Source organism: Lynx rufus, unplaced genomic scaffold (genome assembly GCF_022079265.1).
Source record: "Lynx rufus isolate CCGP_SWC_20201006 ecotype Redwood Valley unplaced genomic scaffold, mLynRuf1.p SCAF_7, whole genome shotgun sequence".
Taxonomy (NCBI): Eukaryota; Metazoa; Chordata; class Mammalia; order Carnivora; family Felidae; genus Lynx; species Lynx rufus.
The window spans coordinates 45,329,257-45,400,706 of NW_025814889.1; the positions used below are offsets into that span (position 1 = coordinate 45,329,257).

Genomic DNA, 71,450 nt, shown 5'->3' on the forward strand with positions numbered 1-71,450 from the left:
CCTCTGTGCCCACAAACCCTATGTGTCTCTTTTTTTTGTAAAAGCACCAGTTCTTTTGGACCCTACCCTGACGGCGTCATTTTAACTTAATCACCTGTTTAAAGACCACATCTCCAAATATGGTTACACTCTGAGCTACTGGGGGGTTAGAACTTAACCTTACTGGGGTTAGAACCCTACTGGGGGGTAGAACATAAATTTGGGAGGGACACAATTCAGCAACAGCCATTCTGGAAAATAGTTTAAGAATTTAATAGTTTAAGAATTTCTTCACACACACACACACACACACACACACACACACACACTTTCCCAGTATTTTTATTGCTCGAGAAGCTCTGCCTCAACTGATGAAAGGGACTTTCACCAGTGGTGTCCCGTACACCCGGGAGGCATAGGAGTCATTTCGAACCCCACCAGTGTGAAATCTTCTATGAATTAAACAGTGAGATCCGTGCAGGAAAGGAAAGATACTATGGTAATAACAAAGCAGTGATTTCTCCTTTTATCACAATGCCTCCATTCTACAATTCTTTCAATAGAATACTGCCCACCAAACCACAGAAGGGTAGGGAGGGATCAAAGTAAGCAACATGTATCACATTCCCAGTGTGGATTTCAGTCCCGTTACAGTTTACTGGCCCTATTAATAGTGAAAATTTGGGTGGTTCTGGAGCTCGTTTGTCAGATGAATTGCTTTCACCCTAAGAGAATGATGAAACTGATGAAGTCTTACCTTTGCTGGATGAGATTACCTAACTTATAGAGATTTATATCAGCCAATTTCCTTTCTAGATTTTTCCTATTAAACAAAAAAGACACTCATGCCGTAATATACGAAATCACTCCTCTCAAGTCAAGAGATTTTGTCTTCTCCCCTTTTCAACTGAAACCAAGTACAAGCTCCCAAAAGTTTCAATCTGCATTGGCTCCAAGATTTAAAGAACTTTTTTATTTAGCATTATTAGAGATTTATGAACTTTATTCAAAAATCTCAAAGGATTAGTCTGTATAAATACATTTTTCCATTCCACTAAGAGCAAAAGTACTTTCAAAAATTGCACCCTTGCAATAAATGCAGGAGCCCCTTACAACGTGTCAATTGAGCTATTTGTGATAGCATCACTCTCGGCAAATGAAAAGCATGCAAGTATTTCGGGTGTAGGATTGTCAACAGGTGCTGTTCTATCAAACATGCAAAACTCATGAGCCTTATACCAATTACAGCTAATGTGTGAACACCGGATGATAGCCTTCTAGTTAATCTCTGGCTATGTTCTCACCCAGATAGCCTCTGTCTCTTGATAAAGCAATTCAAGTCCCCGATCCCTTGCTGTAAAGGAACAAAAACCAAAAAACAAAACAAAACAAACCTACTTCAGGCCCATCCAATTCGTATTCTTTCTTCTGTACCTTCAACCAGTGTTTTAGGGTCGTACTTATGTCCACTACTGAAGACTTTCCAACTCTTCGGCATTCGTTGTTATTGTTTTTCCCTCTAGCGATGGGATAAATGTAACCCGGAAACTGACAGTGTTTAGAGGTAAGGATGTTAGAACTATAAGATAAAGTATAATTGCAATTTTTAAAAAAAGCTTCAATATCCAGTAAGAGAGCTGACAAAATTATGGATAGCTATATAACTGAAGCGTTGAATAGCCAGTACAAATGAGAGGACTCTACCTATACTGATAAAGGAATAACAGTAAAGATACCAGATGGGCAAAAAATCTCAGTGCCGGGAAGTATAGAGTGTTTTTTGGTTTTGAATGCTTATTTACTTTGAGACAGAGAGAGACAGAGCATGAGCGGAGGAGCGGCAGAGAGGGACAGAGCCACAGAATCCGAAGCAGGCTCCAGGCTCTGAGCTGTCAGCACAGAGCCAGGCATGGGACTCAAACTCACGAGCTGTGACATCGTGACCTGAGCCGAAGTTGGATGCTCCACCGACCGGGCCACCCAGGCAACCCAGGGAGTGCGTAGTGTTTTTTAAGACATTTAAAAAATGTTTGAAAGACTCCATCATAAAATTGTTTAAAATGAGCAGGAGCAGAGGGGAAAGGTATAAAACAGCACCAGCTGGGCAGTAAACTTACCCATAGGGTTTTAAAAAGACATTACCTAATGGTTGTTGTTAGAGTAAAAACGATGCCTTCCCCCCTTCCCTGAATTTGCATCAGTTTGCCAATCACACACACACACACACACACACACACACACAAATCGGAAAGAGATTAAAAAAAAAACTACTACCTGATTGCCTTGAGGGAATCAGAACTTGGATAATGTTTTTCCATAAAATACTTTCTTATACCTTTCAATATTGTCATTTTGTGTCTATTACCAACTTTTTTTTTTAAACTTGCAAGGCAATCCAAGGTTCTTGAACTATCCACTTCCCCTTACTTGCCATTTCTGAAACAGGCCAAAGTATGCTCCCTCCCTGCGGTCTTTACATCTGCTCTCTGCCTGGACTCTTCTCCCTAGATATTCAAATGGTTACTGCTCTCCTACCTCACGAAACCATTTTCATATTCTCTCATTATTTAGAGACCTCCCCGTTTAAAATAAAGGTGCCTCCGGCAATTACGCCAATCCTTATCCCTTTCTCGTGTTTTTTTCTTTTACAATTATTTATTGCCACCTGACATTCTATTTCACGTTTACGTATTGGTTTATTCCCTGTATTGCTAAAATGCAAGCTCGTAGAGATTAGAATCTCTTGTTGGTTTGTTCCCTCCCAGCCATTAGAATAGTGCTTGGCACAAACCTGGGGTTCCAAATGTACCTGATGTAAAGGATCCGTAATTTGTGCAGTGTATCTAAGAAGTAATTGCATAGCACTGATTGACATAGTGTAACATTTCTCAGCTTGAAGGCACCATATTCCCCTGCGGGAAGAAATCTGTAATGCGGTTGGAAAGAGCCCCTCTTCCTCTCTTCTGAAAGACCTACAAACATACGACACAGCAGCTGGGTGTTGAAAACCTCGGGCTGGGAGTTCAAGGTTAGAACTACCCATTCCTTCATTTATATAAAGAAAACTGTTAACCTAAATGCCATCAGGTCACCTCAATGAAGATTACTCAAGAGACAGAGTACCAAACAAAGCACACCTACTGCCAAACCCCAACGTGAACTTGTTCATTCCCGGCTGTACATTCAAGGAGGAATCTCAGGATCTCAAGCTCATTTGCCTACATTTACCAAATGGCACTAACGCACCTTTCCATTTGGCGGAGTTTACTATTACATGAGTCAAGTCAGGGGTGAAAGGGCGGGCCTACGCCGGCCGACTCCATCTTGTTCTGTGTCCTTCACCTAGACCACGCCTCCTCCCCTTGAGTAACCTCCCGCTCACCCGCTCACCCGCTCAAACTTCCTGATCAAAACATACCCGGTGACCTGTGTAACAGGACACCGACCCTTCCCCAGCCAATAGGCTGAGGCCACAGCTGTTACCTCACCAACTGCCCCTAGGCCCCAATAAAACCTTTGTGCTTTTGAAACTCGCTTTCTCTCCCCAGGATCTCACCGCTGTGTCAGTGCAGGTAGGGGATTGAGCTCAAGCTAGCTCGAATAAAGGCTCTTTTGCTTTTGCATCGGATTCGGCTCCCTAGTGGTCTTTGGGGATCATGAATTCTGGGCATAACAGGGGGAAGACAAAACATATGCCAAGACAGGAAAACGTACTCCAATTATACATCATTTCCTTTCAAGGGTAAAAATTTTATTTTTGAGGAACTCCATACTGCACATTTTTAGCAAGTCACGTAAGAAAGCAAAAATGTTATCCTCCCCTCATCCTAGAAATAAATAAGAAGGGCAAAAAATTTCTTTTTAAATCACGACACTTGGAAGTTTAGCACCAGCATCCAAAATGAACAAAAAAGGGGAAAAAAAAGCATTTACTATATATTTCAGATTTCTTTGGTTGGGGTTCTCCCCATGTGGTATTAATATTTCTTCTTTCAATTTATATTACCAAAACAGTAAAAACCAGGAAAAAAAAATATAAACCTAGTGGTTGCTGAAACTGGGGAGGTTGCTCTCTCGTCTTGTGTGCAGGCATTCCCGGATCTCAGCTGGCTAGGAAACTTGGCTGACATTTTCCTTTCATAGTTGTCTGTTTCATAAAGAATAGTAAACGTTCTAATGTCCACATCTTGGTCATGACTCTTCCACGTTATTGCTTGCATGTCTCTTTGGTGTTGGTAAGGTCACGGTCTGCTCTGTGCTTTCTTTTTCTAATGGTCATTAATTTCCTTAGGTCACCTGGAAAAAAAATGAAACCAAACTCAGAGTGACAAAATGACCAAGAGTTTAAGAATAAAAAGGCAAAAAGTATGCTTTTCGTGTAATTCAGGAGACAGTATTTCAGAAGGTCTACACATAATCCATTCTCGCATCTACAGATCTGTAACCCTACACATTTAATACAACATTTGTGTAAACCTGAACATTCAGTACATAGTAAAAATTTTATAGAATTATATGAAAGCAGGTGTCTGAGGGGCTCAATCGGTTAGGCATCTGACTCTTGACTCCGGCTCAGGTCATGATGTCACAGTTCATGAGACTGAGCCCCGAATCAGGCTAACAGCGCAGAGCCTGCTTGGGATTCTCTCTCTCTCACCCTCTCTCTCCACCCCTCCCCTGCTCATGTGCACTCTCTCTCTGTCCAACATTTCTTTTAAAATTATATAAAAGAAAATTACCATCAGGACGCCTTTTCAAATAAATGATACTACGGCATCCATAATTCTTCATAATTATTTTGGTGGTTGCACAATATCTCCTAACGTGAACAAACCCAACAATGAGCCACTTCCCAACGTTAGACAAGTTATAAATAGTACAAATATTTGTTGCCCTGTACTTTGGATTATTACCTTAGAAGCAATACCCAGAAATAACGTTACTAAGTAGAAGGTTATAGCCAAATGACTGATACATAATTCTAAGTCAGTTAATGCAAGCAAACTTAAATAGGGAGTTTATTTCTATGATACTGTCCACACAACCTAGAGATAAAACTGAATATTCCCAGCACAGCAAATGTCTACCTGGTGGAAGGCTGTGAGTTTTACAGCCTCTTTTAACTAAAAGCGTATTTTTTATTTAATGCAAAGGACAACAACCAAAAAATATTCAAAAATTTAAGCCCCAGGAGTTAGTAGGTGAAAAACCCAGAAAGAAAACAACTATGGCTTATAAATTCCTTTAGGAGTGGCTCTACAATTGGGTCAGTCTAGTTCTATTTCTACCTCTATACTGAAAGCTTCCAAGATCTTTACCAAGAAAACAGAAAGGCAGGAAACATCAATAAAGACAAGCTAACCTTTACGGGGAGGTTATGCTTCACCACGCCCTGATTAAGCACCTTACACATGTTATCTCACTAAATCTTTGCAACAACACTTGGTGAGTAAGTCTAGTTGGTATCCCTGTTTTACCAGCAGCAGACATTGCTGGGGCAGAGAATAAACAAACTGCTCAGTATCACCCAGCAAATGAGTAGTGGCTCCCACACTGAGTACATAAACCTCTTGGCTCTCGCTCATTATACTGCACGGCCTCAAAATCAATTATGTTAGTTATCAAAGGGAGAAGGGAAGGAAAAAAATACTCTAGTTTATTCTGTAGATCAGTCTCCTGTTCAAACTGGCCACTAGGTGTCACAAAAGTAAAACTTTCAAAAGTTAAGAGGTATTAATATTAAAAATTATGTCTATAGAGAAAAAACATGACCATCAATAACTGTCAAATGCTTATGCCCCCCAAAACCTAGCAAAGTAAGGTCAAATCCCATATTTAACCACTAAAACTGCTCTTTTTCCGGAGTCCTAAAGGAGATGACGGCTGATCCAGATGAACCACAGAACTGGCCCAGACTGAAATCAACAATACTTAAAATATCAGGGGCACCTGGGTGACTCAGTGGGTTAAGTGTCCGACTCACGTCATTAAGCTCAGGTCATGATCTCATGGCTCGTGAGTTCGAGGCCCATGCCAGGCTCTGTGCCGACAGCTCAGAGCCTGGAGCCTGCTTTGGATTCTGTGTCTGCCTCTTTCTCTCCCCTTCTCTCGCTCATGCTGATTCTCTCTCTCAAAAATGAATAACATTAAAAAAAAAAAAAATCAACTCTAAGGCCCGGGCTGCCCGAGCTCTTACCTGCTGATGGTGAAGGTGCCTGGGGAGCCTGGTGTTACTCAGCACTGCTCTGCTCGGTGGCTGGAGCGGGGTTCTCAGATGGCGCTTCGCCTGCCTTGGTCTAAGTAAGACACGAAACAAAACCACAATCCGGAAATGAATTGACCCGGATGACAATGGAAAGTTCAAGACTAAAAGGTCTCAAAAGTTGGGATCTTCCTGCTTACGAAGGTAAATCACTCTGCAAAATTAACTATCCTTAAGTGGGAGTCAAAATTTAGTATCAGAGAAGAACGGCCAATAAATGGCAACTAAACACCACCACTCTCCACAACGAAGTCTCTGATACACAATTGCTTTTAATACTTGCTTAGAGAGACCTTCCTCTCTGTAAATGCTGTCCTACGTTCGGAGAGCCTTCAACATTTTAATTCTGAATCTCCATTAGTATGCATAATCCTTTCAGAGAATGATAGCTAGTTGAATTCAAATGTTTGTTTATGTTATGTACAGGGCATTCTTTCTCCATAATATATAGATGCATAGATCTTAACTAAAATATTAAAAATATTATATTATCTTTCATATACAGATTATATATAGAATACCTATAAATGCTACATACATATTACCTTAATATATAAGTAGTAGACATTTATATGATTTGTAAATATAAATACATGTGTAATATAATGATAACATAAAATGTTATATATATGATTGCCAGTTGGCAGGTTATCAAACCACACTTAGGATGGAATACTAAATAAAGTTTGACGTGATTAAGGATGATGTGGCAACATCCCCTTCCGGCTGGTTGGATTTACCTCTTTGCCATCTTGTGAAGGAGCATTAGGAGGACGGGGGCGACGCCTGTAGTTGTATGGGCGCCGGTATCCACGGCGAGCAGATGGCTGGTTTGAACCATTGGCCGCTTGTTGGTTCTCTTTATCTTCAGCCTCTCCAACAGCTGGGGCAGGTCGGGGGCGAGGAGGGCCTCTAGAGCAGAGAATGCAAAAGAAAAGAGAACAGTGCAACAGGACAGGGGGCCGCAAGAATAATCTTTACTTTTGAAGGTTAAGAAGTCAAGTGATCGGTATTTATTGCTAGAATACACAGGCTTGGGGCGCCTGGGTGGCTCAGTCGGTTAAGCCTCCCTATTTTGGCTCGGGTCATGATCTCACGGTTCGTGGGTTCGAGCCCCATATCAGGTTCTGTGCTGACGGCTTGGAGCCTGGAGCCTGCTTCGGATTCTGTGTCTCCCTCTCTCTCTGCCCCTCCCCCGCTCACACTTTTTCTTTCAAAAATAAACATTAAACAAACAAAAGAAAAAGAATTATACACAGGCTACTGCAGCAAATGGAGCAGAGATTTTGTGGAAAAAAGCCTATTTTCCCACCATTTTCCCTCTTCATCTGAATACCTATTTGTAGTGAATAAACACACTCTGGACACATATCATGGTCCTGCCAGGCACTTGACAGGCACAGATAGTAAAATTATAAAAGAAGAGTGGCTCCTGGTACCTGCCCTCCATGAACTGAGTTTAGTGGAGCCTGGAGGGATTAAACACGGAAGGAACTCTAACATTACTCCGTGCCAGAGTCTGTGCTGGTATGTTTTTGGGTTAAACATTTAATTTCAATGCTAATTCTGTACATTGGATTTCTAGTGAGAAAAATCAAGTGGTGTTGAGAGGTTAAGTATTTGGATGGACCGTAGAGAAATGCTGCTTTTTACAGGTCGAAAAAAGTCAAATGTAACTTTCCCAAGATCACACAGCCAGGGATTGACCGGGATGGAACCACTGTCTCCTTTCTGTTTTTGTTAAAGCACTTCTGTGAAACCTCTTATTTTGGAAGTTCTTAGTATTTAATCGTTAAGAGTCATTATGTCTACAACTGGAATGAATCCTGTGAGGAAAAGGACACAGACTGGCATAAATCCTTTCCCAAAATGATATATTCTTCTTTCAATAAACCCATGTTGCCAAACCTCCAGGTGGTATAAATATTGATCAGGAGTGAAGGTCTACTTTCTTCACTTACATCAAGGACCAGGAAAAGGAATAGGAAGGCTTATGATACAAAGAGCTTTAAAAGGTTCTGAGGGAGTCGAGCTCAATTCAGTTTTCACAAGGCATGAAGCACAAAAACCTACTCCTTCACTAATATGAATACCATTGGTGGTGTGGTAACAGTATCTAATATTTACTGAGGTTTACTATATATATATATATACACCAGGTACCGTTAGCTTAGATTTGTTAGTACTTTTAAAAACTGTAAAATATTCCTTAATGTCCATTTTTATAGACCTGGTAAGTAAGTCTTAAGAGTCCAGGAACCTCCCAAAGGAGACACAGCTACTAACTTCAAGGTGGGAACGTACACACAATTTGATCTGTAGCCTGACTTAACCCCCAGACTGCCTTGGTGATGGGACTATTCAGTACCCCACACGCTGGCTGGCACTCACTTCCTCCTTTCTCTGGCATGGCCACTGAACAACGACCCATCAATTAATTTTCTGTTTGTTTCATTCAATAGAACAAAAAAATTAATATTCATCTATACCATATCACAGCTAACCCAAAAAACCAATGGTTTTGCACAAGGATACCAAAATATTTTGTTAAATAGGGGGGACATGTCCCATGGCTGTTGGAAAACACACTGCAGAGTCCCTCTAATCCTTAGACCTCCAGTCGAAGCAGCCACTTCTTCCAATGGATCTTCCAATAATAGATCCATAAAACAGGCCCCCAACAGTCTCATCCATTATGCTGTCTCTCTTAAGTCCTTCAACTGGCTGTTAGGGAGCAATGTCACATACCTCCGGTACCTTGGGCGGTAAGTTGGGTTTCGATGAACCGGTCCCTGAAGTTGTGTTCCCTCTGGGACTCCCTCCTTCATCTCTCCAATTTCACCAGCCTACAAGAAGGCAGTCAGAGCCGAAAGTCAATGTCATACTACCAGACAGAAGAGACACAGAGCACACAGTTGCATTCAGATTTTTTTTTTAATTTTTTTTAATGTTTCCTTATTTTTGAGAGAGACAGAGCGTGAGTGGGGGAGGGGCAGAGGATGAGGGAGGCACAGAATCCGAAGCAGGCTCCAGGCTCTGAGCTGTCAGCGCAGAGCCCGACGCAGGGCTCGAACCCACGAACCACGAGACCATGACCTGAGCCGAAGTCGGACACTTAGACTACTGAACCACCCAGGTGCCCCATCAGATTTTTTTTTTTTTTAAGTAAAAAGTAAAATGCTTCATAATAAAGCTGAGAACCCTCAACTTTAACAGTGAACTGTTCAATGATTTAGATCTTTGTGAATGATAGGAAAGAAAAACTTACTTCTACTACAACAGTCTTTTGTGTGTCACAGAGCTCTTAGTCTTATTTGATAATACTAATTTAAACACTTTGAAATGTTTCATTCATCTCTTAACATGAAAAAAAAGAAAAAAGGACCCATTATTATAAAAGAAAAGAGAATGAGGGGCCCCTGGGTGGCTCAGTCAGTTAAGCATCTGACTTCGGCTCAGGTCATGATCTCGCAGTTTGTGGGTTCGAGCCCCGCATCAGGCTCTGTGCTGACGTCTCAGAGCCTGGAGCTGCTTCGGATTCTGTGTCTCGCTCTCTCTCTGCCCCTCCCCTGCTCATGCTCTGTGTCTCTGCCTCAAAAATAAATACAACATTAAAAAAAAGGGGGGGGGGCGCCTGGGTGGCTCAGTCGGCTGGGCGTCCAACCTCAGCTCAGGTCATGATCTCATGGTTCGTGGGTTCGAGCCCTGCGTTGCGCTCTGTGCTGACAGCTCAGAGCCTGGAGCCTGCTTCGGATTCTGTGTCTCCCTCTCTCTCTGACCCTCCCCCGTTCATGCTCTGTCTCTGTCTCAAAAATAAATAAACATTAAAAAAAAAATTTTTTAAATAAAAAAAAAAGAAAGAGAATGATAGGCTACATTTGAGCAATGAGAATCTCTTCCCGCTTTCAAACTCAGATCCACTAATTCTATGAACAGGGTATCCCTTCAACCATTAATGGTTTCTACATTTAAACGTTTTCCCACACCTCTTAACACCTTTGCTTCTGACTGCTTCCTTCCATCTCTTTGCATTTAATTATAATCTTTTAAAAAATAAAATCATACTTCCTTGATGATAAACTTATTTCAAACTGGGGGTACAAAATTTATTTACTGTGGAACTTCCAAAGGAAAAGACAACTAAAAACAAACAAGAAAACCCACCAGACATCTCCAAAATTCTTTATAACACAGCCACATCTTAACCTTTTTTTCTCAACACTAACATCCTTTACTTCTCCATGTTACACCAGGAAAAGAAAAGCCATCGGCAAAGGATTTCCACATTCTTTCACTCTCAAATCTACCCACCTACGTGTTTGCTGTCATTTTCTTCTCTCTCCTAACCCTGGGTAAGTGGTCTATGCTCATATCCAAAGCCAACCCCTCTCTCACCTCCTAGAACACTTAAACTCTCTATCCCTCCTCCCCTTCACTGTATTCTTTTCCCCCCTTCTCTACTCCATCATTTCCATCCAGGTGCATAAACATGCTGAAAGGGCACCCATCTTTTGCAATTCTTACAATATAATCACAAACTTACAAAACAGTTGGAAGTACAAGATCTAATCCTCAGGCCCGGTTCAAGTATCACCAGTTGTCCCAGTAATGTCCCTGATGGCCAAGACCCATTCAGAACCATGCCTTGAATTTAGCTCTTTGCCTGAAACAGTTCTTCGACATTTCCTTGGCTTTCGTGACCTTGACGCTGTTAAAAATTAGAGGCCAGTTATTTTATACGCTATCCTTCAGTTTGGGGGTTGTTTGGTGTTTCCTCATGATTTAGCTCCTGTGTATCTGGCAGGGAAGCCATAAAAGTCACACCGCACCCTTCGTGTCGCATCCCGTTGGGCGGCAGATGGTTTCAATTTGTGCCGTTACTGACAACGTTCAAGTTCAGAAGTAGTTAAGGTAGTATCTGCCAAGCCTACTCTGCTGTATGTTTACTCTTCTCCTCTTTGTAATTAGTGAGGATTTGGAGCAGTACGTTCAGAGTGTGTAAATGTTTCATTCCTCATCAAGTTCTCAATATATCCATTTATGTATTTATATCTGCATAGACTCATGGTTTTCTATTTTATTCAATGAGTTATAATCTGTTACTATCATTACTGGCCAATGGGAACCCTTTCAAACTGGCTCCTGTCCCTCTGACATGTCTCCAACATTCTTTGAGTACTTTCTTGCGTTTTGGCACAACAAGATGTTCCGGGCTCATATTGTACTTTCTCTGGCCCAGCTCTGAAATCAGCCACTTCTCCAAGAGAGCTTCTTTTTATTGGAGAATGGTATTTAGAAACAAAACACTGGAGGACAGGTATGCTCAATGTTATTAAGGAGTCACTGATTTCAGGCCATTTCTGGAGACAGAAATAAGGAACACACATATACAAATACATATATGCACACACACAGCACGAGTTCCACATATATAAACGTGGGTATATGTGTGTGCACGTAGAGCATACTTGATCTGTCCACCTATAACGGCTTTCACAAAGTTGTTGGTGAAGAGAGGGCTTGGGAGGCCAGGAGAGAACTCACTACATCTCAAAATCAAACAAAAACAAAAACCCTGCTCTGACCCCATAGCCTCCTCCCAGCTACTGCCCCATTTGAGTTCCTTTACAGACAGACGAAAGGAAAACCACCACCACTAACTAACCACCACAGAAACCTCCTCAAAGGAGAATAGGAGACCTCTTCTCCCTCTCTTGAACTCATGCTAATCAGACTTTTGCCCTTACCGGGCCACTAACTCCCAAGTTACCAACAACAGGAATCCACTCGCAGTCTAACTCCCTCCTCTCCTCCTCAGTATTTGACACGGCATCTCCTTCTGGAAATATGTTCTCCCTATCTGCTCCTTCTCATCATCCCAGACTCTTCATCTTCCTCATCTTAGAGGAAGCTGGTGTGCCGAGGACTCAGTCCTAGGATCAGTGTTCCACCTACACCCACTTTGGAGTTCATCCCATCCTGCGCCAGACCTTTCAAACTCGCACCTGGTCTCGTCTGCCCTCCTCAGGCTCTCTTCGGCCTCTGTCCCTGCCCTTCCCTCGGCCATTCGTGGCTTCTCCCAGGACCTAAAAGACTCGCTCCCTCGCTTCACGTAGGTCTCTTCTCAAACATGAGCCCAAAGACTTTGTAGCCACCTTGTCTAAAATTATACCTTCCTAACCCGAGCCGCATATTCCCTCTTGGCTGCGTTTTATTTTTCTGCCTACTTACTTCACATCTCCACTTGGAGGTAAAATTTAACGTGGGGGGGGGGGGGCGGGGACCGCGGGGGGGGCAGAGGGGGAGGGAAGATCTCCAGATGGTTTTCACCTTTCCCCTAAACCCAATCTTTATTATTTTCCTGTATTTGCTTAAATCAAAAACCACAGGGGTATCTTTTATGCCTCACACCACACATTCACTCCATCATCAGATGCCGTCACGTCTAGGTTTAAAATATTGCCAGAAGGTGACCACTGAGCACAGCCCCACTGCTAGTACTCTCATCCACAGCAGGACCATCTCCGCACAAGGGATTATAGCAGCCGGTCTCTCCCACGTCCACTGCTGCCTCCTGTGGTCTAGCTTCCATAAATAGTCCGATGGGCTCCTAAATATGTGTCTTCCCTGTTGAGATCCCTTCACTGGCTTCTCATCACATTTGGAGTAGGTCAGCAGTCCTTATCAGTCTACCAGACATGCTCTATCTGCTCTAAGACATCGCCCTAATCTCATGTCCTATCCCCCTCGGCCTCACCCACACTGTCACCACAGGAGCCTCCCTTTAGTTCTCTGAACAGGCCAAGCTGCTGCTTCCTCAGGAACCTTGATCACAAAAAGCAGACAGGAAAAGCAATTAGCATGTGTGAAGGGCTAGAGTTTACTAGAACTGTGGAACGGGAAGAGCATTAGCAGAGGCTGAGTTTGAATCCAGTTCTACAACTTTCTGCCGCAGGACCTTAGGTACAAGTTGCCCATTTTTTAGAATATGAAAATCTCTTCATTTGTGACAACACCAACAAAAATATGGAAACCACTGCCAATTTCATAAAGCTACAGGGAAGACTGAACAAGAACGGATTTCAAACGTCTGCCACTTCGTCAGTGCCAAATAATTCATGCTCCCTTTTCTCTATCATACAGTTCTTTTCTCAGAGACACAAAATGTTGCTATTAGTTCAGTAACCGATTCGACTTAATTTCCAAGCAGAAATTAAATTCAAATTAAGCTAGATAGGTATTATCTTTGAAAAACCAGAAGTCGTGTGGTCACTGATGTATCATGCTATATCATGTCCTTTGTACAGAAGGGAAATTCTATTGGTCTGTATATTATCATTTTTTTTCCCCTGTTGTGTCAGTTTCGGTTTTTATACGGTAAAAAATGTTTCCAAAGACTTTTCTCTTTGACCTCAATATTTAACATCCTAGAGATCTCACTATACTTTTAAACCATTAGCCTAGCTATTATGGAAGAGAGTTTTAGGGACTTTCATTTGATGCTCTTGATTGCCTTAAGCAGACTTCTTTAGTGTCTGAACATCCAAGCATGGGATGTATTAGAAAGATTCTAAAAATACTGAAGGAATCTAAGGACAGCTTTTATTTCATATATGGAATGGGTAAGATAGTCAGCTCAAGTTAAAACAACTCCATGTGATTATCAGAATAAGCACATGTTTTTCAAAACTAATTTTCAACCAGCTTCTGCAAACGATGTTCTACATAGCACTGAAGAATCCCTTTGCTCTGAACCTTCAATTCCTAAGGTAAAATATACTTTATTTTAAACCACATAGAAAAGAATCGTGTTCTCAAAAAAAGATACGTGCGGATGTGCAAAATACTAAGAAAGATTATTTCAGGAAAGTACTACTAATGCCCTAAAAATAAATGTGTATTACAATCTCCCTGACTCTTCCTGTTCTCATTTCCTAGAAGCCCAGAGTGCTGCCCTAAAGAAACCTACTATGCCCCATGTACCCAGTCTCTCCATATATGCAAGTCTACTCGTTATTTTTAGCACATTCGTCAGGGACAGCTGTTAAAGAGTAGAAGAGAAATAACAAGAAGCAATGTAGAAAGAACATAGTCATGCATGATGGGATAAGAGATGGGTAGCAAAGAACAGACTGAACATAATGTTCAGTCAAAACACTTCGTGGAAAAACAGAAAACAAAAACCAAGGACACTAAGAGGAAAAAGTTATAGCTAGTGGTAACAAAAAATCATGTCCTATGCCAAGTTTTCCAAGTTTCTTGGGGAACTGCAGAGTTGTTACAATGTTTATCGATTATAGGTCAGGTTCACAATAGCTCTGTCAGTATTTTTCAGCAAAAAAGGAGAATAACAACTCATCAACAATCCCCATCTACATAGCTTTTCTTACTAACACCATCTCATGCAAATTAAAAACTCTATAGATTTCCTCTATCCTAAGACACCGAGCTAAATATCTTCGCCTTTGATTTAATCACCATGACCCCATGGAAGAGGCACGTTATTATGCCCGTTCAATGGATGAGAATTAACTCAGTTTTTGCAAAAGCTCACAGACTCAAGTTGGCAGAGACAAGATTCAAATCCAAGTCTGCTGACTTCAGAGTTCAAAGTCTTAAAACGCATAACCACCTGTCTCTCTACTTTAAACTGTCCCGTGTTCCCCAGGGTGCCCAATTACGGGCATGGCTCCTGTGGTTATGCTTTTGAAAATGTCACTAGAATGGCTGCTCCGAAAGAGCAGACTAAAGGCCTCGCCTCACAGCTTTTGGAGCATCAGGAAGCCACAAGCAAGGTCTGATTTCCGGCAGCTGGTGTTGGAGGAGGAGGAGGAGGAAGAGGAAGGACGGAGGGGTGAGGACGGCTGAAGAAAAGTCCCAGGTGCAATTTTACCTGCATTCTGTTGGGATGGGGAAAGACCCGTGAGCGACGGTCAAAGGTCTGTCCCACGTGGTAAGGCGGGAACCGCCTCCGGTACTGAGGGCGATACTGGGGGCGGCGCAGCTGACTCCGGGCCCCAGAGAACTGCCCGTCAGTGGCAGGGGGGTCAAATCCTTCACTGCTGCCGCTCCCTTCCTCCTCCTCCTCCCCAGCGTACTAGCAAGCAAAGAAACAGAGATTCAGAAGAAGTTTCAGCAAGGACAGAACCAAAGAATACTGCTCAGGATGAATATCACCAAAGGAAAAACAAAATCTCCCCCAAAGGGAATAATCCCCTCTATTATACGGACAAAATGCATTTAACCCAGGTTATCGTGTGATTACCTGGGATAAACTACATTAAGATTAAAGTCGATCTGGGCAGATAAAATATTAAGAAGCAGAAAAGCAAAAGCAATCAATCTATAATGAATTGACAAGTCATCTCATTAGAATTGGTGAATAACGGTGGGGCTGGGGAGGGTGTCTGGGTGGCTCGGTTGAGCGCCCTGCTCCTGACTTTGGCTCAGGTCACGATCCCAGAGTCCTGAGATTGAGCCCCACGTAAGTCTCTGTGCTGAGTGTGGAGCCTGCCTCACGTTCTCCCTCCCTTCCTCCCTCCCCCTCTGGTCTCTCTCTCCCTCTGTTCCTCTCCCCCACGCATGCTCTCACTCTCTCTCTCTCAAAAAAAGAATTGGTGAATCATCAGTTGAACAACCAAAGAAAACATGTACAAGGTTGTTAACAGTTTAATAGCTCCAGCTAATGTGTGTCTCCCAACATCTGCCATCCAATGGGGCAGAGTCAGGGCAAAGCAAGAAAAAAAACATTGTGTGGTGTTAACAGTTTTGTACTAAGAGTCCCACCTTCCTAGAGCCGTTCTCAAAGTGTGGCTGGGGTCTCCAAAAACCTTTCTGAGGCAGGGGGCGGGTACCCAGTTCAAACGATTCTCAAAATGGTGCAAGGATACTATTTGCCCTTTCCACTCTTATTCTCTCATGGGTATATGGAGGCTCCAAACAGCCACAGGGACACAGAGCCTCTTAGCTGACTGAATGCAGGAGATACGAAAGCCCAGCTGGCTTCTATTAAACCTAATAGAGATCTGCAAAAATATGAAGCAACACCACTCTTCTCACTCAATTTAAAAACCTAGTTTTCAGGGGCGCCTAGGTGGCTCCGTCGGTTAAGTGTCTGACTTGAGCACAGGTCACGATCTCACGGTCCGTGGGTTTGAGCCCTGCATTGGGCTGTGCTGCTTCAGATCCTCTGTCCCTCTCTCTGCCCCTCCCCTGCTCTCTTTCTCTCAGAAATAAACGTTAAAAATATCAAAAAATAAATAAAAATAAAAGCCTAGTTTTCATTAAAAATGTTATTTATATTTATGTGTAATGAGCTTATTTACAATCAATTAAATATCTCTTAAATGTCTGCTCTAATTGCTAACAGATATAAACACACATAAAACCTCTGGGATCATCGATAATAATTAAATATACAAATGGGTCCAAAAACCAGTCAGTTTGAGAACCACTGACTTACAGCATGATTTTCTTTATAGGCTTTGGAATAAAGTTTTAATGGTACTTTTATAGTAGTAAGTAATAGATACAGGCAGTTTCTAAATATAGGCCTTATTAACAAAGGAAACTACCGACCCCACATTTTTTCCTATATTTAAGATACTATATATCACATACTAATATTTTATATAAAAACATAAATAGCCAAACATCCCTCAAAGAATTTATTTCAAATCTTACACTAAAGGATATAGATAGGCGAATACAAAAGGCAGTCAAGGGAAGTAATTATAGTTTTCAAAAATGAATAAATTAAAAACTAATAAAATAATGACCCATTTCTTTTGGGGGTGAGGGTATTTAAGATTGAGAACACTCCAGAATCAGCCACACGGGCAACTAAATTCCCAAAAGGTGAAAGTTTCAGCTATCGCCTCCAGTAATTTCAGAAAAATCCAGCCATTGTATACTTCATAAAACCTGTACCAGCTACAATCTACAACTACGTAACACATATTAGCATAAAAAAGTAAAAAAGAAACATTAGCATAGAAATCATACACCAAAATAGTAAGTGTGAGACTGCATTATTCTTCTTTTTAGGCTATTCTATATCTTTTTGAGTTTTATACAGCCAAATCTTTCATTAATTATCTTTCCAAATAGGAATAATGGCATCACCCTTGCCAAACATGCTCTTGAGAGATACTCAATAAACTGTCAGGATGTCAGGACATCCCAATAAAAAAAAAACAACAACAAAAAAAACCTTCATTTACACGTACTTTCAGGATTTTGAAAGTTTTCTTTCTAAGTATCTTTCACACGCAGGACTTTGCAATTTCCAGCTGAGGAGGAAAGTCTTTAAGGAAAAACTGCTAACGTTTTTCTACCGCTTTTACTTCTGAATTCACGTAATAATCAAAATCCAGTTGCCCCTTGAACAACGAGAAGGTTAGGGGCACCAACGCTGTCAAAAACCCATGTGTTCGAACTCCCCCAAAACCTAACAACTAAAAGCCTGCTGTTTCCTGGAAGCCTACTGACAACATACAGTCAATTAACACCTCTATTTTGTGTGTTACGTGTATGATACACTGTATTCTTACAGCAAATTAAGCCACAGAAAAGACAATGTTATTCAGAAAATCATAAGGAAAATACATTTATATTCATGTACTGTATTTACCAAAAACACCTGCTGTCAGTGGACCCACACAATTCAAACACGTGTTTTTCAAGGGTCGACTGCCATCACAACCAGAGTTCTGTGAATCTGATGAACTTGGAAAAGTTAACATGCTATATAATAAATGCTACAGTAGCTCATTCCTACTCGCCACCTCCGGCACAGGTTTTTATTAACAATCAAACAGGAGGGGCGCCTGGGTGGCTCAGTCGGTTAAGCGTCCGACTTCGGCTCAGGTCATGATCTCGCAGTCTGTGGGTTCCAGCCCCGCGTCAGGCTCTGTGCTGACAGCTCGGAGCCTGGAGCCTGTTTCGGATTCTGTGTCTCCCTCTTTCTCTGACCCTCCCTGTTCATGCTCTCTCTCTCTGTCTCAAAAATAAATAAATGTTAAAAAAAAAAAACAAAAAACAATCAAACAGGATAAGGGGGGCACCTGGATGGCTCGTCGGTTAAGCGTCCAACTCCGTTCAGGTCATGATCCCAGGGTCGTGGGATCCAGCCCCACCTTGGACTCCTCACGTTGGACTCTTTACTGAGTGTGGAGCCTGCTTAAGATTTTCTCTCCCTCTGCCCCGTCCCCACGCATGTGTGTGCTCTCTCAAAAATAAATAAACTTTAAAAAAAAAATCAGTAAGATAAGCAAAACACGGGTATGAAAAATACAAAACTAGATGAGGGGATGGGAAGATGGGTGAAATAGGTGATGGGGATGAAGGAGGGCACTTGTCACGATGAGCACACGGTGATGTATGCATCTGTTGAATTACTAGATGATACACCTGAAACATGTTAATGTAACACCTATGTTAACTAACGGAAATCAAAATAGAAACTTAAAAAGAATAAAAATAAAATAGCAGTAAAATAAAAAAAAGAAAAATACAGAAAGAGAAAAATAAGAGGTCATCAGGTAGCTAATAAAAACCAATCTGGGGGGGGGGGGGGCGCGCCTGGGTGGCTCAGTCGGTTAAACATCCGACTCTTGATTTCAGCTCACATCATGATCTCACAATTCATGAGATCAAGCCCCGTGTCAGGTTCTTCCCTGACAGTGTGGAGCCTGCTTGGGATTTCTGTCTCCCTCTCTCTCTGCCCCTCCCAGACTCATTTGCATGTGTGCACACTCTCTCTCTCAAAAGTAAATAAACAAACATTAAAAAAAATCAACTTAGGCAGGGTGTGAAGATGACAGAATGAAGAGGGAAAGCATTAAGGTAAGTGGAAAGATATAAATCTATCAAAGCATAATAATAAATCATTCTCATTTTGCAGACTTTCTTTTCTGGTGACATTTTTCAAAAGGTTTCCTCAAATGATACGCAAAGTCATAGTCTAGGGCTCACAAAGCATCTCGAGTCTTACTCTGTAAGTGCCAATCCCAAGTACTAATTCTAGAAACCTCAAAAAATGACTCAAATTTAACAGGCTCCTCATGACCACAAATGAATGGGATTCTTTTTGGGTGCCTTGAGCGTGCTTCAAACTGAGCCTTCTAAGTAAGCTCCAGACAGACCCGGTTGTAAACCCTTTCGCCTGGATTGTTACCAATTTAGAGAACTAAACATCTGGAGTATCACTTACTGCTTCTTTACTTTAAAATAATGGGAAAATGCTACGCTGAATAAACCAGCTACTTAATCGAGGTAAATTAATACTTCTGCGGTCAGTGCTGGGTTTTTTGCCTATTCCTGAGCTATCCCCCATTCTCCTTGCCAACCAAACACTTCTTTTCTTAGAGGTCAACAGTGCTGGTGCCAAGAGATGAACCGCGTTGGGCCAATCATGGAAATCCCATTCCCCTTTGCCAGTGAATGCCACATGACCAGGTTCTGGCCAGATAAAAGAGCCAAATAAAGAGAAAGCCCTTTTGACGACCCTGGCACAGCCTATCTTAATTAAGCCCTCCCTCTTAAAAGATAGTTGTCTGTTACTTGCAGCCAAATACGTACAAACGGATACAACTTCTGAATGGCAAGTTTCCGAAGAGACCTGTGGCTGTGGATGAATTCTGGGCACTACAAATTTCCCTTCCCAAACCAAATCATTCTGTGCCTCCGGGAGGAGATACATTTATCTGCTGCAGGTATGTATACTTCATTCTACACGTGAAAACTCTTTCGGGCACTGAGACAACATACATTACGGGGAGGCCCACGGCGTCTGCCATAGTAGCCACGTCGGTAACGGCGCCGATCAGCAGCGTAACGGCTCCCTTCCACGGGAACGCCATCCGGTCCAGTCACATTGGCTGCTTCTGCACCCTGAGGAAGAAGACAAACAAAGACGGCCTCAAAATCAAAAGAAGCTAACTCAACTAACCCCTTTCACCCCTGCCCCCGATAAAAAACCAGCCTGGGACAGTCAGAATGTTAAAGCTGGCAGAACGTACCCACAATTCCTACCGTGATCTCAAATACACACCCAAGTCTTAATAAGATCAGCAAGGTGCTTGGTGTCCTGATTATAAATGTAGTTTCTTTGCTCACACAACCTAAACTCTCCCTTCTTGTTTGGTTATGCTAACTTCAAAAACGGTATGTACCTCTTTAAAGAACACACACTGGTAAATGTAATGCGATTGTGAAAGAAGTAATGCTAGACCAGGAAGAGTACTTCTCCATGGGAAAAAAATGAGATGTTATCTTCCTAGAACAACGCTGAAACCTAGATTATTCTAAGAGGCACTAAGAGAACAGCTCTTCATGGGCTCGAGTGGCTCTGTCCAGCACTGAGCTATTGAGAGGGAAACTTCTCCCATCTCGGCAGCAACAGAAGAGTCCTGGATTGAGTAAGACATCGTTTCCACAAATGTAGTGCTGCTTTAGACCGTCTTAGTATCCTTCAAACACACTCAGCGTTCTTATTCTCTTATGGACAAAGAGATAAAATAATGCTTCAAAAACATAAAAAAAAAAAATCAGACAAAAGAGATTCAAAAGAATATATTTCACATTCAACATCTATTTGTAAAACCTCAAGTTCTGAAAACATATGAAGGTGAAATTAACCTGGCAATACAAAATTTTAAGAGTTGGATGGGATAACAGAGATCATTACAGGTCAGCATTTGCTGGTGGATGATTTGAAACTCCAGGTTTGCAACACAGCTGAGGGATCACATTAGTAAAGAAATCATTTAAGTTTCTGTATTAAATAAATGTGGAGCCTGGGTGGCTCAGTCGGTTAAGCATCCGACTCTTGATTTTGGCTCAGGTCATGATCTCTTTCTGCACTTTCATCGTGGAGCCTGCTTCGGATATTCCCTCCGTCTCTCCCCCCACCCCCCACCCCGCCCCACTCATGCTCTTTCAAAATAAATAAATAAACTTTAAAAAAGATATCTTTTTCACCAAAGCAACTTTTATCTATTTGTAATATTATAAGTGTTATGGGGCACCTGGCTGGCTCAGTCTGTGGAGCATTTGACTCTTGATTTCAGGGTCATGAGTTGGAGCCCCATGTTGGGTGCAGGGATTAAAAAAATACTACAAAATTTTAATCTACACTGGAATATACATTTGGTACCGAAATAAAATACGTCCTTTAACTTTTGAAAAATTAGCTTCTCCCTCTATAACTAAATAGGGCTCTTCATCATTTATCAAGTGAGAAATTACAACCTCCTTTTATAATCAATCAAAGAACATTTATAGCGGTATTCAGTAATCAAAAATTTTCTACTTAAAAGTCACTTCTGTCAAAAATCCAAAATAAGGTTAATTCATAAGGGGCTGAGAGACCACTCACTATGCAAGAAAACCGTGTGCCAGCACACTTCGATACCCAGCCACGATAGTCTCACCTTCTCCCCCTCAACCACATCAAACTCTACAGTTTCTCCATCTCCTACACTGCGCAGGTACTTCCGTGGGTTGTTCTTCTTGATGGCAGTCTGTCAAGAGAACAGAAAATTCTAACTGAAGAGTATGTCAATATTGGCCACAGATTTCATCTCACAAGTTTACTGCATACGTTATTACTTTTTGAAATTACTCTCCCACTCACCTGGATCTTCAAAACAGTAATAAAAAACAAAACAAAACAAAACAGAACAAAAACACGGCAAAACTATGTTCCGCGTTTTCTTAATTTGTGGTATCCTTTGAAATTCATCTTGGTAGGTGGATTCAACAGGATGTGCAGTTAGTACCCACCTCCGTTACAGCCTGATCATGAAATTGGAAATATTAGTTCCCTCAAGCTATTAGGCATCCAAGATTTAGACTGTACCTCTATGGGTGAGGGGAAAGGGGGGATGCCTTCATGAAGTCCTGCTTAACACACATATATTTTTTATTTTATTTATTTATTTTTCTTTTTAGGTGGAGAAACTATCTACAGACAAGAGAATCTCAAAAAGAATTTTAAAAGGAGCGAAGGAGAGGAGGGATGATGAAGACTAGAGAAAAGGAATTTTAAAATGCCAGGGGGGATAAATACACCTGATGGAACACACAAAATTACCTCAGGAACGAAACATTACTGATAATCATAATCTGGCCTCTTCTCCCCCTTCCTCCATTTTATGGAGAAGGAAAACAATGAAGCTGGTAAGGGATTTTGCTGAAGACATGAAGATACAGCCTGCAGGGGGGGGGGGGGTGGGTAGGCAGGGTGGGTAGGGGGAATCCATATCCCTGCACTGTATCCATGATATTTATCCAATACTTTCCCCATCACACCATTCGTATCTCACTCATCCCTACACATTCTGTGATAATACATTAAAAGTTTAATGGAGATGCTCTGCTGCATGAAACACCTGCACCTCAGTATCTGCGTATGAAAAGGCCTCCCCTTTTGAGTCAGTGGCGGGGAGAATAATTCCTGCAAAGAATTTCCATTTCTTTAGCTGGTATCTCTAAATAGTTAAAGGGGCTCTGAGTTTCTATGGAACTAGGTCAACCTTATTTTATAAAGCGATTAGGCATGTGTAATCCAGCCCTTCCCTTACTCTGAGTGGGAGGGAGGAGGGAAAAAAAGGAGCCAATGCCACAGAGACCTCACCCGCGGAGGAAGAAAGGCGGCTCAGGGCAGGATATCTGCGCGCAGTTAGCACATTCAGCCATTCCAAAAACAGCCCCTCCCTGCCCGCTCGTTCCCTTTTTCCTGTTCAACGGGGCAGGCCTCAACACATGGAGGTGACTCACCACGCAACCTCATGGGGGCTGGAATCAGGTCATAGACTTGCAGGCTAATGATGCTGGCCACCAGGACACAAACTTGTGAGGTCCCTATAATGTAGCTGTCAAACACAGACTGCTTAACCCCAAAGGTCTACCTATTAACCTCTAGGTATGAGAAGCAACACTTTCTTTCAGTCTGTTTTAACTTTAAAGGTCACTGGATCTCAACAACAACAACAACAAATCTCAAATTATCTAGGCACAACTGAAATACATCCAGTCAAGCAGAAACGTAAACAGCAGAAACCACAATAGAGAGCTTAATCTTAGATATTACTCTCCCCAGTCACCACTCCCACCCCAATTCGCCCACAACCCAAAACAGAAGGAAACAAAACCAAAGAAAACCAGATGCTGCTTCACAGAGCCCTGCAGGTAGGTACTGGTCTTAGTATCTGACTCTGTATTTTCCTGTTACACACTAAGCTCCCCACAGACTTGAGACAATTGGCTGGAAATTAAATAAATATACAAAAAGAACAACGAGGGCAGGCATCTCTTCTTTTAACCTGTATTGTAAAACGAGTCCAGGCTGCATAATGAAATAAAGAGCATCCTAGGCCAGGAATGTAAAGAAAGACAAAGACATCAGTAGCCAAGAAGCCCATGGTTCCCATATTTTACCCATCTCCTACATCTCCGAATCCAAAGGGATGTGGACCTTTTGACCCGGACATGTGCTAACCATGCCTCATTTTTACAGGAGTGAGGATTATCCCGGGCATTGGGGAGTTTTCTCATGTCCTGGCTACACACACCCTAACCATCTGCTTTGCTGCGCTATTTACTTCAAGTCAGAGCCACTTGGGGAGAAGAGCTTTAAACCAACACCCACCCAGGCAAAAGCCACATCAGTTCCAGCCAAACACGGAAGGGGAACCACAAAATCAGGAAAATAAGATGGTAACACGGGAACAGAGTTCTGCTAAGGAGTCAAAGGCTTTAAAAATTAGCAACTGGTCTGAGCATTACTTCGCTCGACTGCAAAAATAAAAGGCTAAAATGATGGGACAGAAGAGTTTATCTGCCGATCTTAAAATGTGCAAGTGTGCTCTCTTGCCAGAATAAAACCGTGCAAAGCGTTTAGAGTAGAATGATGGTTTACAGGACTTCATCTTGGAAAAGGGACACGAGCACATCACAGACACCCGTCTCTTCACACAGCAAATGTAGCATTTATTATCCCTCTTACCTGATGTACAAACACATCTTCTTTGGTGTCATTTCTGTTAGAAGACAAAAAGTTCACAAATGAAAGTACTAGATATGGGGAAAAACTTAAAAGAACAGATGTTTTATGAGTTTAGATCCCAAGACCTCAAAAAAGGCAACATACATCTTTGTTTCTCCTCAACTTAACTCAGAAGGCCAGAATCGGTCCCTGGTAAAAACTTCCAAACCTGCAAGATCCCCATCATACTCCTCCATATTACCACAGTGCTTAGATCCAAGTGTACAGAATCTACAGAAACATCCCTTCCCTCTCATCGCCTCCTAAATCACGTGGAATGTAATCAGAGCCCGAGATTTCCTTCCCAGTAAAAAGCAAAGCAAGACAGTAAAAGGACAGGGCACAGCTGTGAACTAGGCTCTCCTTACACTGAAACCTAAAACAGCACCCTCCCCACCACCCTGCCCTAACTCACCCCACCCCCCCCACCAAATCAGATAAGGAAGAAATTAAGGAATCTTTAAGGGGGGGGGGGCAAAGCGAATGACTGTATCACGTAAAAACATCACCAGACTGCCAACAGTCCACAGCTGCGTTCTCCTTCCTATAGGGTTAGAAGCTACCGTCGTTTAAAGAAAACACTATACTTTCTACGCAGGACTTGGGCCAGACCTGGGTTACAGATCTAGCTCAATTACTTACTCACTAGTTGTGTGACCCTGGGAAAGTTGCTTAACCAGTCTAAGACTCCATTTCTCCATCTGTGAAATTACAGATAGGGTCTCAATCGTCCTAAGGCCCTTCCCATGTCTCTTTTATCTCCCTCACCTTCAATTTTCTTTTAATGACTGGATGTTTAAAAACATGTCATTTATCCATAATCTGGAAGTGTATTTTAATTAATATTTAATAACCACTAGCTTAGAAAGGAAAATGGTCACAGTGCTTACACATCTTAAAACTTACTCCAGCCATCAACTGAAAACAAAATGAACAAAAAAACTTACACAAGCCATTTAAAAAGTCTGGTCAAGGATCTATAAACTGCTGGTGCCACAAAGCAAGCATGCATTTAAAACATGTACGGAGATACAAGCACGTACCGATTTATGAATCCATATCCATTTCTGACGTTGAACCATTTAACAGTGCCAAGGACTTTGGTGGCTAAAATAAGATTAAGCAGATAAATTAGTATCTGACCTACAAAGAGATAAAGCTCATATCGCTAAGGTCTTGATAGCATTATATAAAGCCTAAACATACCCGAGGAAACCATTAAAGGCTTAATTCTAAAATATATTAGGAAAAGAAAATGGAGCAAGGGAAGACACCATAGGAAAATGCTTTCCAGAAGCCTACAGCTTTCTTCCTCGTTAAACGTTTCAGTACGGTCATAAGGAGTGGTCGGAAAGTCTATACATTTCTGCAATAACTCAAATTGAAAGACATCACGGAAAAAACAAACAACGTTCTTTACGATTAAAGTTTTCGCATGGAAAAGTTTTGCCGGTGCCAAAAAGAAGGGTCTAATGAAATGAGAATGTAGACAGACGAACAAGGTCAAGTACCAATGACCCTAACACATCACTTTTGCACTTTGAGATTAGGCAAACTTTAGTAAGTGAAATAGTAGCTCCCTGTTACTAGCTAATCTACAAAGATGTAAAGTAGCTTGTCCAGCCGCCAGATGGGGGCCTATCAGAGGAGTCAAGAGTAATAATAGAACTGATGCTGTCTCAACCCGTTCTGTACTCACCACCCCAAGACAGGAGGTAACAGGCCTTTCCAAACCATAGTGATGAATTTGGGCTTCTGTTTCATTGTTTACCCTGCTCCCTGCAGTTGGGGAGAGTCAAACTCATCCTTTTTTCGGTGTTCTGGGTTTTGTTTTTGTTTTTACAAAATCTCCCTCTTTAACTTGAATGTCTCTACTTTCCATCGCTGAGTAGGGCCCTTTCTGTACCATGCCAGACTTCAACAGAATTGAAGAGAAGGAATCTAAATGAACAGGATGGTCCTATAACTTGTACTTTGTACATTCATATTTATGTCAGCCGTCGAGTATGATTTGAGAAGACTCCTTTGAATCACTTGTGAATGTCAAATTCAGAACCTCTAGGAAATGCCCATGTCTAAATTCAGGAAATGCATAAAGCGATTATCAAGACTCAATGAAACAGGAAATCTGACAATACAGTACCTAACAAAAAAAAAAAAAAAACGCTTAGAATGAAAGCAACAGCATTAACTGTTACTAGGGCTGCTTCTCTATGACATACAAACTTTATAACTTCCAAGGATAAACAATGAGGATTCAGTTTTCAAATTTAAGACTAAACTAGTAATTAGGACTCGTTTTGTTGTGGACAGAGCCAGTTCTGAGTTTCGCTATATTGATATGCTTAAGGAAGTATTTTAGCTCTCTTTGTAAAAAGAAAAAAAAAAAAAGGAAAGAAAAAAAAACCCCAGCTCTATCTATGCCTCCAAAGTCATTCAGAGCCCATCACTGACTGAGCAATCTCCAGCTCTAATTCCAAGTGAGGAAGATCTTTCCAACGAAGAGACTGAACCTTTGGAATGTTCGGTTTTAAACCATTTAATTAGAAATTAGAAGGTCAAGGAAGAAAGAAAAAAAAAATTATGTTTTAGATCTAAATGTACACAGAGGAGCCCATTTTTGATAAACCATAGGCTTTTATGTCACACTTTTAAGTTATTTCAAGTGATAGAGTTTTTGTGCCTCCTGTCATTTGCCCCAAAATTAATGACCTAGGACAATATAAAGACAGGAACTCTTTTAAAGGAATAATCTTGATTAGAAAGGCAATACTAACAGAACAGCAAAAAAAAAAGATGAAAAATGGTTTTCAAGTCTAACTTCAAACCAGGCTGAAGGCTATTTTGACTCCTCAGTGTAGGTTTTTAAATTTTCCTAATTCCACCAACACTCCCAACAATTTCACAGGGTCAAACACATTCATGCACACTTCTTGCTTTAAAACCATACCCTCACGTCACATACACAAGGAGGAAGGGGGGACAGAGGAAGACCATATGGCTTCCATAATGTTTATTAGAAGGAAAGTTTTCTTTCACCCGGGGAAACCACTTTCTCCGGCCTATGGCTATCCACTGAGGCTAAGGACTGTTTGTAGGAACTCAAATGAAGACTCTAAAACCAGAATTCCATTTCAGTCAGCACTGTGCCTGGCACATTTTAGGCACCCCTGTGTTTGCCTGGCAGAGGGAAGGAGATGGCAGGACACTCTGGGCAGGGACAGCCAGTGTTGAAATGTCATGTAGAAGGCCATCCTTCATTTTAAGAGTTGGGAGTTACAGCAGAAAGATACAAGACCTCCAGACTCATCACCTGGGATGCGGGAGAGGCTTAATAGCAGTTGGTGGTTAAGAGAATTAATTTCTCTGTTCATCTTTCAAGATGCCTGCTTTAGTTTAATATCCAGCAGTTCAGTTGAGATCCAGAAGGGTACAAGGATCAAGGGAAAACCTGCAAAAGTTCCTGTCCACAAAATAAGTTATCGTTAAGAGTATATCTTAACTCTGCTTTGGAAAGCGGGAGGCTGTCTCTCTCACTCTGCACAGAAGTGCTCCCAGAAACATTTGTTGGAAACAATAATCAGAATACTGACTAGACTGAAGTACCCCTTTAGTCCAGCAAAATAAGAGCAAGTTGTGGGGTTTTTTTGTTTTTTTTTTTAATTACTATTATTTTTTCTGAGAGAGAGAGCGCGCGCGCGCGCGCGCGCGCGTGCGCAGGGGAGGGGCAGAGAGAGAGGGAGAAAGAATCCCAAGCAGGTTCCAGGCTGTCAGTGCAGAGGAGGGCAAGTTTCTCTCTTAACCTACACAGGTTAGTTTTAGCATGCCGCTCCCCAGCAACTGAGAAAAAGCCCCAGGAAAAAAAAAAAAAAAAAAAAGGAAACCGGCCTCTCAAAGTAGGGAACATGGAACTGTTGTATTACACGCTCTTCACATTATTCGCTTTTCTTCCCACGAAATTGGGCAGGCAAGGCTCAGACAGATCAAACCCGCCCCGCCCCAAACACTGGAAATGTCTCCGAAGCATCCGACACCATCTCTTAACTTTCCTGTTTAAAAGAGCGACTGACATAGACACGCACCCTTTGGAGGGTTTCTTCACCACCCACCTGCTTCATAAACCCGCTTAAGGCCTCACAGGGCGTTCCAGAAGGGCTGAAAACGCTGAAGCAAGACGAAGCCAACAAGGACCACAGAAAACCATTCGAAGGCTCTGCCCGCACAAACCTGAACGAGACCTCTTCCCACCTGCTCTGCTAAGTTACAAGTCCCAAGATAAGGGTGTTCTGAACAAACGTCATACCCACGCTATCGACCAAGTTTTTTCAGCTGCTGCACCGAGCGCGTTCCCACAGTCCGGGAAGGAGAATACGCGTGAGCGATTGGTGAGCGCAGCAGTGGGCACGGGGAGGGAGGAGGACGTAGGACCGAGACCCAAGTTTCCCGGAGAGGATTGCAACACCCCTTCGCCGGCATGTGGCCGACAGAAGCATGGCGTCTTTCCCGTGCCCATGTGGGAAGGGCGTCAGGGACAGACACCTGAGCCTTCTCAGCAAGAAGCCTTTCCACCTTGCCCTGCCCGTCCTCCGGCCCCCACTTCCCCCGCCCCCCCCCCCGGGGGAAATCCTCCCCTCACCCCCGATCCCCAGCGAGGGCTCCACGGTGCCCGTCCCACGTGTCTGTCCCTCCCCTCCATCCACGGCCATCCCTGCCCTGCGTCCTCGCTCCCAGACCGCCGCTCCTTTCCTCTTTGGACCGAGGTAGCCCCCCCACTACGGGAAGGTGCCACAGTGCCTGCGCCTAAGGTGACAAAAGTCAAGACCCCAGCTCGCCGGCCCGGGACCGGGAGGGGCGCGCACCGGGCGGGGAGGAGCGCAGGGCGGCGCGCGCGCACCCGGGAGCCCCACAGGGCTGGCGGGCTGCGGCCCCGGGCGCTGGGGACCCCCTGCTGTCACTCCGGCGCCCCCGGTGGGAAACGCGGCGGGCGCTGCCCGCACGTGCCCGGCCGCCCGCCCCACTCGGAGCGGTCCCCACCCTCCGGGGCCTGACTCACCGAGAACTTTTTTCTCCGCGTCTTCACTGCCGGCGGGGGCTGAAGAGGCGGGGGCCGCGGTGCCCGTGGCTGCGGGGGCCGCGTCCCCACCGGGGTTTCCTGCGACGAGGGCGGCGGGCGCCGGGGCCGCGGCCTGGGGCGCGCCGCTGCCCACCGGGCTCTTGGGCGCGGGGTCCTGGGGGGCCGCGGCGGCCGCCTCCGCCGGAGCCTGCGGGAGGGTGGTGCTGGTGGAGGTGGTGGTGGTGGCCTCGCCCGCCTCGCTCATGCCGCCTCCTCTGCTCTCACTCGGGCACCTCGGTGGCGGTTGGTCGGCGGTTGGCGCGGCTGGAGGTCGCGGCGGCCGGGGCTCGCTCTCTGGGAGGCCGGTGGCGGCTCTCGCGGCGCAGGCGGCGGCGGCCGAGGTGGGGTCTCGCGGCGGAGGCGGCTCGAGCTCTCGGGCTGCGCGCTCGCTCTTGGGCTCCTCGCTCGATCTTACTGCCCCAAAAATGGCCCCGCACAAGTTTTTCTAGGCGGCGCACCGGCCGGGGAGGGAAGAGGGTGGGGAAAGTTGGCCTCGGAGTTGGGCACGACTCTCATTAGCATTTAAAGGCGCCCGATGCCCTTTCCGAGCCACCAATCCGCCCGGGACGGGAGCGCAGGGGCCGAGTCGAGGAGTCCAGGAAAGCCAGGCTAACTCCGCGCCTTGCACGGCAGCCTGGACTTTTCCGAGGAGCACGCGCCGCCGGCCCTTTGTTGGAGCCGGGCAGCGGGGCCCCGCCCCCGCAGCATCTTGACGCCTGAAACTGACCCCTGCGCGAAGGAAAACGCGGCTTCCAAGTTTCGCGGCGCTTCTCGGCCTCCGAACCCTTGCTTTTAAGCCCTTGCTGTGTATTCGTCCGACGTTTATGAAGCACCAGGAACTATTTCCGACACGACAATACAGAAGTGAAACAAAAAAACTCTGCTTGGCCGTTTACCCCTGGAGAATAGCTTAGGGATAATTGCACCTGCAATCCCCAGGTGAGGAAACTGAGGTGCAAACGTCAGAGAATCGGTGTCCATATCAGAGCGTACCCCAATTTCATGGCGATAAGTAACGAGCCGCTGAAATGTGTTTAATACTATACTTGGGGAAGAATGAATAAATTCACATCCTACCGTCTGTTCCAATTGCATCTCTCAGCTGGCGAAAGCTTAAGCAACTGAGCCCTCTTAGTCTCAGGGATGAGAGGTACGGAGAAACAGATCACCCAATAAACGGTATTCCCAGTTTGAGGAGTCCCCCTGGCTTTTAGAGAACCAGGCTAAACACACGGCCAGAGGGACAATGACCTGGACCCAGCGCCTATTTGGAATTTAGGAGTATTTCGTGTTCCGGGCCTATAGGTTGCAGGCACACCTAGGTCTACATTCTAGTACTGCTCTTTCTTGAGGGAGTTTACTTGGACTAGGTATGCAGAGTGCATTTCCTCCTTTGAGGGAGTTTCTCAAAGGCACTCTGGGAAGTAGTTGAGATTATCCTATGTAACTCTCATGTCTAGTCCAACAAAAACTCATTTTCTTCAGTTCCTAATCTCCTGAATCATTTACCAATGGTTCCCCCCGGGAATTGTCTGTTTTGTGGCTACATCAAGAGGGTTGCTGGCGAGTGTGATTCACCATTGTATCCCCGAGGGCTAACACAGTGCCTAGAATAGAGCTAGAACACAGGGAATGTTTACTAAATGAAAACAAACAAAAAGACCAAATTTTCCCAAACCTATCAACACGTGCATTATCCATAATTGTGAAAATACCCTGCCTTGTTTCTTTCTTACTCCATTCATAAAAAAAATACAAATTAAAGAAAATGAATTCTTAGAAAAATAGCAGAATATGGAATTTTTTACTTTTCCATGTACTGCTATATTTTAAAAATTACAAACATCTAAATGTTAGATTCATATTTTAGTTTGACTTCAGTATGTAGCATTCGGTATTGTTAGTGCGCGTGTTTGAAAAAATCTTGGTCAAATACTAAGCATGACTAAAGTATTTCTTAACTTTAAAGACTCTAGTCTTTAAGTCACAAGGAGGACTTATTCTGGCGAAGACTGGCCATTGACTTCCTTACCCCACAAAATGATTATCATTGCCATTTACCATGTAGAAATGGATTGCAAGAAAAAAGATGAGAGGGCTTGAGCTCTTCAAACTCCAATCTAATTCATCCTAAAGCCCTTTCTTAAAATACATGCAAGTATCCCCAACTCGCAAAGGTTCATGTTAAGCCATTTGCCTTCTACGAAAGACATACATTAGTACCTGTTTTCACTAACAGGAAGAAATCCAAAGAGGATTTCGCTTCTGTGAAAGAAGGTGAAAAGCAAAGATAGTATTCAGCGCTTGTTTTGCACAAGTCATTGAAGAGGCAGAATGCACCCCAAGCAGGGAGAGTGGTCCTGCTAAGCTCCTTCCCTGAAAACTGTACTCAACATCTCGGTATTAGGTTGCCATAGCTTTGAATTGTTTCTGTGAGCATCTGTGTTTTGTCTTGATTTATTTTGTGCATCTGTTAGCAAGATGTGTCCTAAGGTATCATAAAAGCCCAAGAGAGGCTGTTTTTTGGGTCTAGGAATGCTCAAAAAGTTTTCCGTATAAATAAAGGATAGTTGTGTCTTCAGTTTACGCCGTTTTGCTTTCATAGAAACACTCTACATTCTGATAGCAGGGGAAACCTGTATATGTATATTCACCCCTGGAAAATAATTCCTAATGAACAGGTATGGTCTCCAACCTCTGAAGATTGGATACGTACTTACAGATGCATCCTGGGATTTCCTAGAATTCTGTGCTCCCAAAACTGCTCATCATTTTCATCCAAGGAAAGCAGTGAGCAGCTGGTAATTCTTGGTATTGTGCTAAATAAATCTAGAGAGAATGATTTAGAACAAACAAGATCTATGTTGTTTTAATAATCATAACTAGAGAGGGGTGCGGGGTGGCTCAGTCAGTTAAGTGTCTGACTTCAGCTCAGGTCATAATCTCGCGGCTCATGGGTTCAATCCCCACATCGGGCTCTGTGCTGACAGCTCAGAGCTGGAACCTGCTTTGAATTCTCTCTCTCTCTCTCTCTCTCTCTCTCTCCCTCCCTCTCTCAAAAATAAAATAAAACTTTTAAAAAAACTTTTAAATAGTCATAACTAGAGACCAGCTTGGTTCAGATGCACATAATCTTTCATTCCTTCACTCACTCGTTAATTCCCATACTCACTTAGCACATATTTTCTAAGCACACACTATGACAGACAAAGTGCTACATTATGAGTTTCCAGTGTTGACCAAAATGAAGTTTACACTAAGGTTTTCTTTCATGTGATGTTAAATAATTTCTTTCACTATCATTTCCTTTGCAAGAAAATGTCATTTTTTTTTTAATTTGAGAATAAGTGGAACAAACAAAAACTGAATTGTGATCTAATTGTTGACAGCAATCATTTTTAAGCAATGACTGTCTCGATCATGAAAATAAAAGCCACTCTGTTCCTAGTATGAAGGGACTTAGAACTTCCACAACTTTCGGAAGGGCTGAAGGGTTGGGGGGGTGAGAGGGAAAATCCGAGAGACTCCATTGAAGATCTCAGAATCCAGCCTGAAAGCCAGTGATTCTTGGGAACTCTTGCAAAGTCACTGGAGTCACAAGATCTCTAGGAGGTGCTCAACCATTCAAGGCTACAGCCAGGTTTGGGGAGACGTAAAGCTTACGCAATTTAGACAGCTCTCTTTAAGAAAAAAATAACGCGAATTTGCTAAAGCCACCCTCAGTATCTTAGAATGGGCCCATGCAAGAAAGGAGCCCTCCGGTCTCGACTTTATTAGCTTCAAAGTGTGTCCACCCATACTACCTGTCTTAATCAGCAACATATATGCTGGAGTTCAAGTTTAGGTGTAAGCAGCTTTGAACTTCCATCTGTCCATGCATCTTCCTGTAACTAACTTTGGAAAACAGTGGCATCCTTCTCTTCTGCCTTCTCAGTCTTGAACTAAATCTTGAACTAGTCTCATTGACAGATTCCAACCTGGAACCATTCAGAGAAGGAAATTCTGGGAAATGTAGTTCCTGCCTTTGAAAAGGCTCAGAATAATGCTGGGTTGCCAAGAGACTATCCCGCATATCACCCTAGGGAGGAAAATACGATCAATTGACTAAAGGAGATTAAGGAGAGTTTAAGCCATTCAAGGAACTAGAGCCTTAAAGTATGTAAGCATTGATATATTAGCACATCTGACACCAGAAAAACAGTGAAGTGCACATCTAAACCTGATGAGGGGGGGAAATGGTCAGTTTGGAATAAAAAAGTAGATGAATCAGAGAGCAAAGATTCTTCTTTTTTTTTTTTTAATTTTTTATTCAGTTTTTGAGAGACAGAGAGAGACACAACATGAGCAGAGGAGGGGCAGAGAGCGAGGGAGACACAGAATCCGAAGCAGGCTCCAGGCTCCGAGCTGTCAGCACAGAGCCCGATGCGGTGCTCAAACCCATGAACAGTGAGATCATGACCGGAGCTGAAGTTGGCCATTTAACCAACTGAGTCACCCAGGCTCTCTGAGAGCAAAGATTCTTCTTGGTCTCCAGCAGTGTTCTCCTTCCAGGGGAGGAGATACCCTGACTCCCTTTGGCATTCACTAATACCTTCATACATTTACTGACTGTTCCCATTAGGAGCTAGGGTGCAAATCAAGACCACAAGGGCCCCTGTATTCAAGGAGCTGTTGGGCTAGACCAGCACTGTACCACTGAAGTATAATTTGAGCCCCAAATATGAGGCATGTATATTTTTTAAGTTTTCTGGCAGCCACACACACACAAAAAAAGCAAGTAAAAAGAAACATCAGATTGATGTTAATACATTTTACCTAACCTGATATATCCAAAATATGTATTTTTATTTCAACATTTAACCAACATAACATTATTAATTCTCTATTTTACTCTTTTTTCCCCCCTTTGTTACTGTCTTCAAACTATGGTGTGTATTTTAAACTCAAAGCACGTCTCAATTTGGACTTGCCTCAGTTAAAGTACTCAGGGTGGGGGTGCCCAGGTGGCTCAGTTGGTTAATCATCCAACTTTGGCTCAGGTCATGATCTCACAATTTGTGAGTTCAAGCCCCGCAAGGGGCTGTCTGCTGTCTCCCTTTCTCTGCCCCCACCACAAAAGAAATAAATTGAGGGGCGCCTGGGTGGCGCAGTCGGTTAAGCGTCCGACTTCAGCCAGGTCACGATCTCGCGGTCCGTGAGTTCGAGCCCCGCGTCAGGCTCTGGGCTGATGGCTCAGAGCCTGGAGCCTGTTTCCGATTCTGTGTCTCCCTCTCTCTCTGCCCCTCGCCCGTTCATGCTCTGTCTCTCTCTGTCCCAAAAATAAATAAACGTTGAAAAAAAAATTTAAAAAGAAATAAATTGACATTAAAAAAAACAATAAAGTACTCAGTGTAGTTAGCGGATACAAGTATTCTAGGCAAGGAGAAGTTTTTCTTTTTTTTTTTTTTAAGTTTATTTATTTAACTTTTGTAATCTCTACACCCAATGTGAGGCTCAAACTCAAGACCCTGAGATCAAGAGTTGCATGCTTTTCTGACTGAGCCAACCAGGTGCCCCTAGACAAGGAGAAGTTTAGCCTGAATAATTCTCCAGAAGGCTAGTATAAAAAAAATCCTGGCCTTGAACTCTGGACCATGCATCTGTCTGTGGTAACCCATTAAGATAATGTTACCTATCAGGCTCCCTTGAGCTTCCTTATGACATAGAATACCCAAAGAATTTATGTGAACCATAACTTCATGATTCTTAATAGTTCTAAGACAGTGTCACTGATAAGTTCTAGAGCACGTAAATAAAGTTAATTTACAAGATCCTTTCCTTGTCACCACTGCTCTTGTAAACACGCACTCTTATCTTTTTTTTTAATGTTTATTTATTTTTGAGAGAGAGAGAGAGAGATCATGAATGGGGGGAGGAGCAGAGACAGGGGGACAGAGGATCTGAAGCGGGTTCCGTGTTGACAACAGTGAGCCTGATGTGGGGCTTGAACTCATGAACCAGGAGATCATGACCTGAGCCAAAGTCAGACACTCAACTGACTGATCCATCCAGGCACCCCTGCACTCTTCTTTTAAAATATATATTGTCATACCAAGGTGAAGATATAATCTAGGATTTCTTCTTTTTCATTAAGAGAACTAAGGGTAAGGTAGGGAATTGCCTTTACCCTCTCCTAAGGGAAACTGGACTTAGGATTTGGAAAATGTTGCTCCTCTAGATCTGAGATTATTGAGAGGGGAGAAGCAATTACTGAGAAATGGAAAAAGCAAGTTTAAAAAAACCTGATTATTTCAACATACTTTTTTATATAAAAAATACTTTTTTTTAATAAAAAACTTACTTTTTCATAAAAGTAAGTTTACTTACAACATACTCTTTTTGTATAAAAGTGACAGCTTCTCAAAGACTTTGTTGCATTTGTTTGCTTCTGTTGTTTTTTCCTAAACTACTCTTTAATTATTGGGATAAATTCTTAATGTTTCTCTAAAGATTAGCAAATTGGTATACTTTTGGTGGAAGAATTTTTTTTTTTAAATTTTTTTTTTTCCAACGTTTATTTATTTTTGGGACAGAGAGAGACAGAGCATGAACGGGGGAGGGTCAGAGAGAGAGGGAGACACAGAATCGGAAACAGGCTCCAGGCTCTGAGCCATCAGCCCAGAGCCCGACACGGGGCTCGAACTCACGGACCGCGAGATCGTGACCTGGCTGAAGTCGGACGCTTAACCGACTGCACCACCCAGGCGCCCCATTTTTGGTTGAAGAATTTAAACAGATCGTCTGATAAATAAATAAGAACTGGAAATAAATATTAGAAAGTATTCATTTCAGGGGCGCCTGGGTGGCTCAGTCAGTTAAGCATCTGATTTTGACTTAGGTCATGTTCTCACGGTTCATGAGTTCGAGCCCCATGTTGGGCTCTGTGCTGACAGCTCAGAGCCTGAAGCCTGCCTCAGCTTCTATGTCTCTGTCTCTCTCTCTCTGCCCCTCCCAGGCTCATGCTCTGTCTCTCTCTCTCTCTCTCTCTCTCTCTCTCAAAAATAAATAAACATTTAAAAAAAGTTTTTTAAAGAAATTAATCATTTCAACCCCACCCATTTTACAAATGAGAATCAAAGGTATTAACCAACTTTCTCAAACTAATTCACCTAGTAAGTGGTGAAACTAAAATCAAAACCTGAGTCTCTTTATACTAGTCAAGTACTCTTTCTACTACACAATTCTGGTTGAAAAAAAAAATCTCCATTGCTCTGACACTGGGGCTAATGGTGTTTCAACTCTCCTCTTTGATTAAGAATTAGAATCTGGTAAAATGTAAGAAGCATGCATAAAAATCTGTAAACACTCTGAATTCACCTCAGAAACGGAATCAGCTTGGGGCACCTGGGTGGCTCAGTCAGTTAAGCCTCCGACTTCGGCTCAGGTCATGATCTCACTGTCTGTGAGTTCGAACCCCACGTCAAGCTCTGTGCTGACAGCTCAGAGCCTGGAGCCTGCTTCAGATTCTCCGTCTCCCTCTCTCTCTGCCCCCCACCTTGCTCATGCTCTGTCACTCTCTCTCTCTCAAAATAAATAAAGATTTAAAAACTTAAAAAAAAAAAAGAAATGGAATCAACTAATGGGGTACCTGACTAGCTCAGTCAGTAGACCATACAACTCTTGATGTCCCCGTTTCAAGCCCCCATGTTGGGCGTGGAACTTACTTTAAAAAAAAAAACAAAAAAACTCAACTGAGAAGGCTCTCTGGCCACTAGAAGATGTGCATCTTTCCAGTGGGAACCCCTAGAGAGGAAACCAAACAGCTGTGTGCAATTTTAGTTCATAGCGTTTGGAACTAACTCCCTAAAACAATGCATGAAATATATTCTCGTCTTCCTGAAAAAGCTTTCTTTTGTCTCTTTCCACACAGATTACTTTTCTTTTTTTCCTGTTTTAATGACTTCCTCTGTTCCTTTTCATCTTCTTCATTACTTCCCTTTATATCTTTACTTGTTCAAAAGCAACACAAAAAATAAAAAACAAAACAAAGCAAAAAACAAAAAAAATGTATGTCATTCAGAAATTAAGTCTCATGGCCATGGCTCAAGCTTGCACTCTCTCTCAAAATAAATAAATAAACTTAAAAAATGAATAAACATAAAAAAAATTTTAAAAAGAAAGAAATGAAGTCTAATCTAAACTCTTGTCTAGGAGACCTAATACCTTATGGTTTTTTGTTTTGGGGTTGTTGTTGTTTTGTTTTGTTTTTTTGGGGGGGGTGTTTTTTGTTTGTTTTTGGTTTTGTTTTTTTGTTGGTGGTGGTTTGTTTTTGGTTTTGGTTTTGGTGTTGATTTTGGTAGATATGACAGTTCTGGGAAATAAATCCTCAACCAGTAAAAGAAAAAAAGGGAAAGTACCCTATAGATCTCTTCCTCAGTTTTTGCTTTTCAAAACCCCTTCTCCTCTCCTTTTTAATTTAAATTCTTCCTCTTGGTCAGACACCATTAGCATCTGTAACTGCTCCCTGTAATGATCTATTTCATTTTTGTTATTTGTTTGTTTTAAATTTATTTATTTATTTTGAGAGAGGCAGAGAGAGAGAGAGCACACATGTGTTCCCGCACACCCACAAGGTAGGGAGGGGAAAAGACAGAGAGAGAGAGAGAGAGAGAGAATAGCAGGCTCCATGATGTCAGGATGTCAGCACAGAACCTGATTCATGGTTCAGTCTCACAAAGGGTGAGACATTGGCCTGAGCCAAAATCAAGAGTCAGATGCATAACCAACTTCACCACCCAGGTACCCCAGATCTATTTCATTTTTGGAGACACCAGCTTAATTTTACTGTGATACTCCCCCAACGTGGGAACTTTGGTATAGAGAACAAGAACGAGAAGATTTGTGAGGGTACGGAAAAAACTAGGGACACCTGGATGGCTCAGTCGGTTAAGAACCAACTCTTGCTTTCAACTAGGGTTATGATCTCACAGTCGTGAGATTGAGCCCCGCATCAAGCTCCACGCTAAACATGGAGCCTGCTTGGGATTCTCTCTCCTCTCTCTCTGCCCCTTCCCCACTTGTGCGTGCACCTGCACACACACACTCTCTCTCTCAAAACAAAACAAAACAAAAATGATAAAAACCTAGCTTGTAATGAAACCAACAGAAAGGAAGACTAGTCACGCACCATCAGACTTTTGACTTCCATATGATAAGTTCACAGTATTAAAGAAGAAAAAAGAAAACATGTCTATACACAAAATTACCATGAAGGAGCAATGTTTGCTAGTGTAGATCTGAGCGTATACTTGTTTTGATATTATGAACTAAACTTATAAGCAAGGAGAGTAATAGCTACCTCTTCCAAACATTTAGATCTCTAGAAATCTGACTGCACCCTGAGCAAACTGCTTCTAGTCCTTTGCTTTCTTTTCCTTTTTCAGGTAATCTCTGTAGCCAAAGTAGAGCCCAAACTCACAACCACGAGATCAAGAGTTACATGCTCTACCAACCGAGCCAGCCAGGCACCCCATCTAGTCTCCTTCTTTTAATTCTGCCTTTACCTGAATTCTTTGCATCCATCACTATTCGTCTTAGTCTTTTATTCAGCGTAGGATGTGGGGGAATGTGAACTTGAGCTACAACAAAGAGTTGAGTGATGGAGCGAAGTGTGGGCAGAGCACACACTCCAGAGAGGACTTCTGTTCCAGGTAAATCCAGGTAATAAAACACCAGTTAAGCACTTCCCTATGGGCCTTTCACAACAAGTCAAGATTCTATCTAACCACCAGCTTCCTGCCCACAAAGGTTGTCTTTAGAACCTTCCCAAGTAGGGCACCTCAAAGTCGTTCTGTCACATGGTTAAATTTGAACAAAAATAAGTACAGTAAAACCTTGGATTGTAAGTTGTTCTGCGAGAGTTCTGCAAGACGAGCAAACATTTCTAACAAATTTTAACTTGATAAACGAGCGATGTCTTGCAACGGGAGTAGTACATGATGCTGAAAGCCACATGATCACAACCGAGCCAATAGTTCTCGATATTCGCTTTGATATACAAGTGCTTTGGATTACAAGCATGTTTCCGGAAAGAATTATGCTTGCAAACCAAGGTTTTACTCTATTATGACAGGATAACTGTGTCCTAACTAGATAGTATTTTACTATAACATACAAGCTTATTGCAAATTTCCAGAAACACATCCACCTAATACTGTTTTGCTTTGAGTCATGAAATATATTTTCAAAAATAGTTTTCATAAAATAATCTTTCCTTTATTTGTGTTCCTGGTTAAGCAACTTACAGTGATTTTCAACATCTTGGCTCTCAATCTAGTCTCTTCTTCTCTTTGGCTTTTTATGCCATTTAACATGAAAAGGAGTATTAAGTAAACAAGTGGTTTCATTGGTAAAGATGGAGTAATTTTAGAGTTTTTTAAGATGAAAGCTGAAGTTTTAGAATGTAAAGTTATACCACACTAGGAGTCCCCACAGTGAGAGTTACATGGAAAATGAAAACAAAACAAAACAAAACAAAACTCAGAGATATGAAGTATCAATAGAAAGAACTTAAATTCAGGTAGGCTAATTTAAAAAAAAAATATTGCAAGAATTAAGTGGAGAGGTTTTGTTTGTTTTCTGAGGAAGTTACTTTTGTTTTGGCGGTGGTTGGGGGTGATGATTTGTGTATGTGTGTATATGTATTATAAAAATTATTATTTTGCCATTGTGAAAGAAAAAAAAACACTGCTAAGCTAAAAACATGTCTTTGAGATGATTGTCAATATAAAGAAGTATGTTATAGTAAAGGCATATGTTATGCTGTTTGTCTATGGCTATGCGTATTCTCCTGTATCTTAATTCTAGGACTTTCTATTCAGATTCAACGTTCATAATCTATAAGTATAATGAAATGAAATGTTGTCCTAAAGCTAAAGAATGGAACTTGACTTTTATTTTATTTTATTTTATTTCATTTTATTTTATTTATTTTTTTAAGTAGGCTCCACACCCAGCGTGGAACCCAACACAGGGCCTGAACTCACCACTCTGAGATCAAGACCTGGGCTAAGATCAAGAGTTGGATGCTTAAGCAAATGAGCCAGTCAGTTGCCCCAGAACCTGACTTTTAAAGGAACCCATTATCAGGTTCTACGAAAGAAGAATAATGGCATTTTATTTGTATTTCATTAATGTATAAAAATAGTAGGCAGCTATTTTTTTTTTTTAATCTCTAACAAGAGTAAACCAAAGAACACAAGTGAAGGTGTACCAAGAAGGATCTCGGTTTCATGGTATCTAACGCTGAGATGTTGAGAAATTTAATCATGTGACAAAATGACTTTGAGGTGTTCCTGTTTGGGAGAGTTCTAAAGACAAGCTTTGTGGGCAAGAGGTTGTTTGGGAGTTGGATAGAGTCTTGACTTCTGTGAAGGGCCCATGGAGATGTGCTTAATTTGCATTTTATTACCCAGATTTGACAGGAGCAGGAATCTGCTTGGAAGGTGATGTACACTTCGCTCCATCACTCAACTCTCATTACTCTCATCACTCGTTATAACTCAGGAAATAAGATTCATTATGGCTGCTCAACAAGTAGGACTGGGCACACCTTAGCCTTAGTTTCTGATCTCAATGTATTCTGGTCCCTTAAGATTAGTTGGCACTTTCTCGACCTCTGTTACGATGGACACTCGTAAGCAAGCTATACATACCTCCAAAAATAGGCCACAGTGTTGTTTGAAATACAAGTCTGTCAAGAAGATGCTGAATTGGGATTATTGATGGCTATTCCTCCAGATGGGGACCAAAATCATATTGAGTGTCAGTTTTGTGATCAGGATCCCTCCCATTCCCCACTCAGACAAAAACTGGAAAGAAGAGACAAAAATACTCCCAGGTAGAGACTTTTTATTCCCTTCAGTGGACCTTTCCCTTTCCCTTTTTTTTTTTTTTTTTTTTTTGGCCCTTTTCCATTCTTATAATTTCGTTTGGTCTTGCCTCTAGTCCAGGTCATTTTTTTAATCCATCACATTCTCAGATATTTCTTTCGTTTGTAATCTGTAGCAGTGATGGTGGCACAATTACTTGAATACTATTAGGAAGCATCATTTATTCAGTATAGACCATAGTCTAGGAACTCAATGGCGGCCTCATCTTCATCATTTCTAATCCCTGCACCAGCTCCATAAGGTGGGTATTTTTTTTTTAAAGTTTTTTTTTTTTCAACGTTTTTTTAATTTATTTTTGGGACAGAGAGAGACAGAGCATGAACGGGGGAGGGGCAGAGAGAGAGGGAGACACAGAATCGGAAACAGGCTCCAGGCTCCGAGCCATCAGCCCAGAGTCTGACGCGGGGCTCGAACTCACGGACAGCAAGATCGTGACCTGGCTGAAGTCGGATGCTTAACTGACTGCGCCACCCAGGCGCCCCAAGGTGGGTATTGTTATCCTAATTTTACAGATGAAGAAACCAAAACTGAAGAGCGGTCGTAGACCTAGTGGGTCAGAGAACAGAGACTCAAACTCACGTCTTCCAGGGTCTAAAGCCAGACCCATCTCTTCAACTCTGCCGCGATGCTCTTTCCAGCTCTTATCCGTATCGCTTGTGTGAGGCTACCAGCTCCAGAAAGTAATCTGACGTTCATTCGGAAAGGCAAGTTTGTTTGAAAATCATAGTTGAAGCCATGTCACTATATGGTTACTTTTATCATCCCATATGCCTCCATTTCTATCAAACTCAGAGGCTCAGACACGTGAAAGTGAGGAGAGAGAGAGAATACATGGGGAGTGAAATAAGTGACTAGGCCATGGCTGTTTTTTCGGTCTTTTTATATACTGATTTCCTTTATTTACATATTTTTTTCTGGTTTCTGTCTTACATGGTAGGATTAATCTCAATTTCCCCTTCGGCTCTAGTACCCCAACACAATTTTAATTTCCAGCATGATTTATGTAAATCAAGCTGCATGTTACTTACGTTGCAATGGAAGAATCAGAGAGAATTCTGACAAACTGGGTTTGTTTCTGTGATATTTTTCTTCCTTGTTCCAAGAAGAAAGCCAAGATTTTGGTAGTTACCAGTCTGCAAGACTGACAACAGAAGCTGTCTCGGGAAGCCCTCTCTTTATATTGTAAAAACCCAAATCCGCCAAAGATAATGTGTGAAGGTGTTTCCACTGGAAGGGGAGAAGAGCTAGTGTAATTGTAAAAAGATATGTAAAAGCAGGAGCCAAGGCAAGCAGATTCTCAAGCCTGGGAAAGGGACAATAGTGTGCTGTGGGTAGCTGGCACTGGGACCTTCCCCCTCTAGTGCCCTCTGGAAGGACTTGGCAGTGTGGTAGCCTTCTGTAGGGTGAGCACATTTGGGTAGCATCATTTTCGTCTATGTTCTCAACTCTGGTAAAAACTCTCAAGATTGGTACAACTCAGCCAAAGGGAGGGTTGGACGTTCTGGCAAACTTGGACAATGCCCATCCCAGCAGCAACCATGAAAACAATGTAGACTAAAGTTTGCTTTGCGTAATAAAGGTCTTGGGTGGGACGGACATGAGTGAGGAGGGGAGGCAGGTTAATGGATGAACTTCTGTGTGAATTCCACTAATGATGGAATCTCTTACAACTTTGATGGGATAGGTCCTTCAGATAAGATTACTTGTATTTTTGTTTATCCCTTGGATCTATTCTCCACCTTTCTTTTCCCTGTTCTGTGCCCAAGGGGGCTAACCTTTCTGGGCAGCTTCTATAGACTTCTTGGCCCCTGGATTCCAGTTGTGTCCAGCCATTGGGAGGCATTGGCAGGAGATCAGAGGAAGAGAGGAAAATGAATTGGGGTATTTATTTCCAAGGATCCCTCCTTATGGGGTGACAGTCTCTTTACTGAAGGCAGCAGATCCCATCTGTTGGCTCTCTGCATTGGATTCTGGCAACCATTCCTTCCCCTTACTCCCTCAAGCTTAAGATCTTTAGAAACTTCCCCATTCTTGTTAGCCCAAGGTGAGGGCAACATTGGAGGAGGGGTGGGGGGGCGGGTGGAGATTCTGAAATATTTCTAATTGATTTCCCTTAATCCTACCTAAACATTTTAAGTAGTTTCTTTGTTAAATCTTTCTCAATTACTTTTTATCATGCCATCTTTTAAAAAAATTTTTTTTTGTTTTAGCATTTATTCATTTTTGAAAGACAGAGACAGAGCACAAATGGGGGAGGGGCAGAGAGAGAGGGAGACATAGAAACAGAAGCAGGCTCCAGGCTCCAGGCTGTCAGCACAGAGCCCTAGGCGAGGCTCGAACTCACAGACTGCGAGATCATGACCTGAGCTGACCAGTCAGCTGCTTAACTGACTGAGCCACCCAGGCGCCCCATTTCTACCAGAACACTTGATAATACATTAGGTGACTTCCCCCCCATACCTAAATATGTGGACTCATAATCCTTATATGTTGCTTCCCCCACCCCTTGAATGATCTTGTACAGTCCATATCAGAGCTATGATAGATTATAGCTCCTTGCACTGAAGCCAGATTATTTTGAAATTTTAGCAGTGAAAGTTCCACATCCTGGGCAATGCCTCAGTCCCAGTAAAATCAGGTACTTGACCAACCAACTTATTACTTTGGTAATATACTCAGAAGTATAATACACTCTGTGTATACCAACTATTCTCTGGTGTATACTCAGAAATCCTTTGTGATTTATGTCTAGCGGGCTATAATGAGTCAGAGTTTGAAAATTACTACACAATTCTACATATAAGATTGTCCAGAAGACGATGAAGGAAATTAGGATAAATGCAACTCTGCCCAACAATTGTTTCAAGATTTTCATTTCAGAAAAAAAAATTATTAAAAATTAAACCACTGCTTGAAGATTGAGGAGCTGTATTGTCAGAGTTCCGGATACAAGGTGAAAATTATTCTCCAAGCCCGGGCCTGCCATTTGAGGCATGGTTTACCATGTTGGAGCAGATGAGAGAGCTAAGGAAAGGCCAGTTGGCTTGTGACGGGAATGATTACCAGAAACTGAGAGTGTTTTGAGGAGATACAATTTCCATCCCAAGAGAAAAGACAGTTGTACCCTTGACAGAGCTAATATTGAGCTGGCAGGAAGAACATGATCTATGGAATGTCTCATAAGGTCAATCTGAGGAGGCCACGAGTGCTCTGAATTAACGTGTCAGTGACTGGTTGAAGGTGCGAGAACTGGTTTCAGGGGCTTCAATCCAGAGAATGTGGTAGGCAAACCTCCTAAGTGTTGCCAGAAAGTTAGGGAAAGCTGGCTATATTTATAGTTAAGTTTGCAGACTGTTGTAAAGGAACCTGCCGTCGAAGCCTGAGGAAAAAGTGGAGCTGACCTACTTCGCACAAGTGCGGGCCGGAGAAAAGATGGGCATCTTTCTTGTGCAAAGTTTAACCTGACTGAACTCACTCCTTTTCCAAACTTCTCCCAGATAGTGAGGCTGGTGAAAAAAGAGGGAATAAGAGAAAGCTGTTTCCTTCCACAGCAGGGAGGTGGAGTTCAAGAACATGGGTCCTTTTCAGTTGATTGGCCCAACCATGCAAGTGTAGATGGGGAATTAAAATGGCAGTTAAGGTCTCTGAATGCCAGCCACTTTCCAGAGTTTTAGATAAGCAGAGGTGATTACCTTTCTCCAGAACAAGCTTCTTCTTCTGAGAACAAGCTTCTGTGATGAGTGAATCCTGGCGCTCCCACCAAACTGCCACAGACTTGAAGCTGCCGTCAATATGGTAGCCTGAGGCACCCACAGAGAGCCTGTGCCTGGAAAAGGGTGGACCCCACAATGAGACCAGCATTGACCAGCATGCTAGTATTACGAATGGCGCCATATTTCCCAGATTTTAATCTTACAAGCTATGAGACTTTAGAAAAGCTTACACCTTCTCTCTTACATTTCCTTATCTGAAAAACGGGGATAATCATAGTACTTATTTCATAAAGTTGTTGTGATGATTAAATGAGATAAGATATATAAAAGTCTTCAAATGGAAATGTCACATGGAAAGTATTCCGTGAATGTCTATTCTCCTCCTCTTCATCAGAAGGCACACATTCATAAGATAGCTGTTTCTAGTTTAGGGTGTACACTCATTCTTTTTTTATTGTGCTTTTGAGGAAGATGAGCACTCCATGATGGTATACACACTGAGTGCTTTTGAAGGAAAGGCTGAGATGTGCTTTGAAGTTCCCAAGGGAGCGCCAAAGGGGCCACTGTCATCTCAGGAGAGGCCACGCTCAATTGACACCTCTTTTGCTTGACTCACCCTCCCTTTATGATCTTCTTTATGTGCCCCGTGAGTCAAATAACACCCACCACACAGTCTTCTCAGAAAATGGCTTATTAAGGGAGGTCTGGGTGGCTCAGTTAGTTATGTGTCTGACTTGGGCTCAGGTCATGGTCTCACAGTTCGTGAGTTTGAGCCCCACGTCGGGCTCCGTGCTGCCAGCTCGGAGCCTGGGGCCTGCTTCGCATTCTGTGTCTCCTTCTCTCTCTCTGTTCCTCCCCCACCCATGCTCTCTCTCTCAAAATAAAGAAATAAACCTTTAAAAAAAAGAGTGTGGGTGACAGAGCATTAGTCATATTTTTAAAAAAGAAAGAAAGAAAATGGGTTATTAGTTGTTATCAGAAAATTCTTCTCCACTAGAGAACTTCCTGTGTTTTATGTGGGAAATTTATTAAATGTGAATTTGGAAAAGGAGAGGTGCAATCTAAACCCTCATCAGCTAATGAATGAAGGTCAAGGATAAATGAAGGAAATGGAGTGATATACCACCTTCCACTCTCCTCAGGCATGTATGAATGTGAGCAGGAGATTCTGACCAAAAGGGTGAGAGGAAAAGGAGGGAGACGGTGCCTCTCAGGGTGAGGAGGCTTGGCTGAAGACTTGATTTGGGTGAGCTACTCACATTTCTTCTCACCAATAAACCCCGTGTGCTTCTGCCCTAAGCCCCTGGTAAATTGATTAAGCAAGACCATTAGATTGAAGTGACTTTAGTGCCTTAGTAACCTGCATAAGCAAACCAAAATCTAAGCTTGTAATGCCTAAAGTTTACGAAATTAAAACCTAAGAACCACAAATGACCGATAACCAACTAGGCTTTCTCAAATAACACAACCACTAAACCTATAGCCAATCAATTTTCTGGCCTTGCTCCTGTCTTCTCTATAAAATCCTTTCTCTTATTTCCTGTTGGTGGGGTTGCTCCTAAGCACTTCTGGTGTGGCCCTGGCCAATTTGAGTCAATTTTTGCTCAAATAAACTCTTTTTTTTTTTAATGTTTATTTATTTTTGAGAGAGAGAGAGAGAGAGAGTGGAGGAAGGGCAGAGAGAGAGAGGGAGACACAGAATCTGAAACAGGCTCTAGGCTCTGAGTTGTCAGCATAGAACCCATGAACGGTGAGCTCGAACCCACAAATGAACACACAGAACGGTGCAGAGCTCGAACCCACGAACGGTGAGATCATGACCTGAGCCAAAAATAAGAGTCAGATGCTTAGCCAACTGAGCCACCCAGGTCCCCCTCAAATAAACTCTTAAAATTGCTAATATGCCTCTGTTTATCTTTTTATAATTCTGGTGTCAGTAGTGTGATTCCCTTCCCACACTCTTGCCCACCCTTGGGAGCAATGAACAATATGCAGGCAAAGGTATTCACAGAGATCATGCTGGTCACCGCTTTCTTGTTGCATCTGAGAGTCACAAGTAAGTCCCTGTCAGATATATGAACTCTGTAGCTTTTTATTATTATTATTATTTGAGAGAGAGAGAGAGAGAGAGAGAGAGAGCATAAGCTGGGGAGAGGGGCAGAGGGAAAGAGAGAATCTTAAGCAGGCTCCATGCTCAGTGCAGAGCCCAACATGGGGCTTGATCCCATAACCTTGGATCATGACATGAGCCAAAATCAAGACTCTGACACTCAACCAACTGAGCCAACCAGGTTCCCCAAGCTCTCTAGTTTTTGCATTATGAGCTCCCAGACTTTATTTGAGCATTTCTCTACTAGATTGGATACAACTTAAACCAGACTAGGTCTGACCAAAACCAGACTGGTCCAGTGTGCGACCTCAGGTAAATAAAATTTTCTTTTAAGGAGAAAAAAGAGAGAGAGAGAGCAAGGGTTGCTGCTTCCAACTCCAAAGAGCTTAGGACTCCAGCTAATTATAAGTATAAAAATTATAAATCTAGAACTTTTGTTTGTCTGGACAACTGGGTTAACCTTGTGAAAGATAATCTTGAATTACAGTGGACAAAGTGGGAGACTTTTATTTTTTTCCTCTCCAGCCCCACAATGGGAGACTTTTAACCTAGATAAGCTTATCCATTTATAAGGTGCCCTAGAGAAAAAGGAGCCTCAGCCAAGAACTCAGAAGGGTAGAGGAAAAATTACTTTTCCTCCACCACAGTTTCTGATGATGCAGATGGGACCTGCTGGGTCACCCCACTGCTTCAGGAGATCCTGCATATGGGATCCTGGGAAAACTGGTAGAAGCTGGCAAAGGGCAAGAATTCTTACCAAAGTCAGCTTTCTGGATCTCTGTAGTGTCTGGTCAAGAGAGGAAGGTAAAATTTCACTTGTCTCTTCCTCTCCAAATTCAGGCCTTACGTATTTTGTTTTTTCAGTGCCCATTGGTGATCAATCCTTTCCCTTCCAAGGACAGCTATCGTTTTCTTGTTTGTCTCTTTTTGTGTCTTGAGAACTTGGCTTTCCTTCTGTTGGGGTATGCAGTTGCTAGCTTTTGTACGTGCAGGTTTGAGGTCCCAAGAATATGGCGGGATAGAAATGTGGGTTTTACCCCATTTGTAGTAGTGTCCTACTGATTGTTGCCAGCGTTCATGGAAAATTGTCCAGGTCTTTCTTTCTTTTGGTTATCTTTGTGAGTGGTTCTGGATCTTGGGAGGGCTACATCTTTTGCACCCTCTTTGGGGATGCCGCTTATGTCTGTGATTAAGCCATAAAGGCTTATTGGTTTTGGTTTTGAGTCATTTTAAAGTATACCTTTGGTTTAAAAGAAAAATGAAAAAAAAATAATTTCTAAAAGGAGTTCAGGGGCGCCTGGGTGGCGCAGTCGGTTAAGCGTCCGACTTCAGCCAGGTCACGATCTCACGGTCCGTGAGTTTGAGCCCCGCGTCAGGCTCTGGGCTGATGGCTCAGAGCCTGGAGCCTGTTTCCGATTCTGTGTCTCCCTCTCTCTCTGCCCCTCCCCCGTTCATGCTCTGTCTCTCTCTGTCCCAAAAAAAAAAAAAAAAAAAACGTTGAAAAATAAAAGGAGTTCAATACAGCTGGGACCATTTACTGTTTGTTCTGGCTAAAGTTTGATAATAATGAGATATTTGAAAGGATTTTTTTTTAATGTCTATTTATTTATTTTGAGAGGGAGAGGAAGAGAGAGGGGGAGAGAGTATCCCAAGCAGGCACCACACTCAATGCAGAGCACGACGCAGGGCTTGATCTCACAAACCATGAGATTATGACCTGAGCAGAAGTCAAGAGTCGGACACTTAACTGACTGAGCCACCCAGGCACCCCGAAAGGATTTTTTTAATGAGCTCTGTGGTCAAAAGTTGGTCAACTTGGAAGCTGATATTCAGAGCCTGGCAGGAACTTTTTTTAAGGCCTCCTCTGGTAAGCTAACATGGAACAGTGTACTCAGAAGGAAAGAAAACATCCTGAAGGCATTGTGGAAGGATTTACTAAAACATTCCAAAGACCTGCAGCTCTAAATCTCTTGGTTTCCATCTTAGTTGGAAATCATCTCCCTGATGTAAAGAAACAATTTGGATGGGTGGGTCCCCTTCATATCTTTCAGGTTGCAACCAAATTCTCTGAGGAATTAAAACAAACAAACAAAAAAAAAAACAAACAAAAAAACTGTACTTGTTTTTACAATAGAAATGCAGCACTGAAAGCAATTCAAAGCCTACCAATCCTTTTTAACAGTCCCCAAACCTTCCCTATTCATCTCCAAAGGCTTGTAGATATTGTAAAAGATCCAGACATTGGAAATAAAATACCTTCTTGGAGGAAACTTCCATCCTTTCTCTGTGCCTTTGAGATGTAAATTTTTGACCCAGTCTCCTCTAGGAACCCAAAGCCATCTCTTTGAAATGCAAACTTCAGAGAGATAACTCTTATCAGAAGGGGGGGGAAAAAGAAGTTATTTGGAAATTAGGCGAATGAAATAATCTTGAAAGTCTTCTTCATAAATATTAGTAGAAAGCTTAAGCTAAATGAGCAAGTAAACCTAACTCATTCCTTCTGCCAGAAACACAGTTTGGATCTCTTCTTTTATAAACTAATGATTTTTGCATTACTGCACCTGTCTTGTGGCTAAAATTTTTAAATATAAGCTATAAAATATGTTTGTGTCTGTCTGCATGTTTATGTATGTGTAGATTTGTGATTTTTCTACCTGAGGACAGGCATATCTTCAGGGTTATTGACATTAAATACAATGTAGATGTACAACGTCTGTCCTACCTGGGATCACTAAAAGTCTAACTTGCTCTTGTTATCTCATTACAGAATTTGTCAGCAGGAAAAATAACTTAAGAAGATAGCTGTTTAATGCCTTGTGGCATTTTCATGAGTAATCTAAATGTAATAGTTTACGTGGGTGGCTCAGTCAGTTAAGTGTCTGACTTGGCTCAGGTCATGATCTCACAGTTTGTGGGTTTGAGGCCCGAGTCAGGCTCTGTGCTGACAGCTCAGAGCCTGGAGCCTGCTTCGGATTTTGTGTCTCACTCTCCCTCTGCCCCTTCCCCACTTGTGCTCTATCTCTCTCTCTCTTAAAAATAAATGAACATTAAAAAAAAAATTCAATGTAATTGTTTACAAGTCATTTCCAAAATCTTTTTGGTAACTTGAAACCTTAAAGCGATACTGTTAGGTTAAATGATGGATGTTCATTGAATATCTAGATCATTTCCAAATACAATAAAATTTTGAAAAGATGAATTACTGAACCATAGGTCTATCTACTTTCGGCTTCTTATTAGAAAGAAATGAAAGATGTTTGGTTCCATTAGTAAAAATGGCTGAGTCACACTGAAATATTTACTATGAGGAAGAATGTACTTCTAGAAATCATGAAAAATATTTATAAATTTGCCAATCCAAAGAATGCAGGAATAACGAATAGTCCATAACTGCTTATTTCTTAGCTTTCACTAGAAATTAAGGTTTCTAAGGGTTAAGAATTCTAATCAATGTATGTAATTTAAAATACTGGAAATAATACAGGGTAAAAGAGACTGTAGGAAAAGTAGGTAAGGAAAGTAAAATGTGTTTTCAGGCTAAGGAAAGGTATGCAAGGCATGCTTTCGTTCAGAGAAAAAGTGAGTCATTTTGTCCTAAAGTAGAATGACTAGTTGTTCCAAACTGAGAAAGGAAAAATATAGGACAAAATCTGAATGGATGCAAAAACATTGTAGAAAGTTTGTGGAAAAGGGAATCCTGGAAAAGAAATTTTACGTGTGGTCCAACTGGCCGTGATCGGAATGGATTTATTCAAGTTTTTAAAGAATGAGCCTTAGGGGCGCCTGGGTGGCTCAGTGGGTTAAGCGTCTGACTTCAGCTCAGGTCACAATCTTACAGTTCGTGGATTCAAGCCTCACATGGGGCTCTGTGCTGACAGCTCAGAGCCTGGAGCCTGCTTCATATTCTGTGTCTCCCTCTCTCTCTGCCCACCCCCCACTCACACTCTATCTCTCTGTGTCTCTCAAAATAAATAAATTAAATAATAAATAAATAAATAAATAAATAAATAAATAAATAATGTTAAAAACATTGGGGATGAGATCTAGGCCTTCTTAAAAAAAGAAAGAAAGAAGTGATGATATAAATACACAGGACAAACTCGTGGTAAACAGAGGGGAGAGGAGTACAGAAATGAACAAAATAGGTGAAGGGGATGAAGAGGTAACAAACTTCCAGTTACAAAATAAATAAGTCACAGGGCTGACACAGTATGGGGAATATAGTCAATAATAAGGTACTAACTTTGTATGGTGACCAGATGGTAACCACACCTATTGTGGTGAGCATTTCACAACGTATATAAGTGTTGAATCATTATGTTGTGCCCCTGAAACTAATACAACATTGTATGGCAACTGAACTTCAATTCCAAATTTTAAAAATTTAAAGATATTACTATTAAAGAAAAAAGAAGTGATAAGAATGATCATAAACTTTCTTAGCTTATAGGTGTAGGGGTATTTGTTACACAAGGTATTCTAGAAGTTGAAGTTCGTAGAAATTTGTCAATACCTCTTTGTCCAATTAATGCCCTTAAATTATTGTATACCATGGAAAATAACTAAGTTTCCTTATTAGATGAAGTCTCATCAGATCTTTAACCAGGGCTGTTTTTAAAGTCTTTTTGTCACTTACAGACAGTTACTGTTTTGCCTTGATAATTTTGTAAAAGTGCTTTATCTTTAGAGTGATTTGTGGAAAGATCTCGAATACGTACTCCACGCTACGTGGAGTTTCTGATATTTTGAGATCGTGTCACTGGACTGGGTGAGAATTGTCAGAACTCTGTCATAATTTTTAATGACTTTATGTTGGAAACATTGCTGGCTCTTTAATATTTTGGTTTTCCAAGTTTGAGGAAACTCTTTTCTCTTCAGCTATCTATGACTTACAGCAATTTCATAAAGTATACCTTTATAAACAGAATGGAAACATTTATTTTTTTCTCCCTACATGTTCCCTCCAGAATTTGGGTTACCTCTGTTAGAAATAGGGGTGCCTGCAGAGACAAAAATTATGTTCCAATGGAAAACTATAGCATAACCACGTAAGCATGAAACTCTATTCTTATTCATTGTCTTTGAGGTTTTGTTATCTGCCTGTAAATTAGACTGAATCCTGAACTTTTCTGGTTTCTTCAAATACATGTCTATGACTCTCTAAGCTAACATTTTCAATTTCCTCCCACCCTTCTGACTTAGAATCACTGGCAACAAAGACTACCCTGGAACTTCTTTGGAAGGGAGCCTCCAAAACACCATACCAGGTCACTACCTCGTTGGCAGCCAAACTTCAGGGTCTTAACTTGTGTACACATCTCCGAACCTAAAAAGAGCTCCCGCAGACTCTTAGATCTGCACACCTGCTGGTGATCTAAAATAAAGATTACTTAGGAAGGTTCCTCCCCAGAAGCAGACAGCATCTTAGGGTAGATAGTTCTTCAAGGATTACAATAAGATTGCTTCCTGGCTGGCCAAGGAGGAATCCGTGCCATAGCAAATAAGAAGAACAGAAAAAACAAATTCATTCCCGGACCTGATGTCGTAACCTACTAGTTTCTATTGTGGGTTAGTTCCCACTAGTCTCTGATGGAGACTGAGAGGGGTGGTAATATCAAGTTTTGGCTTAATCTCTCGTGGATGAGAAGATGACCAAAAGGGGGGTTGGTATCGATTAATTCATTAAACCAGGAGGCTATTAGACTGCGGTTATTTTAATGGCTAGTAGACAGCATAAGCAAATCAGAAAGTCCTTTTTATTCACATGCTGTCACATCTCCGTGCATTTTTACAGATTGTGTCATCTATCTGGAATACACTTTCCCCTCCTGCACACCTGAGAACTGTCATTATTCCTTCAAGACTGCGTTCAAACTTGACTTTCTTACGAGGCCTTCCCTAGCTCCTCACGCATCTTCTGAGATTGCCAGATTGTGCGCCTCTGGAAATCTGATTCTTGGTCTCCCTCAACATACTGTCTCTGCAGCACCAGCAGTGACTGACTAAAAACAGGCACCAAAAGAATGATGAGCAAAGAAATGATCAGTCTCGAGAAAAATCACAATCTAGTCGGGGATAAGAGAAAACAAGTAGCATTTAATATAGAAAGTTGGGCATGAAAAAGCAAAAAAAAAAAAAAAAAAAAAAAAAAGTGACCTAAAGTGCTGTGGGGATTTAGAGGCTGAGAAAAAATCCGGGAATAAGGCAAAGCATGAAGGAAATGACGTTAGATAATATTTGGCTGAGAGCGGTGGCTTCTATCATTGGGCAGATATCTATCTCCTCATGAAGGGAGAGTAAGGGAGAATGAAAATGCATTTTTATAATTCATATCCTTTATATCATTGACAAGACAATACAGACTGGTTATGCTGTCAAAATGGCTCTTTTGTGTTGCATATTCAGAGAGGATGAGCCATGGTGTGGTAGACGTTCAGGGTCAGATCCCCCCCCCCCCCCCCCCCGGGAACCGAATCTAATAGCAGAAAGACTAAAGGGTTATTGGAGCAATGCAGGAGAAAAAAGGAAGACTAGATCATGAAAAGTAAATTTTTCCCACGTCTTCTTTTTGCCTAACTGGGTCTGCCAACGAGGTCTTGAAGGAATAAGATATCGAAGTAGCTAGCAAACATTGCTCAGAGAGAGAAAAGCTAAGGGCTAGGCTTGGAAATGGACTAAATGAGGAAGTCATTCTCCCGTGGGAACCTCTGGATCTTGGCATAGCCAGGGAACCCAAGATGAGAAAGCTAAGGGGGATGGAAAAGCTCATCTTTGTAGGAAGGCAAGCATTTGGCCTCAAACTATTGGGGCTCTGACCTTGAATTTTTGCCTATGTGATCGGGGGACTGTTTTCTTGTTTGCAAAGTGATAATGATGATGGTTATGACGATGATGGAGTCTCGAGGGGCTCTTGTGAGGACTAGAGAAGCTAGCATACCTTGCGGACTGACTTGCACATAATTGTACTCTAATATATGGTGGCTATTGGTTTTGAATGCTTACTATGTGCTAGACATTTTAACATATGTTACCTGAAAATGTTTTCAACATTCACTTTTTAAATATATTTTTTAATAATTTTTTGATGTTTATTTATTTTTAAAAGAGAGAGACAAAGCATGAACAAGGGAGGGGCAGAGAGAGAGAGAGACACAGAATCCAAAGCAGGCTCCAGGCTCTGAGCTGTCAGCACAGAGCCCGACGCGGGACTCAAAGTCATGAAGTGAGATCATGACCTGAGCTGAACTCAGAGGCCTAACTGGCTGAGCCACTTGGGCACCCCATGAATAATGTTTTTAATGTGAGACTAAACTTTTAGTTTCTTACACTTCAATACATCATTAAGCTCTTTTTTTATTAACATCTCCCTTTCATCTGATTTCTTCTACATTTTTATTCTGCATTTTATTGCTATATTATTTTGTATGTTATTTTTACTTTGTATTTAATCAAACACATGGTTCCTTCATTTTATAAAAAGTAGCTTAAGTTTTTTTTAATGTTTATTTCTTTTGGAAGGAGAGAGAGACAGAGCATGAGCAGGGGAAGGGCAGAGAGAGAGGGAGACACAGAATCCAAAGCAGGCTCCAGGCTCTGAGCTGTCAGCACAGAGCCCGATGCAGGGTTTGAATTCACCAGTAGACATCATGACCTAAGCCAAAGTTGGTCACTTAACCAACTGAGCCATCCAGGCTCCCCTTAAGTGTTATCTCTACTTGATCTGTTATTAAAGCACACTACATTTTTACACTTCATTTTTCAAATAGGCAGACTGGGGTAGAGATATTATAACTTCAGAATTTTCTAATTTGGGCCTAACTTTAAGTATCCTGAAAAATTATCCAAATCTTGGCCCTAAATTACAATTTGTTAGTTATCACCATGGATAACTAACATGAGGGGAGATACGGACATATTATATAACTTAAAATTTCATCCTAATGTCCTTTCTAATTTCCTGGAAAGGTATTTAGCCACATGGAACACATTTTCTGGGGCATTTGCCCCCCTCAGAGCATCCTTCTGTGATAATCATTACCCTTGTTTGTGTTTGACTCTACAGCAATAGTCATTCCATGTTGAATTCTTTCTCCGAGGTTAGGAATCTGATTCAAAGAGGTGAGAAAGTCTCTGCTAGTCACTGGAGCTGAGGATGTGTGAATATAAGAGCTATGGGGTCTAGAGAAACAGAGAAAGCAAGTTACTTGCAAGAGGCAATAGCCCAGACATGTCAAGAAAATCATGTACGAGGGAACATGGAGAGAAAGAATAAGTATGAGCAATTGCCATAGTTCCTATGAAGACTAACACCAAGCATTTATTATAAATTTTGACATATTTTTTAAACTTCATTTATTTATTTTGAGAGAGAGGGAGATAGAGAGGAGTGGGGAGAGCATGAGCAGGGGAGGGGCAGAGAGAGAGGGAGAGAGAATCCCAGGCAGGCTTCCTGCTGCCAGTGCAGAGCCCGATGCAGGGCTTGAACTCACGAACCATGAGATCATGACCTGAGCTGAAATCAAGAGTCCGATGCTCAAATGACTAAGCCACCCAGGAGCCCCTTGACATAATAATTTGATTATGATTCTAATCGGTGGTTTGATAATGATTCCACTTTTTTGCATCACCTAAAGGAGCTTCTTGTCTTTGGGATCTTTGAAATGCACCTCTATTCCATTGAAAACACATCCTTCCTTTTTCCTTTAACTAAGTTTGTTTCTTCCTGCCTAGCTTCTTCTGCAAAATAAGGACAAGGATTGTGAAGTCTCTTTTGCTTGACTGTGAACATCGCAGAAAGTCTAGGCGCAAGTTGGTTCTGCTGGGTGGTCACCACCCTGTTTTGTGCTCAGCCTTTGTTCTCCCAGCTTCCCTGGCCTTGCTGACATCATAAAAACAGGGGAAGAGAAATCTGTAAACATTAACCATTGAAGAAACTTGTTTCTTAGAATTCAACTCTGAATTCACTTTTAGTCCAGGGTTATTGCCACCCTGTGGATTTCTTGGGTAATGAAACAGTCTGAGAAATTAAAAGGGGAATTGCTGTTACTATAATTCAGTAAATCCCAGGTATCGGTGGGAGCGCCCTCTGCTGAGCATTGGAGGAATGAGCACACTCAGCCTTCCATTTGGGTTTGTAAAGGTGGATACCGTGCAGCGCGGTGCCCGGAATAAAATGATTAATTTAAATACTCCCTCCTCCCCAGTTTAAATATAAACTCTTAATCCTAAATAATTTGAATTTCAAAGCTGGCTACTAGTAAATTCAGGAAGAGCAGTTTAGGCTTCCTGTTTTCCAATTGAACATAGTTTCCACTTACACAATTGGATAATAGATGCTTGTATACACAATTAGCAGATAGGTATTTGTCATTATATATTTATTTTGGAGGCAGCAGTTAATTGACGAATTAATTAATTTGCCTTGTAGCACTGAACTTACGTGTGATCCTGCTCTCTTCCAGTTGTTTTCTGGGAGCTGCCAAATTTCTTTCTTTAGAAGCATTGTCTTACCGCCTTTTTTATTTTTATTTATTTATTCATTTTTTTTTTGGTGAAACTTTGGGGTGATGGTTTAAGAGCCTGTCCCTATTCGCTGAAGTTTCCTCGCAAATTTCCACTTCTGTGTATTCCTCCTGCATTCTGAGATATCCCTCCTCTTCTCTGAAGCTAATGCAAGGCACAATTCAAGTTCCACTACTTTTGAGACTTTCAGGCCATGACTTCTACATGTATACTATTATTTCTGTAGTTCAACTATGCTTTCTTGGAAAGTGAATCCCCAATATATACATGACTAATATGTATTTCCTGATTTCATTGTGTGTATTCCAGCTTTCATTTCCTTTTTCTACCACATTTCCACCTTTCTAAGCAAGCAGGCAAAAACCGCTATCTATTGAAGATTTTTGCTTTTTGTTTCTACTGGTTTTGTGTCAGCCCGGGTCCTCATCCGTGCACATGCATGCGTGCAGCAGGCGATCGAGCAAGCGACAGAGTTTGATTTCTCCCATAACTTCCAGTTCCCAGCAATTCATCTGTGAGTTGGGATCTGGGTTTGAGTTGCTTTCTTCCACAAACTTTTCTTTTTTGCTTCTCTGAGGCAACTGAGGATATCACTTTAAAATAAATTTTCAGGGGCACCTGGGTGGCTCAGTTGGTTAAGCCTCTGACTCTTGATTTTCGCTCAGGTCATGATCTCATGGTTCATGAAATTGAGCCTGTGCTGTCAGTGTGGTATCTGCTTGGGATTCTCTCTCTCTCTCTCTCTCTCTGCCCCTCCCCTCCCATAATAGACAAATAAACTAAAAACATTAAAAAAAATTTTTTTTTTACATTTATTTTTGAGAGACAGGGTGAGACAGAGAGCGAGTGGAGGAGGGGCAGAGAGAGAAGGAGACACAGAATCTGAAGCAGGCTCCAGGCTCTGAACAAGGGTTCAGCACAGAACCTGGTGCCAGGGCTTGAACCCATGGACTGTGAGATCACGACCTGAGCCAAAGTCAGACACTTGACGGACTGAGCCACCCAGGCACCCCAAAACTAAAAAGATTTAAAAAATAAATAAATTCTCAGGTTGAGGTTTGAGGACGAAATGTTGCAAACATGTTTGAAGACTGATTTGTGACTATGAATTCTCAGCGAAGATTATTTTTCTTCTCTCCCCTCATTTCCAAGGCGGAAACCTGTACGTTTGTTGTTCCTTTTTCTGAGGAGAGGAGTGGTTTGTTGTTTTAATTTGTTTGTTTATTTGTAGTTCACCCTCACAATGAGAGGGTAAACTTTTTATGTTCCAGGCGCATGTGTGTGTGGAGGGGTTCATTTCCATTAATTTTCCTCCAACCTGAATATTGCTTGTTCAACATTAGTGAACTTGAATGAGTGCTTGATTTTGTGTCTGTCCTTTTTTCTCATGGGCTCTTCTCTGGCTGAGCAGATAGCCTGAGGGAGGATCTCAATTTCAGGCTTTCCTTCCCTCTGTAGATTACTGCTTTTGTTTCATTGGTTAAATCTCTGAGCATTTCCTTTGATTTGCCAGCTCAGGATTGCACTGAAAAAAAAATTTTTTTTTTTCAAATTGTATCTAGGATTCCTACTTCTTTGAATTGGGATGGTTCACAGACTAATTCTATCCTGATATTGGACCGAGATTTCACTGAATTTATGGAAGAATTCAGGAAGACTTAATATCTTTGCAATAATTTATTTTTGTCTTTTTTTAAATGTTCATTTATTTTCGAGAGAGAGTGTGAGTGGGGGAGGGGCAGAGAGAGAGGAAGACAGAGGATCCCAAGCAGGCTCCCGGCTCTCAGAGCAGAGCCCCACAAGGGGCTGGAACTTGAGCTCAGGAACTCTGAAATCCTGACCTGAGCTGAAGTTGGACGTTTATCCGAATGAGCCACCCAGGCACCCCCTGTTTTTGTCATTCTTAAAACATGGCTTATCATTTCATTTATTTCCATTTTCATTAAGTCCTTCAGTAGCTTTTCTGTTTTTCTTTTAAAACTTTTACACTAAGGGTTTGTAATTCTTTTCTTCTCAAGCTTGCATTTTTTGATTAGTTACTGCTGTATAAATAGCCAATACTTACTTAGTACTTAGTACGTGCCAGGCGTTATTTTAAATCCTTTAGTAATCTTCTACCTGGAAAATTTGTATATTACATTGAATTTTCCTGTCATTTGACTTCTCTTGCATTTCCAGGAAAAGCAATGATATCACCTACAATTAAGGCCTCTTCCCTTGCTTCCTTTTCAATGTCTGCGCCTTTTATTTGTTTTATCATATTTGTCTTACTGCTGTTTTGGGCAGTGCCTCTCTTTAATGAAATTGGTTTTTTCCCTGTGTGTGTTGTTAGTCTTGATTGTAGGCCTGCATTCGCATTTGAGAATTCCTCTTCCCCCCTGACTGTGGACACTTTTCAAATTCGCTGTTGTCTGCCTCCAATGGCGGAATGGAGACCACTGGAATCTCCTAGTGAAGCATCTTCCTGTTATTCCTATGAGGATTTTTCTATTCCTTTTGACTGTTGCCAGCCACCTGGAACCTGTAATGACTCTGTGACCCAGTTATTCATACTGGCTTCTTCAGTCTGGAAGTGGATGCTGAACTATTTACTTCTTGACTCTGTGTGCGTGCGTGCGTGCGGGGGTGTGTGTGTGTGTGTGTAATGTTTGTGTTTGCACAGGAATTGTGGTATCAGGGCCGACCTGCCCGACTGCTTCACATTCCATCTCTATTGCAGTCACCCTAATGATTGCCCTTGGCTCCCTTGTTGTCCTTATTTTTAATAATTCCGAGTAAGAAAAGTCTTTATAACTAATCTCACCCATATCTGCCGTTTTCTCTGGTGTCTGTCTTTGTACCAAATTTCCTTCCACTATTCAGTCCTGTCCGATTTCTACTTTAAAAAAAAATTTTTTTTTACGTTTATTCATTTTTGAGAGACAGAGAGAGACAGAGCATGAGCAGGGAAGGGGCAGAGAGAGAGGGAGACACCGAATCCGAAGCAGGCTCCAGGCTCCGAGCTGTCAGCACAGAGCCCGATGTAGGGCTCGAACTCACAAACTGTGAGATCATGACCTGAGCCGAACAAAGTCGGACGCTCAACTGACTGAGCCACCCAGGCGCCCCCAATTTCTACTTTTTAGACATATATACACTTCTGCTTTCCTGATGACATTCTTTCTTCCAGTATGGTTAAGGATTTATTCCTTATTTTTAAGTTAATTTTTCAGGATTTGTTGTGAGGTGAAGTTTGCTGCATTTGCCCATTCTGTTACTACTACTGACTTACTAATTATTAATACCCACTTATAATTTTTTTCTCTTCTAGTTATTTCTTATTGGCTCAACCGTTAGGAAGACACATTAACAAAACCAGTAATGAAAGGATATTTGTATCCAGCAATCTCTGATCAACACATAGATCAGAGAAATACTGTACTGAGTAAAACTGAATAATTATCATAGGTCATTCTATGTAAATTGAGATCATCTTGCACGTTCCAAATCATTTATAAATTATATCACCAAATTTTCTCCATAAGTCTTAGATAATTATTACAGTTTCTCAAGTTGAGAAAAATACGTCCAAGGATGAGCTGAGATTCACACTATTCGTATGCAGCTTAGAAATATTCAATGCCCACCATAATACACTTGTTAAAAGCACGACAACATCTATAGCCAGACAGTCTGGGTTCAGATTTTGCCTCAATTACAGACAAGTTTCATCACCTTTGAAATCTATCTAATTTTCCCAACTCTTAGTTTCTCATCTGCAAAACGTTATTAACCGTGGTACTGTCCTCCAAATATTTTAGTGAGGATTAGATTTCAAGAGCTTAGAACTGTCCAAAGCACATCATATGCACCCAATAAGCAGTAATTATTGTTATTATGATTGTTTCTACTGTTTTGAACTCACATCCCACCTCTTTCACTACCTTCTATCAGTATAGGTAAGACTGATTTTAAAGGTCCTTGTGATTTAGGGATAAGGTCAGAAACAAAACAAGTGGAACTCTCCAAAGGTGCAAATCTCCACAAACGCAGCATGTAAATATTGTCTAACTATTTGCAGTGGTGATAGCTTAACCTGGTGCTTCCTAGATGCTAGATAATACAAAATGTGTCAGGAAAACAGTGTTGAACAAGACAGATTCTCCCCTCTCTCATGCAGCTCACACACCAGAAGAGGAGGGACGTGGAAAAAATGATTCTACGAGGGGTACCGGGTTGGCCCTGTCAGAAGAGCACGCAACTCTGCATCTCTGGGTTGTGAGTTCAAGCCCCATGTTGGGTGTAGAGATTACTTAAAAACAAAATCTTAAAAAAAATGATTAGACTAAAACAAAGCCATTACATTTATACTAAGGCCTTTAAGGCAAGAAATCACATACTGCTCCAAAGGCAGAAATACTCAGGTTCAATTACAGCAACTAGAATTTTCTCTTCCCAAAGGCATCCGTAAAATAGCTGCCTTTTATTTTATTTTTTTTAATTTTTTTTAACGTTTATTTATTTTTGAGACAGAGAGAGACACAGCATGAACGGGGAAGGGATAGAGAGGGAGACAGAGTCGGAAGCAGGCTCCAGGCTCTGAGCCATCAGCCCAGAGCCCGACGCAGGGCTTGAACTCGCGGACCACGAGATCGTGACCTGAGCCGAAGTCAGACGCTTAACCGACTGAGCCACCCAAGCGCCCCAATAGCTGCCTTTTAAACTGTCAAAAAATGTCATGGCAGAATATCCATGGTTTCTACTAAACGCGTCAAACACAAAACTTTATTATTTTCATCTTTGCTATTCAAGTGAGGGAAACAAAGAATCTGACAGGCAAAAAGATCAGGTCTTTGGACAAGTGTTCCCTATTGCAAAAAGAAGGACAGGAATTTTGTTTGCTTTTGTTGTTCTGAGGTGCTGGAGAGAGATGACTGAAACAGGGCACACGGGCATGAGTGGGTCCATGGACTATAAGCAGTGTATTAGGAAATTGCTATGCTCTGAACGGTTGTGTCCCCTCCAATTCATATCTTGAAATCCGAACCCCAAAGATGATGGTATTAGGAGGTGAGGTCCGAGGGGGATGCTGAGGTCATGAGGATGGAACCTTTGTGAGCGCGATCGGTATTCTTCAAAACAAATTTTTTTTTTTAAGTTTATTTATTTATTTTGAGAGAGAGGCAGAGAGAGCGAGCGGTTTAGGGGCAGAGAGAGAGGGAGAGAGAGAATCCCGAGCAGGCTCCGCACTGCCAGCACAGAGCCCAAGGTGGGGCTCGAGCTGACAAACCACGAATTCATGACCTGAGCCGAAACCAAGAGTCGGACACTTAATGGAGTGAGCCCCCCGGTGCCCTGCGATTCGTGTTCTTATAAGAGACCCTTCAGAGATCCCTGAGCTTTCCCCCTCCCAACATGTGAGCACATAGGGAGAGGTTGGCAGTCTGCAGTCTGGGGGAAACCCTTTGCCCAACCATGCTGTCACCTTGACCTTGGACTTCTAGCCACCAGAACTGTGAGAAATAGATGTCTGTTGTCTATAAGTTACCCAGCCTGTGATACGTGGTTACAGCAGCCTGAATGGACTAAGACAAATCAAAAATTAAAACTGCCTCTGCACTTGCATGGCTCAGTCAGTTGAGTGTCAGACTCCTGATTTTGGCTCAGGTCATGATCCCAGGGTCATGGGACTGAGAGCCCTGTACTGAGCACGGAGCCTGCTTAAGATTCTCCCTTTCTCTCCCTCTGCCCCTCTCCCCTGCTCTCATGCATGTGCTCTCTCTCTAGTACAAAACAAACAAACAAACAAACAAACAAAAAAACGTTCCTATGTATTGATCAGAGATCACTGAATGTTAAAATTCTTTCATTACTTGTGTCATTGCTCTGTTCTATTCCCAGGTGAGCCAATAATAGCCTCCAGGTTCTAATGATTTGTCAATATATAAATATATATAAAACATAATAATATATAAATATGTTTATAAATAATATATAACAATATATTAATATACTCATATTGTTTATATATTAATATATAAATATATAGTTAATATATAAATATTTAAATTATATATTAATATTTATAACATACTCATATTGTTTATATATTAATATTCAAATATATAATTAATATATAAGTATTTAAATCATATATATTAATATTTATAACATACTCATATTGTTTATATATTAATATATAAATATATAATTAATATATAAATATTTAAATCATATATATTAATATTTATAACATACTCATATTGTTTATATATTAATATATAAATATATAATTAATATATAAATATTTAAATCATATATAATATTTATAACATACTCATATTGTTTATATATTAATATATAAATATATAGTTAATATATAAATATTAATCACATATATTAATATTTATAATGTGCTCATGTTGTTTATATATTAATATATAAATATATAGCTAATATATAAATATTTAAATCATATATATTAATATTTAGGTGATAAATATAATTAATACTTGATGTATAAATAATATATAAAATTATCAAATATATACTGACTACCCACATGTTCTAGACACATTCTAGGCATTTGGGGGCATATTAGGGAGCAAACTAGGCAAAGATATCTGACCTTGGGTACTTTAAATAAGTCATTAGAGGGGCAGCTCTTCCTACCATGGGTCCTGTCTCCATGCTTTAAGAAAATCACCTTCTTGCACCAAAAAAATTGAATGAACGAATGAATGAATGAATGAATGAATGGATAAATAAATAAATAAATAAATAAATGATATAAAATACCCTTTGTTCTCAACCCACCCTGTCTTTGTGGAGAGAGATGAGGGACCCTGTTTCTGATGATAGAAGTGAGGAGGGAAATAATAATAAAAAGAAAAGAACTGAGGGCAAACTAAAGACATCTGAGCTCCAGTCAAGGTGAGAGACCCCTGTAATGTTCCTCTTACTTGTCTCCGTGAGGTTTGCTGGCCTGAGAGATATTTTCACAGTTGACCCTAACAAGCAAGTACACTGTGGGCTCATTTGCAGTCAGAAATGTTCCAGCAGTCCCTAGCCATGCCAAGCATCACAGGCCAGCCTTCTCTCCAGGCAGAGGATTAGGGCATGTGGAGAGGGTGGGTGATGTTTCCAGAGCAGTGTTACAGAGTGATGGGAGCTGAAGCCAGTAAGGTGGATAAAGAAGGGAAAGGTTGTTAAAAAAGCGTTCCTAGAAGACAGAGTGAGATTTGGTGGGTTTATTCTTTTTGTGTTTTTTTAATGTTTATTTATTTTGGAGAGACCGCGTGAGTGGGGGAGGGGCAGAGAGTAGGAGACACAGAATAGGAAGCAGGCTCCGGGCTCTGAGCTGTCAGCACAGAGCCTGACTTGGGGCTTGAACCCGCAAACCGTGAGATCAGGACCTGAGCTGAAGTCGGATACTTGATTGCCTGAGCCACCCAGGCGCCCCTGATCTGGTGGGTTTAGAGGTCCTTAAAACAGTCATCTGGGATCCTGCCCCTAAGATTTTTGTCTCAGGGGTCATGAGTAAGGAGTTTATATGAAAAGAACATATAAGAAAAAGCACACCACAGTGACACTGCCTCTAACACAAAGTTAAGAAGCAAAGTCAGAACATAAGGTAATAAATCATGTATTGATAGAATCACCCAAGATAATCTTATAACAGCCCCAAGTTAAAGTACTTGGTACCCGTTTTCGGTTTTATAACCATATATCGAGTCCTATAACCCTTTGCTAGTCAATGTTTTTTGTGCCCTTAGTTAATTCTTCAATCAGTCTCTCATGAATATTAACAAATCCATCATCACTCACATGTCTGGCCACATGAACCATACTTTCCTTTTCCTCTTTCTTTACTTTCTATATCAAAAATTCTTTGAATCAATTCCACAAATTTCCTTAGGTTTGCTAATATACACTCTCTTCAGCTTGCTTGTACTTAGTATAAGTGATGATCAATGTATATCCAATATTGAAAATTTTTTTCTAATATTTATTTCTGAGAGAGAGAGGGAGAGAGCACGCCCATGCACCTGCAAACAAGAGAGGGGCAGAGAGAGAGGGAGACTGAGCATCCAAAGCAGGCTCTGTGCTGACAGCAGAGAGCCCGATGTGGGGCTCGAACCCACGAACCGTGAGATCGTGACCTGAGCCGAAGTCGGACACTCAACAAACTGAGCCACCCAGGCACCTCTGTATACCGAATATTTTAATAAATTAAATATGTGTGTGGAAAGCTTTCCTTGTAACATTTGAAATTATTTAGTGAGCACTACATAATGCAGGACTATTTGGTAAAAACTGGATTGCAAGTATGGAGGTTTAAGTGAGGCCTCTGACTCTCTTTATCTCTCTCTTAAAAAGATGAGCCCAAGAGGGGACCCTTGCTTATTACCCACCTAACCAAAGGATGGGAGAGAATGATCAGTCGGCCTCAAGGGAATGAGCCCAGCTAGGGTTTACTCCAGGAAGTAGATGAACAAGAGTCTGCTCTCATGGTATTGCCCACTTCATATCCTGATATTTTTGTTTCTGAACAAAGCAGATTAATAAATCCTCCCCTCCTGAGAGGAGCAGACAGAGAGGTGGACAGAGGGTGGGAGGAAGGACTGGAAATGTGGGAAGAAGGACACAAGTAAACCTCTCTCCCCATACACCCCCATTACAAACCCATTGGACTGTAGTTACAGAATGAACCCAAAGCTTACAAGGAAAAATACCATCAAAGGAAAAATGCCTCCTACTGTTCATTTTTCAAAGAAAAGTTCCCATGGCAAAATTTTGGGAAAAAAAAAAATTTCAGAAAAGTTCCCACACTGGAGGCGCCTGGGGGGCTCAGTCGGTTAAGCGTCCGACTTTGGCTCAGGTCATGATCTCGTGGTCCGTGAGTTCAAGCCGCGCGTCAGGCTTTGTGCTGACAGCACAGAGCCTGGAGCCTGCTTGGGATGCTGTGTCTCCCTCTCTCTCTGCCCCTCAGCCGCTCACACTCTGTCTCTCTCTCTCTCTCAAAAATAAATAAACATTTTTTAAAAAAAAAAATTTTTTTTTTCAACGTTTATTTATTTTTGGGACAGAGAGAGACAGAGCATGAACGGGGGAGGGGCAGAGAGAGAGGGAGACACAGAATCGGAAGCAGGCTCCAGGCTCTGAGCCATCAGCCCAGAGCCTGACGCGGGGCTCGAGCTCACGGACCGCGAGATCGTGACCTGGCTGAAGTCGGACGCTTAACCGACTGCACCACCCAGGCGCCCCAAATAAACATTTTTTTAAAAAGTGTTTTTTTAATAATAAAAAAAGAAAAGTTCCCATGCCTTTCTCTGACTATGCCTTATAAATTAAAATGTAAAAAGAAAAAAAAATACAAACCAAAAACTAAATTCCAAAATACTCTCTGGTGCAATTTTACCTTTCTGCTCATCTTATCCAAGCCATTCAGATTCCTTATTGGATTCTACTTTCTTCTTGTTGTAGCTGAGCTCGAGCCATCTTTTACTTAATTATAGGTCCTTGAATATCTAAAGTTGAAAAATACCCCTTTGCCGTCCACCCACAGTGTCTCGTAAGTTCTGTTTCCTGAAGAACAAAAAAGTAATTACACATAAAAATATTACAAAACTATCTCTGTACTTAAGTTTGGAAGATCTGCCTTGAGCAATAACACTTAATTGAGCAAAAGCAGTATTCCCTCATTACTGTTGCCAGCCGCAGAGGTAGGAAAATGGAGGGGGTGGGGGAAAGGGGAAAATATTGTTTTCAGCTCAGACTATCAATTTCTCATGAGAATTGTCAGATGTGCGTCATCCACAAATCATGAGCTAAACATCGATGGAAGAAATCTCTCCTTGGAGAAGTTAGCAGCGATGTTATGCCTTATCTATATATTCTCTCCCAGAGAGTGGAATGAGAAACCGTCTCCTTTAAAACTTTGTAAACATTGTCTACAGTTTACTTAAGAAATTCTTCTTTCCATTAGTTTATGAGAGATTTCTGAAGTTCCGTTTCCTTTTTGAATCTCAGGTTCCTTGACATTACCATATGAAATGGGGTCTGAATTCTTCCACACTATTTTTTTTTTTTAAGCAGGATTCCCTTGTTTGTAAGGGGGAAGTCTAAGCGACCTTAGACTTCGTTCAAGTTTTCTGCTCTGAAAGATGTATGCCTTCTTCCCCAGCAGGAACCCCACACTTTGTAGCTCTGTATTACCGTGTCTGTCACTCTCTCCTCCTGTGGTGAATCTTTAGGCCTATGAATCCTTCCCCTAAAGGAAGCTTCCTTCTTGTCCCCAAGGGTACTTCAGCTGGAGATTACTCCTACCTTATGCTTTTAATAAATTAACTTTTTTTTTTCAATTGAGGCCTAACTTAGATACAGTGGAGTGCATAGATCTTAATTCCATACCTTGAAAAACTTTCAAACATGAATACACTTGTGTAAATACCTCCCCAATAAAGCTAAAGGATCTGTTGGTTGATTCCTGAATTAAGCTCTTTTTTTTTTTTTTTTTTTTTTATTTTTTTATTTATTCCAGGCTCTGAGCCATCAGCCCAGAGCCCGACGCGGGGCTCGAACTCACGGACCGCGAGATCGTGACCTGGCCGAAGTCGGACACTCAACCGACTGTGCCACCCAGGCGCCCCATGATTCCTGAATTAAGCTCTTGATGTTCTGGGTGTAGTCAGTGCCCCCAGGTCAAGGTGAGGAACAGTTAGATCCCTTTATGTAGGCTCTCTCTTTTAAAACAAGCAAGCTTTTTTCTAGTTTCTGACTTTCTCAGGCCATGAGTAAATGGCACTACTTCAAGAGTAGCAGAAATACCTCTGTATTCTAACTCTTATCCTGAAGAAGTAGGCTAGATTTCTAGTGTTCCATTTTCTTTTCTTTCTTTTTTTCTTTCAGATTTGCCTCTATTTTTTTTTTCCTCAAGCATGCCTTTGTTTTGTTTTTGTTTTTGTTTTTTGTTTTTTACATCCAAGTCAGTTAGCATATTGTACAATAATGATTTCAGGAGTAGAACCCAGTGATTCATCCCCTACATGTAACACTCAGTGTTCATCCCAACAAGTGTCCTTCTCAATGCCCTTTCCCACTTAGCCCATCCCCCTACCCACAACCCTTCCAGCAACCCTCAGTTTGTTCTCTATATTTAAGGGTCTTTTATGTTTTGTCCTCCTCCCTGTTTTTACATTATTTTTGTTTCCCTCTCCTTATCTTTATCTGTTTTGTATCTTAAATTCCACATATGAGTGAAGTCATATGATATATGTCTTTCTCTGACTAATTTCGCTTAGCATAATACCCTCTGGTTCCATCCACGTAGTTGCAAATGGCAAGATTTCATTCTTTTTGATTGCTGAGTAATACTCCATTGTATACATATACCACATCTTCCTTATCCATTCATCCATCAATGGACATTTGGGCTCTTTCCATACTTTGGCTATTGTTGATAGTGCTGCTATAAGCATGGGGGTGCATGTGTCCCTTTGAAACAGCACACCTGTATCCCTTGGATAAATACCTAGTAGGACAATTGCTGGGTCATAGGGTAGTTCTATTTTTAACTTTTTGAGGAAACTCCATACCGTTTTCCAGAGTGGTTGCATCAGTTTGTATTCCCTCCAGCAGTGCAGAAGAGATCTTTTTCTCCGCATTCTCGCCAACATCTATTGCCTGAGTTGTTAATTTTAGCCATTCTGGAAGGCAGCTATGCTCACCACTATACCACCAACGCTAATTTTAGCCATTCTGACTGGTGTGAGGTGGTGTCTCATTGTGGTTTTGATTTGTATTTCCCTGATGATGAGTGATGTTGAGCGTTTTTTCATATGTCTGTTAGCCATATGGATCTTTTCTTTGGAAAAGTATCTATTCATGTCTCTTGCCCATTTCTTCACTGGATTATTTGCTTTTTGGGTGTTGAGTGTGATAAGTTCTTTATAGACTGTGTTTTAAGTTTATTTACTTATAATTTTTACACCCAACATGGGGCTCAAACTCATGACCTGGAGATTAAGAGTCGCATGCTCTACCAACTGAGCCAGCCAGGCGCCCCTTCTCAAGCATATCTAACTTAACCATTTTCATTGAATTTCCTTGATGATTAATGACACTGAGCATGCAGCAAGATTCTTTCACGATGAGAGCTGGGACACCAAGGCTTTTCTTCCCGGTGAGCAGCTTTATTTGTCATGCTGGCATGGGCTCATTGGGTTCGTACCCAAAAAACTGAGCCCCAAGTGCAGTGGGGGGGGAGCCTTGTATGCGATTTCTATTTCTTTGTCTTCTCTATATGGTGACATGTAGTCTGATTGGACACAGTCCGAGTTACAGAGTTGCGTCAACTACACATACGTGTATAGGAGTTGATCAGACCGTGTTGCCTTCCTTTGTTCTGAGGAGGCCTTCACCACATTCTTTAGGGAGGGGTCTACCACAAGCATTCTTTCTCACATTATTGGCCATTTGGATTCACTTTTTTTGTGAAGTGTCTGTTCAAATCCTTCACCTATTATTATATGGGTTTTTTCACTGTTTCTTACTGATTTGGAGGAGGTTACACTCTGGTTTCTCTTCAGATGGCATAAATCTTTGACCTTTTACTGATTTGGAGGCGGTTTCTCTAATTTCTGGATACAAAGCCTTCTCAAAGGCTTGGATGGCAAATATCTTCATTTGTTTGCTTTATGGTTAGCAGTTTGGGCCCTGTCTATTGATGTTTTATGATTTCTAGGTAACATTTCACAAATTTTGTCTGTATATATGCCAATTCCTAAAGAGCTGTGGACACGTAACAGTTTTTTCAATGAAAGACAGAGCACAGTTAATCAGCCAGTGTATTCAAGGAAGCACTCAGGGCAAAAGACCACCAAATCATCTATAGTAACACCTACTGCAAATTGGCAAAAATACGTATGGCACATAGAAAGAAAGCATTATTGGGAGTTGAGACCCAGGTCTTACTTCTGACTTTTCTCCAATAATGAGTAATATGAAAGTGGAAAAGTGGAAAAGTCATTAAGATACTCTGGGCTTTGCTTCCCTTTCTTCATATTAAAATTAAAAATTTTGGAAAAAAATTCTTTGGTATTAAGTTTAACTTAATTATTTTATGATAAAATGTATTTTTATAAAGTTCATTTTAAAAGTTTATGTTTCAAAGGAGAACATGAAGAGCTACATCCAACTTGAGATAACTGGTCTCATTATATCATAGGTACATTTTTTTTTCCTTGAGAGAGAGAGGGAAAGAGAGAATCCCAGTGCAGTGTTCAATGTGGTGATCAGTCCCATGAACTGTGAGATCATGACCTGAGCCAAAAACAAGAGTCAGAGCTTAACCAACTGAGTCACCCAAGTGCCCCTGTCATAGGTACATTTATTCATATACAGCAGAAACAATATTGGTTTATAAACACAACCCAAGTGGTAGAAATCAGTTTAGAAGACACATGTTTGACTATCCATGGATAAAGCATGCTGTTCTTTCTCAAATTTGCACACCAGATGCAAATTCTACTCCTTGAAGGAGTATGATTTCAGGAGATGGAGCTTTAAGGGTTCAGATTTGAAATGGAAGATTCCCATTCCCACAAAAGTTCCTGTACCTCTTCCCCACCCAAAAGGTTTTCTCTTACAGTTAAGGCCCCTTTAAATTGGTCTTGGATAAATGGAGTACTAAGCTATGTTGGTGACTTTTCTCCTCCTTCTACTTCTGTTTTATGTATTCCCTTTATACTGCTTGGATGTTGACCTAAACTGGACTGCCCACATGCATGTCCACTGACCTTTGTCCCCCATCTGCTTTATATAAACCTAGAAATATTTGCAGCACTTTTGAGACAGTCTTTGAGACATTAGCTTGTGTCTTCCCGGTGTTGGCCTCACTGAAATAAATTCCTTATTTGTTTCACCTCCACCCATCTCTTTGCCTTTGGATTTTGTCAGTGACAAGTGTCCAAACCTGGTCTGTTTGGAACACCTGCAGCCAGGTGCTCTTGTACCCTTGGGCCCAGGTTACAATGTCAATATGATTCTTCATTTAGCTGGAAGGATGTTGAAGGGCAGAGAAAAATTCTTCTTCCCCCACAGCTGCAATGTTATCTCCTTTAGGAGATAGTACCAATTCTTCTCTGCCAATGCCACCCCTACCCACAGCATGCTGTCATTATTTTCTTGGCTCCCATCTTTGTTTCCATTTTCTCACCAACTCAACTCCCCATTCACCCATCCCCGCCCCACATATACCTTATATGCTATTAGATGCCCAATAGATGGGAGCTAATCCTTTCTTTCATCCAGGTGTTAACACCAAAAGAAAGAATTCATGCATTCTAAGAAATATCATGTCACTATCATCATCTCCCTTATCACTAATCTTTATCAAACATATGCCAGGATAAGCACTTTATATGTGTCATCTCACTCAATTCCCACAAAAATGTTATAAGTTAATTACTCCTGTTTCTTTCATAGACAAAAAGAATGAGGCTTAGAGAAGCTATTTTGCCCAGATTACACAACTAATAAGTGCTGAAGACAGATTTTGAAACCACATCTGACTTCAGGGCACAAAGCTAGCCCCTGTGTTCTCCTCCTTAGAACCAAAGGAGAGTTTCCTTTTTTGGGTGTACTCTCCCAACAAGCATTTTCTTAGTGCATATGAAATTGTTTTTGTTTTTTGTGATTTTTTTTAATTTTCCATAGCCAATTGATAAAACAGTAGTTTCTATCCTTAGAAAGTCTGCTTAGACTCCAAGTATGTGACACAAGTATGTCTTC

At 41.6% G+C, this 71,450-nt stretch overlaps 1 protein-coding gene across 2 annotated transcripts; it reads right to left on the reverse strand.

Annotated features, from left to right (window-relative positions):
* Positions 1–3,708: 3,708 nt before the first annotated feature.
* Positions 3,709–29,905, reverse strand: YBX3 (Y-box binding protein 3). Of its 2 annotated transcripts, XM_047065854.1 has the most exons (10): positions 29,344–29,905; positions 25,334–25,397; positions 24,252–24,285; positions 21,676–21,765; positions 20,012–20,134; positions 15,135–15,338; positions 8,990–9,087; positions 6,982–7,153; positions 6,176–6,275; positions 3,709–4,275 (listed from the first exon to the last, which is right to left on the reverse strand). In XM_047065854.1, exons 1-9 carry the CDS (start codon positions 29,606–29,608, stop codon positions 6,210–6,212), a joined length of 1,116 nt encoding a protein of 371 aa, XP_046921810.1. In that variant the 5' UTR covers positions 29,609–29,905; the 3' UTR covers positions 3,709–4,275; positions 6,176–6,209. The 2 variants fall into 2 exon arrangements, with proteins under 2 accessions (XP_046921810.1, XP_046921811.1); XM_047065855.1 differs by lacking the exon at positions 15,135–15,338 and having other exon boundaries at positions 29,344–29,846.
* Between the last annotated feature and the right edge of the window lie 41,545 nt (positions 29,906–71,450).

Excerpts from the sequence above, each read along its gene's own strand:
- YBX3 (XM_047065854.1), bottom strand. The coding sequence starts at position 29,608 with ATGAGCGAGGCGGGCGAGGCCACCACCACCACCTCCACCAGCACCACC. Across the intron at positions 25,398-29,343 it reads CGCGGAGAAAAAAGTTCTCG|CCACCAAAGTCCTTGGCACT; the intron begins GTGAGTCAGGCC and ends ATCTTATTTTAG. Across the intron at positions 21,766-24,251 it reads AAGATGTGTTTGTACATCAG|ACTGCCATCAAGAAGAACAA; the intron begins GTAAGAGGGATA and ends TTCTCTTGACAG.